Source organism: Lepus europaeus, chromosome X, assembly GCF_033115175.1.
Source record: "Lepus europaeus isolate LE1 chromosome X, mLepTim1.pri, whole genome shotgun sequence".
Lineage (NCBI taxonomy): Eukaryota > Metazoa > Chordata > Mammalia > Lagomorpha > Leporidae > Lepus > Lepus europaeus.
The window spans coordinates 72886952-72959040 of NC_084850.1; the positions used below are offsets into that span (position 1 = coordinate 72886952).

General features: G+C 37.2%; 1 pseudogene; it reads left to right on the forward strand.

Moving 5' to 3' along the window:
• The first annotated feature begins 4712 nt into the window (after window positions 1-4712).
• Window positions 4713-37543, forward strand: LOC133752677 (ribosome production factor 1-like; annotated as a pseudogene).
• The last annotated feature ends 34546 nt before the right edge of the window (window positions 37544-72089 follow it).

Sequence of the window (72089 nt, forward strand, 5' to 3'; positions counted from 1 at the left end):
ACTTTCAGCCTTCTCAAAGCTTTGCATTTGGCACTGCTCTGGCAAAAACAATCTCAAGTAATATAAACAATACATTTTATAATAATGTATTTTCTTGTGAAAAGTATTTGAAGGTTCTTAATGTCTCAAAGTTCTTATTAGCTGCTCATATAATTGAATCCTAAAGACTAGAGTTTGCCATCTGCTAGAAATAGAAGCTCCATTAGAACAGCTAGAAATTGTGCATTCGCCAATAATACTGTGTCATGAAAATTCCACAGAGTATTTCTTTTATTTTCTTTTATCCAGTCTTTTCCCAATGTGATATTTTGCTTTGTATCTGAATAAGCATCACAACATTTGTTAAAAAAATCATTAAAGTTTATATCAAATTCCTTTCCTAATGGGACAGTAATACTCCAATCAAGCATTTGGGAGTCAATTTTGGTTCCATTACTACTAAATCAACATTAGCAAAACCCAAACAAGAGAAATTAAATAAATGAATGTCATGTTTTCAGAGTTAATTCTTATGGCAGCTATTCCTGGAAGAGCATTCTAAACTGATGATGAATATTGTTCTGAGATTTGACAATATGAATTGTTTGGGTTTTATCACATGGGACTTTTTGGGAAGCAAAAATCATTTATCGCTAGAAAAATCTGTCTGGAAAAAAATAGAAATAAATCACACACCACAATTTATGGTGTAGGGAGCAGAAAATATTCCATCAAAGCTCTCAGTCTTTCCATAACCAAATTTGATGACATTTCATCAAAAACAAAGAAAATAATGTTGAAGTGAATAGAAGAGTACTGATTTTTCTCTCAATTTATAGTTTGTATATCAGATAATTGGCTTACCTGAATCCTGAATATTTATATAAAATCAAGACAACAATGATACAGAACAAAAATGCTGTACATAGTAGAAATTAATCTGAAAATAAATTTAATGACAAAATGTCCACATATTAATTGTTTTGCTTCCAACATCAACAAAAAATATTTCTCTAAATATTCCACTCTTTACAGAATAAAAGCCAATTGCCAGAAGTTGGATCCAGTCTTTTCACTGATTTGATTGAACGCATTATCCATTTTCTTCCCACTTTATCAATTCATTATATTGAATAGTTCAAGAAGTATGTATGGAGTGCCTATATGCTAGACTCCATTTTGCTGCATCATTTTCAATAATGAGATTATAATATGATGATAATCATTGCAAAATTTTATAATTATTAATGTTTAATGTACACCAACTTGATTTCAAGATGCTCCTATGTGAGTACTGTTATCCCTATTTTACAACTAATGAATATAAAAAAAGAAGTGAGATTTCAAGGTCACAGAGCAAGTAAAATATGAGGTTCGGAATTAAACTCAGGAAGCCTAGGTCCAGATAGTTGCTTCCCATAACTACATTCCATTTTTAGAATAACCATAGATTACTTTATCTACCTACATAGACTCTTTCTCCCTTTTCTCATTAATCACATTCAGTCTATTATTCCTGCTTCACTGTAACCTGTACAGGTTACTATCCTACCACAATTAATAATTACTTTCTCTGTATTTCCCTGATACATTTTGAGGCACTATTGTAGCATTTATTCCATTTCCACTTGTATTATTTGTTGTTTAAAGAACATTTATTCCACCAGATCATAAATCTAATGATAGAAAGGTCTATTTGTGATTCATAATTATATTCATCCATTTTCCTTAGAATAGTGCCTAGTACCTAATACTTGCTCAGTAAATATTTCTTGAGTAAATGAACTTATGTTCATTTTGAAGAACATCATAGGGGACTGGCGCTGTGGTGCAGTAGGTTAAAGCCCTGGCCTGAAGCGCAGGCATTCCATATGGGCACCAGTTCTAGTCTTGGCTGCTCCTCTTCCAATCCAGCTCTCTGCTATGGCCTGGGAAAACAGTAGAAGATGGCCCAAGTTCTTGGGCCCCTGTACCCACCTGGGAGACCTAGAAGAAACTCCTGGCTCCTGTCTTCAGATTGGCCCAACTCCGGCTGTTGCGGCCATCTGGGGAGTGAACCAGTGAATGGAGGACCTCTCTTTCTGTCTCTACCTCTCTCTGTAACTCTGTCTTTCAAATAATAAAATAAATCTTTAAAAAAAGAACATCACAAGGAATTTCACAGATATATTACCTTTTCATAACAGAGAATTGTGAGGAACTTCAATAAGTTAATTTTTGCTCTTTCCTATTCTATATCTTTGTACTTCAAGTTTAATTATCCATAATATTATATATGACTCATATTACTGAAAATTACCCTTAGATCTGAAGATCACTTAAAAGTATGGCCCATATATTTAGTTAAAATATTGAGAAATTTTGAGAGTCTATTAAAACAATGAAATGTGGAGCTTCCCTTCCAATCATTGCCCTATAACTTTCAATAAAAATATGGCTAAATTAATATCTAAAAAGAAAAATAAAATGTAGAACAGAGAACTAGCAATAGTGTAGGACTTAAGATTATCCCAGATAAAAAGAAAAACATGTGCTATGCCTTCCAAAGCTTATCAAATCTTATATCTGTTATCCCTGGCTCTATGAAAGTATTGCATATCAGTTGGTGACATAGATTGTTTTGTTCCCATGAAAAGAGAACAGAAGATAATGCAATTCATTTGAAATCAGTAAGTTTCTGAAGGGTCTACTTCAAATAAAACTACATTGAACACTCAGAGCGAGGAATACAAAGGAGGCCTCTTGAAATCACGCTTAGGGAAATAAACTCATTAATAAACACTATAGTATATTATGATAAAAATGATAATTGAAAAATATCTAAAAGTTCCAGTCCTGAGGAGCTTGGAAGTCATCATTCTATCCTGATGAGAAAAAAAAAAACAAAAACATTGAATAAACTGAAAACTCAACAACCCTTCTTGAATCCTTAAGAGAATTGAGGTCACAGAACAAACTATTACCTCTCAAATTGGAGAGACCAATAGACAAATATAGATTATCACCAGTTACCTTAGCTGATGGTATTTGGGCTGGTGGTGTACTCATACTTGACTGTAGAGCCCACATGCAGTGGGGGTCCTGGCTTACTGTATGGACAAACAGAACTGTTAGTTAACCACAGGTAACAAACTGGTAGCAGTGCAGGTTTTATCCATTGTAGCATGTGTACTGCTGTGGTGGAGAATGTTGCTGTAATTCTAAAACTGCTCTAAAAGTAAAGTTTATTTAAAATGCTTAGAATGCTATGATTACATAGATGAGACTGTTACTCATTTATCTTGAGAGGATCAAAGGAGCATTGATAAAAGTGGTATTATGGAACTAAATCTTTCAATATGTCTAGACAGATATTTGGGGACAACATGGCACAAAGAAGACTCACTAAGAAGGAGAAGAAATTACAAAGGCTAAATATGTCATTATTATGGAGCCTCTAGCTGTTCTGTGTGCCAAAACTGCATGTGTGTGTGGGAAAGCATTCTAAGGTAGAGCTGGTGATTCTGAAACTGTGCAGTAAATTCAGATTGCAGAGGAAATTGCAAGCCATGGTGAGAAATTTAGACTTTGTCTTATAGGTATTAGGAATCAAGTAAGTGGTTGTTTCAAGTAGGGAAAGGAATATATCAGATAATACAAAGTGTGGAACTAAGAAGGAATATTGCAAATATTAGGAGACTGTAGCAATCATATGTTTGAGGAAAGAGAAGGGTATGAATTAAATATTCAACATTGGCAATGGAATAGTAAAGACTTCAGATTGTACTAACTCTTTCAGTAAGAGAGTCAATAGGAAATGCTCATTCTTTAGATGGCAAACAAAGAAGATGAGTCAAAAGTGCAACTCAAAATAATTTCTCAAGATGAAAACTAGTAGGTGTCAGAATCTACTGAGGGGTGCGCTGGATCAAAATGGTAAATCCTAGCTCTATAACAGAGGCATTATAATGTGATCTGAAGTTTAGGAGGGAAAGGGAGCTTAAATGAACATGAAGTCTTTAAAGTTACTCCCTTGCATGCTCTGGAAGACAACAAGGTATAATAATAATTGTTTCAGTGTGGATAATGATGGTTATGATTTTTGTAGGATATGGATCTCAAACTCAGGCACATGTTTAATCCCCAGAGTCATAAATTGACAGTGCTAAGTGTATAGAAGCTGAATCTAATTATGATGTTTCTTGGGTGAGCCTACTAGGAAGTCATTAGGTCACTGGAGGCATGTCCTTGGAAGATAATTCTAATGGGAAGGCTGCTTATAAAAGCCTGAGAGTTGGGCACAGCTGGTCCATCTGCTTCTTGTGCACTCTGTGATCCTTTCTGCAGACATGCTCTGCCACTGCCATCATCTAGTCTCCCCAGAGGCCAAATCCATGAGATCCACGCTGAACTGTTAACCTCCAAAGTCATGAAAAAAATAAAACTCCTTCCTTCATAAGTGGCTTGTCTTATGTATTTCATTGTAATAATGAAAAACTGACTAATTACAATAATAAAACTAATTCGCAACCAGTTGAGTCTGAGTTTTTATCATTGGTTTTGATGGAGATTTTTAGTAAGAAATGGAGTTCTGGAACGTGAGAAAGAACTTTGTTATAAATGCTAATATGGTTATCATTAAAAATAATAATTTAAGACAAAAGAGTAAATATAATTGATCAAAGCCTATGATATGTTGAGATTCCAAAATCAAGTGACAAAAAAATGAGCAATGCAATCAGAGAATAGAATAAATGGAGAAAGATGGAAACCATGGCTTAAATGGAGAGTTAAATGCTGTGCCTGAAAGTCACACAATCCCTTTTGCTGTTGATGATAATAATGCAACTGCCAAACTCTTGGGTAAATCCAAATGTCCTCAGTTTATAAGCCGTAGTGTATAGTGTAAAAAGAGGACAACGGAAGTAATGTGGGACACAGCTTTGATAGGAAAAAAAGAAAGATAAATCAACAATATAAATTGAGTAAAGATAATCAAAGAAGAAAGAGAAAAAACAGGAATAAAATATCACCATGGATGCTGAAAAAAACAGAGCACGAGAGTACAAGTGAATAAAAAATTGGAGATGGATCTAGTAGGATGAAGCTGAAGAGTTCAGTGACTATTTTTTGAAGACAGAATTATAGAGCCATCGAAACATAAAGAAATGAAAGAAGATTGAAATGCTGACTACTGTGATTTGATCAGGTTATGCTATATAAACGTCTTGAAATATCACATTGTGGGGCCAGCCAGGAGGAAACTCCTGGTTCCTGGCTTCAGATGGGCCTAGCTCTGGCCCTGGCAGCTAGCTGGGGATTGAATCAGTGGGTGGAAGATCTCCCCATCTCTATCTCTCTCTGCCTCTGCCCTCTCTGTAACTCTGCCTTTCAAATAAATATATAAATCTCTTAAAAAAAAAAAAGTGTGGGGGGGGGAGAGGCTGGCACTGTGGCGTTGTTGATTAAAGCTCTGGCTGCAGTGCCAGCATCTCATATGGGCACTGGTTCGAGTCCTGGCTGCTCCACTTCTGACCCAGCTCTCTGCTGTGGCCTAGGAAAGCAGTGAAAGATGGCCCAAGTCCTTGGGGCCCTGCCCCCACGTGGGAGACACAGAAGAAGCTCCTGGCTCCTGGCTTCAGATCAGCTCAGCTCTGACTGTTGCGGTCATTTCGGGAGTGAACCAGCAGGTGGAAGACCTTTCCTCTCTCCCTCTCTCTCTCTCTCTCTCTGGCTCTACCTCTCTCTGTAACTCTTTCAAATAAATAAAATAAATCTTTTAAAAAAAGAAATATCACATTGTAGCACATAATATGTAGAATTATTACTTGTTAAGACCTATAAAACTGTTGGCGAACATAAAAAATAAAATGATAAAAAAAATTGGTGACTAATCCAGTTGATGAACAGAAAAAAACTTAGGAGTAATATAAAAAAAAACTTATGTCACATATGTGTGTGTATATAAACATATGTATGTACATTTTCTTTTAATCATATATTTTATATTACCTTCTAATACTGATGTTAAACTACATTTCTAAGAGCAGGGATTTAGTCTAGCAGTTAAGATGCCTATGTTCCATTCTGGAGTACCTGTGTTTGATATCTGTCTCTGACTCCTGACTTCAGCTTCCTGCTAAAGCAGACATTGGGAGGTGGCAGTGATGGCTCAAGTAGCTGGGTTCCATTGAGGAACTGGATTGAGTTCCTTTCAGCTTTACCCTCATTTCAGTGCTGGCTTTTTTGGGTGTTTGGGGAAGTGAACAAGCAAATGAGAGTTTATCTATCTATATTTGTCTGTTTATATATTTATCTGTATCATTTATCTATCTCTCATCTCCCTCCTATCTCAAATTTTAAAAATTTAAAAGAAAAAAGTTTTAGAGGGTATCAGTTTAGGTATTATCAGTTGGGACAACAAATGAAAGGAGAAAGGTCCTTTCAGAGAGTAGATACGATTTTTAATAAAATCAAAACAGATATTATCCTTGAAATACATATCATATAGCTATTCTAAATTCAAAGTTATCAGGAGTGACTTCCCACAGTATCAAAGCTTACTAGCTAGTTGGACAATGTTTAATTGGTAAAATCTAAACTACAACATTGACTAGCTAATACTATAAATCCAATATCAGATGTGTTAACCTGACACTGTCAATACTTGCTAATTCTTGAAATCACAAATTTCTTTAGTGCTAAATAAAACAAAATCAGAGAGCAGGAAAGTGTAATGAATACAATAATGGATAATATATTAGTAAATATAAATGGCCTCCTAAAATATGTAAATCAATTTAATGGATAATTGGTGGCTTCAAAGTTAAAGTAATAAGATATTATATGAGGTTCATGGTGTATTATATTTTACAATACAGGGGCCAGCATTGTGGCACAGTGGGTTAAGCTAGCATTGTGTTGGTGTATACTCCTTCCCTCATATTTCATGCTCAGGTTAGGCTAAGGTTTAACTCTAGTTATTAGCTTGGCAGCCAAGAAAGGAAGTGGGGGCATCTGGAAATTTCAGCTATCAATGCTTTCAACATAGGTAAAGTTATAGTGGCTACTTGTATGAACTATAGTGGTTTGGGAGATCTCCAGAGTAAATGTCATCCAGGACATACATCCTGATGTCTGTATTCCATGTTTCAGGGTCTCAGATTTTCTGTCCTGACTCTGACCTTATGAAAACAGATATTACTTGACTGAGCATACCAATGCTCCTGGAGCTCTGTGACATTAACTATCATTTCTTCAGTCCGGTTCTCATTTCTACTTGCTCTGCCACTGCAATGAATGGGGGATACCTGGCTAATTAATAAAGAAAACCTTTGCTCTCTATCCAGTAGTCCTCTCTTATCTGAGGAGGATACATTTCAAAACCCACAAGTGGATGCCAAAAACCATAGATACTACTAAATCCTATAATGTATTGCCTTTTCCATCTAAATTATTTATCACACACTGTGGCTTTAACTTTTGATGAGCAATAGCAAAACAAGCTTGAATTCCTTTTACTTTCTCAATTTCACAGATAGATTTGTTCTTACTATAGGTCTTAGCAATCTCAAAATATGATTCTCTTATTTCCTAATTTAGAACTTTCATCTTTTTACTTAATGGATGTAGTTTGTAGCTTCCCTTTAGCATATACAAATTGCAACAATCATACTCTTGTGCTTTGGGGCTGTTATTAAATAAAATAACAGTTACTTGGACACAAAAACTGCAATGCAGTGCCAGTGGATATGAAAACTGAGATGACCACAAAGCCACTAGCACGCGCGTAAAGTATAGTTTAGATGCATTAGGTGAAGGACTGATTTACGTTTTGGCATGACAGAGCACAATGAGGCAAGATTTCATCACATTACCTAAAATGGGACACAATTTAAAACTTACGAATTGTCTCTTTCTAGAATTTTCATTTAACATTTACAGACTACAGTTGAAAATGGGTAACTGCAACCTGGAAACTGAAAGTGTAAATAATTAGGATCTACTGTACTTATTTCTAGGTGTTTGTCAATGACACTCTTTTTTTTTTAATCTACCTCTAGGGAATCAATGAAATTTCACAGTACTCAAATAAATTTGATGACCTTTTAGGCATTTCCAATTGTGCCCATCAAATGCCTAAATAGCCATTCTTGTGCTTGTGTGTGTGTGTGTGCATGTCCCTCCATTTTGACATCAATATATGTTTTTTATCTTTTTTAAAATTTTATTTAAGATATGCAAATTTCATGTATTTCATATATACAGATTTTTTTAAATTAATTAATTTTCTATGCCATTTCCAATTTAACACCAGGTTTTTTTTTTTCCATTTCCAATTATCTTTATATACAGAAGATCGATTCAGTATATAATTTGTAAAGATCACATCAGTTTGTACCCACGCCGAAACACAAAGTGTAAAAATACTGTTTCAGTACTAGTTATAGCATCACTGCACATTAGATAACACATTAAGGACAGATCCCACATGGGATGTAAGTACACAGTGACTCCTGTTGCTGATTTAACAATTTGACACTCCTGTTCATGGCGTCAGTAATCTCCCTAGGCTCTAGTCATGAGTTGCAAGGGCTATGGAAGCCTTTAGAGTTCACTGACTTTGATCTTATTCCAATAGGGTCATAGTCAAAGTTGAAGTTCTCTCCTCCCTTCAGAGAAAGGTACTTCCTTCTTTGATGGCCCCGTTCTTTCCACTGGGATCTCACTCACAGAGATCTTTCATTTAGGTCTTCTTCTTTTTTTTTTCTTTTCCATGGTGTCTTGGCTTTCCATGCCTACAATACTCTCATGGGCTCTTTAGCCAGATCCGAATGCCTTAAGGGCTGATTCTGAGGCCAGAGTGTTGTTTAGGACATCTGCCATTCTATGAGTCTGCTGTGTATCCCATTTCCCATGTTGGATCTTTCTCTCCCTTTTTGATTCTATCAGTTAGTATTAGCAGACACTTGTCTTGTTTGTGTGATCCCTTTGATTCTTAGACCTATCAGAGCCATCGGTTGTGAATAGAAATTGATCACTTGGAATAGTGAGTTGGCATTGGTACCTGCCACCTTGATGGGATTGTATTGGAATCCCCTGGCATATTTCTAACTCCATCATTTGCTGCAAGTCAGATTGTGCATGTCCCAAATTGTACATCTCCTCCCTCTCTTATTCCCACTCTTGTATTTAACAGGGATCACTTTTCAGTTAAAATTTAAACACCTCCGTCCCGTTCCTGCGCCGGCGAGAGACTGCGGCTCCTCTCCCGCGGTTGAGTTTCCACGCGGTGGGCTGCCTGCAGGTCCTCTGTGTCACATCCACTAGATCCGGAAGCGTTTCCTCTGCAGCTTTTTTCTTTGGTCTTTTCCTGAGGCTACAGTAATTCCACTTTTATGAAACTTTATTTTCCCAAAGTACGGTGCACGTCCTCACTATCCGCCATCTTGGCTCCCCCCTCCATATATACAGATTTAATAACATACTTATACTTCCCACCATACCCTCCCTCCAGCCCCCATTCCCACCTTTCTTCCTCCTCCCTCTCCTATTCACACACTTAATTTTCACAAAGATGTATTTTCAGTTTACTTTATACTCACAAGATTAACCCTACCCTAAGTAAAGAGCTCAACAAATAGTATGAAGAAAAAAACACTGGGGCCAACACTGTGGCGCAGTGGGTTATCGCCCTGACCTGAAATGCTGGCATCACATATGGGCACCAGTTTGAGACCTGGCTGCCCCACTTCCAATCCAGCTCTCTGTTATGGCCTGGGAAAGCAGTAGAAGATGGCCCAAGTCCTTGGGCCCCTGCACCCACGTGAGAGACCCGGAAGAAGCTCCTGGCTCCTGGCTCCTGGCTCCTGGCTTCAGATCAGCGCAGCTCCGGCCATTGCGGCCAACTGGGGAGTAAACCAGTGGATGGAAGACTTTGGAAACACTGTTCCTCAATAGTCGAGACAAGGGCTATAAATTATTATTGAATCTCAAAATGTCAACGTCAACTTAATACATTACCTTTTTTTTTTTATTTGACAGGTAGAGTTATAGACAGTGAGAGAGAGAGACAGAGCGAAAGGCCTTCCTTCCATTGGTTTACTCCCCAAATGGCCACTATGGCCAGCGCTGCGCTGATCCAAAGCCAGGAGCCAGGTGCTTCTTCCTGGTCTCCCATGCGGATGCAGGGGCCCAAGCTCTTGGGCCATCCTCCACTGTCCTCTCAGGCCACAGCAGAGAGCTGGACTGGAAGAGGAGCAACCAGGACTAGAACCCGGTGCCCCAACCAGGACTAGAACCCGGGGTGCCAGGGCCGCAGGCGGAGGATTAGCCAAGTGAGCCACGGTGCCGGCCCCTCAATACATTACCTTTTAAATATTTTGTTAGTTACTACAGATCAGGGAAATTATATGATATCTGTCTTTTGGAGACTGGCTTATTTCACTAAGTATAATGGTTTCCGGTTGCATCCATTAGTTGCAAAAGATAAGATTTATTTTTTACCTCTGAGTAGTATTCCATAGCATGCATATATATATATATATATATATATATATACGCACACCATAATATATACCAATCATCAAATGATGGACACCTGAGTTGAAACCAATGTTAGCTATTGTAAACTGAGCTGCAATGAACATGGGCTACAGATAACTCTTTCATCTATTGATTCCATTTTGTTTGGATACATTCCTAAGAGTGGGATGGCTGGGTCATATGGTAGATCTATTTTCAGATTTCTGAGGAGTCTCCATACTGTCTTCCATAATGGTTGTTCTAGTTTACATTCCCACCAACAGTGGGTTAGGGTACCTTTTTCCCCACATCTCACCAGCATTTATTGTTTGTTGATTTCTATATGAGAGCCATTCTAACTGGGGTGAGATAAACCTCATTATGGTTTTTATTTTCCTTTCCCTCATGGCAAGTGAACCTGAGCATTTTTCCATGTCTCTGTTGGTCATTGGAATTTCATCCTTTGGAAAATACCTGTTCGTGTCCTTTGCCTCTTTATTAGCCAGATTGTTTGTTTCTTGTTGTTGAGTTTCTTGAACCACTTTATTTAATGGATATCAATCCTTTATCAGCTGCATAGCTTGCAAATATTTTCTCCCATTCTTTGGTTGCCTCTTTACTTTGTCTAATGTTTCCTTTGTAATACAGAAGCTTCTCATCTTGATGTAATCCCATTTTTCTATTTTTTTTCTTTTATTGCCTGTGCTTCTGGGGACTTTTCCAAGAACTCTTTGCCTACACCAATATCTTGCAGAGATTCCTCAATGTTTTTCTCTAGTAATTTGATAGTATGAGGTCATAGATTTAGACCCTTGATCCATTGTGAGTTGATTTTTGTATAAAGTGTAAGATAGGGGTCTTGTTTTCTATTCTGCATGTAGAGATCCAATTTTCCCACCAACATGTGCTGAAAATACTGTCCTTTCTCTGGGAACTGATTTTAGCTTGTTTGTCAAAGGTTAGTTGGTTGTAAATGTGCAAATTATTTTCTGGAGTTTCCATTTTGTTCCATGGGCCTACATGTCTATTTTGTGCTAGTACCAGGCTGTTTTCATTATAACTATCCTGTATAGTTATAATGTATAGATATAATCTGTATAGATATAATCTGGCACTGTGTTGCCTCCAGCTCTATTTTTGTTGTTTAAGAATGCTTTAGCTATTTGGGGTTTCTTGTGTTTCCATATGAATTTTTGCATCATTTTTTTCTATATTTGAGAAGAATGCCCTTGGTATTTTTAATGAAATCATATTGAATCTGTAAATTGCTTTGAGTGGTATGGACATTTTGATGATATTACTTCTTCCAATCCATGAACATGAAATATAATTTTTATAATATTAATTTTTCCAACCCATTAACATGGAAGAGTCTTCCATTTTTATGTATCTTCTTCTATTTCTTTCCTTAATGTTTTATAATTTTCATTGTAGAGATATTTAATATTTTTATTTAAATTTATTCCAAGATATTTAATTTTTTGTATTTATTGTAAATCGTCCTGATCATACAAGTTCTCTTTAATCCCTATAATTATTTGTCTATATAGACTCATCAATTTTTTTTAAATTTTTTAAAAAGATTTTAAAAAATGTGAATGGAACAGGCTATGTGGCATAGGGGGTTAAGCTGCTGCCTGCAACATTGACATCATATATGAGCACTGGCTTGGTTCCTAGCTGCTCCACTTTGGGTCTGGCTCCCTGATAATATGCCTAGGAAAGCAGCAGAAGATGGCTAAAGTACTTAGGTTCCTGGGTTCAGTATGCCCCAGCTTTGGCTGTTGTGGCCATTTAGAGAGTGAATCAGCAGATGGAAGATTTTGTGTGTCGCTCATTCTCTCTCTTTCTCTATCTCTTTCTCTTTCTCTGTAATTCTGCCTTTCAAAGAAATAAATATATAAATCCTTTTTAAGAAGTGACACTATGTGATTATTGGAGGGGGGGGCTTATTATTTATTCTTTCATTTCTATGTCCCAAGCCACTGAAGATAAACAGGTGGTGTATTACCTCAAGTGTTCCTTCATATGTTATTGGTTGTTGTTTGTGTTGTTTTTGTTGTTAATATTTATTTCATTACTTGATAGGCGGAGTTACAGACAGAGAGAGGGAGAGACAGAAAGAGAGGTTTTCCATCTGCTGGTTCACTCCCCAAATGGCCACAATGCCTGGAGCAGGGCTGATCTGAAGCCAGGAGCTTCTTCAGGGTCTCCCCCGCTGGTGTAGGGGCCCAAGCACTTGTCCCATATTCTACTGCTTTTCTAGGCCATCAGCAGGGAGCTGAATCAGAAGTGGAGCAGCCAGGGCTATAACTGGTACCCACATGGGATGCAGGCACCACAGGCGGATGCTTAATCTACTATGCCACAGCACCAACCCCTGTTTTGTTTCTTAAGATTATTTCTTCCATACACTCTAGAAGTTGTATGGGAATATTTCTTTGTATGCTGTCATACATTCACATGAAATAACAGCATAAAAACTAAAAAGCAAGTAAATAATACAGTACTCTCTAAGGTAAAATGTATTAAGATAAATATATAGCAATATTTTGTGACACTTACCATGGCTAATATGAAGTGTGAGTAAAACAAAAAGTTATTTTATTTTTGAAAGTCTCCAATCCCTATCATGTAACAAAACAAAAATATTTTTTTTTACAGATTAACATTAAGTAATTGCCTCTCATGACTTTTTCTTATGCATCTGTGTATTTGAAGACCAGAAAACATAACAGTTTAAAACAGCAAGAAATAAAGATAATATGAGTTACATAGTGTGTAAACCTGCTAGGAACAGAAGTACTTGGTGTCTCAACATGGATAATCAATCTTGTTTCACAGTGGATTCCTTTCAGAAAAGTAATTCAGATTATTTCAAAAATTATTGATATTTAAGTTTTCAAAGGAATTACATTTCAGAATAAGAACCAGATAAGTTTGGATATGAACCAATGAAATCTCATTAAAAAGTTCTTTTACATCAGGAACCATCAACAAGTCTCAGTTCAATATTCTCTGAAACAAAAGCATATGAATGGTGGCCTATTGATTTCTCTTCCCTCTCAAAACATCATCTATTGATGTGTAAAATATCTCATCTCACTGACTTGTTTTTAAACCAAAAATACTGAGAATCTTGACATGCTGTAATAATTGAAAAAAAATATATTTGTTTTATTTTTTCCTTCATCTTACCAAGGCATTTAATTTCTATAATGTGTGTGTACCATATCTGACTAATGATTAATTTTCCGTTTTTATTTATCTTAACACTGAAAAATCATAACACCTAGAAATTTTAAATGCTTCTTTAGCATTAGGAAATGTTCACTTTTCTGTAATTTCTCAAACTGAACATAAATGTGTCTTTTTTAGATCAAATTCTGCCTCATGACCCAGGTAACTCATCACGACCATTTAAAGTCACTAAATAATGCAGATGTGTGTATATTCTACTTTGGTTCTTATATATCTTAGTATAAGATGTGCAAGAACCCATTTAGACCTCAATAATATCTTGTGAAGTGGGAAAATATATTTCTAAATAGGTTTTTGTATGTGAAATGCTGATGTTAGTCCTAGGAATTTGATATGTTGAGTTATAATAAATATGGGGTGTATAATAGGTACAAAAATAAAGAATCTGCTTCTGTTACATGCTCAGGCTTTGATAAGCTTTTTGATTCTTTATTGATACTTTATGAAATTAATATTCCATTTCCCTAAAAATAGGCAAATTCAAATGGCCTGAAAACTTACTCTCCACTCTCCTTTGTGTAGTATAGAAGAGATGACTGAGAGATTTGTGTCCCCCTCAGAATTCATATGTTGAAACCCTAATCCTCAATGTGATGGCATTTGGAGGTGGAGCACTTTGGAGGTAATTAAGTTATGAGGATGGAAGCCTTAGGACGGGATTAGTGCCCTTATGAGAAGGGATACAAGTGTGCTGATTCCCTGCCTCCTTCTTCAACATGTAAAGACACAAAAAAATGGCCATGCGATGAAACCAGAAAGAGCATCCTCAGCAGAAGCCAACTGTAAAAACGCCATGATTTTGGAATATCTAGCTTAAGTTAGTACAATGGAGAAGAGGGTAAAGCTAGTCATATGTCTCTTTGGTTTTCTATTTCCAACAACATTGTTTTCCCAAACAGAGAACTTCCATAAATATGTTGTTACATAGACCCAGTCTGCATGCCTGACTTTATAAATATGTAGAAATAAGCTGGGATGGGGCCTTTCTACTGCAATGATGGCCACAGTATAATCAGATAATCTGTATCCTAAACTGTGGGATGATGAGGATTTAGGTGAATTGAATGACCTTGTCCAATTCTAGCTTGCAATGTATTTTCCCATAACAAATTCTATTTTACATATGCGTTTTTTTTCACAATGAGCATTTCATAACTCTACTTTATCTCCTGTTTTTATTTATTAACAATAAATCTTTGTTTTATTAGTTTACAAATTTCTCTTGAGATCATCATGTGCAATTCAGAGTTATCATAGTCAGCCTTCCAGTTATTTGATACCCCACCAAATATAGTATAAGAACTCTACATTAGTGTATATCAGTTTGTTCCTTCCTGACCTCTATGTTATTCTCCTCTATATGTTATGAGCTCTAAACTTTTTGTCATGTTTTAAATAGACAATACACACAATTATTCTTAGGTGTTTAAATTTTAATTGAAAAGTTTTTATCCCTGTTAAATATAACAGTGGGAATAAGAGAGGGAGGAGAGGAACAATTTGGGACATGCTCAATCGAACTTGCCCCAAATGGTGGAGTTAGAATTGTGCCAGGGGATTCCGATACAATACCATCAGGGTGGCATGTACCAATGCCATCTCACTATTCCAAGTGATCAATTTCAGTTCACAATTGATCACTCTGATAGGTCTAAGAATTAAAGGGGTCACACAAACAAGACTAGTTTCTGCTAATACTAACTGATAGAATCAAAAAGGGAGAGAACGATCCATCATGGGAAGCAGGATACACAGCAGACTCATAGAATGGCAGATGTCCTAAATAGCACTCTGGCCTCAGAATCAGCCCTTAAGGCATCCGGATATGGCTGAAGAGCCCATGAGAGTATTTTAGGCATGGAAAGCCAAGACACTGTGGCAAAAAAAAAAAAAAAAAGACCTAAATGAAAGATCTCTGCGAGTGAGATCCCAGTGGAAAGAATGGGGCCATCAAAGGAGGGGGTAGCTTTCTCTGAAGGGAGGAGAGAACTTTCACTTTGACTATGACCCTGTCGGAATAAGATTGAAGTCGGCGAACTCAAAAGGCTTCCATAGCCTTGGCAACTCATGACTAGAGCCTAGGCAGATTACTGACGCCATAAACAAGAGTGTCAAATTATTAAGTCAACAACAGGAGTCACTGTGTACTTACTTCTCATGTGGGATCTGTCCTTAATGTGTTGTCCAATGTGAAGTAATGCTATAACTAGTACTGAAACAGTATTTTACACTTTGTATTTCTGTGTGGGTGCAAACTGATGAAATCTTTACTTAATATATACTGAATTAATCTTCTGTATATAAAGATAATTGAAAATGAATCTTGATGTGAATGGAATGGGAGAGGGAGTGGGAGATGGGAGGGGTGTGAGTGGGAGGGAAGTTATGGGGGGGAAGCCATTGTAATCCATAAACTGTACTTTGGAAATTTATATTTACTAAATAAAAAGTAAATTTAAAAAAGGCAATAATTTTTTAAAATACCTAAATACTAACAATATATCCTATACTTCCCTATTTAAGTATTCCTTATGTTCCTCATTCCTTTCTGTATTTCTAGATTCACATTGATAGCAGTTTCCTATTTTACTGAAGGTCTTCCTTTTATATACCTTGTAGTGTTACAATGCCAGTGATGAATTCTGTTCAGTTTTTGTGTGTCTGAAATATTCTTTACTATCTTTTTTTGTTTTTGGTGTAAAATATTCTTCTCCAGTTTATTTATTGTAATAAAATATTCATTACATAAAAGTTACCATCTTTATCATTTTAATGTATAGTTCAGTGGTATTAAATATATTCATAATGTTGCACAACCATCACCACCATCCATCTGCATAACTATGCTCATCTTGTAAAATTAGAACTCCATGGCCCTTAAACAGAACCTCCTCCTTCCCATGCACCCAGTGCAATTGGAATGGTATTTTACTTTCTGTCTCTATGATTTTGACTATAGCAAATACCTCACATAAGTGGAATCATACATTGTTCGTCTTTCTGTGATTGGTTTATTTCACTTAGATTAATGTTCTCAAGGTTTATCCATGTTATAGTGAAGAGGAAATAAGGCCACAACTAGAGACAAAGAGGGGAAAACAAGTCCCCAACGTAGCCTTGAAGAGTGACTTCTTGCAATTATATGTGAAGTAGTTGCCCACGGTTATCCTTCTAAGAAGGAAAATGACCTAATCTCTGCTTTCTGTAACTCCAGTCATAAATCTGTCCTATAAATCTGCCCCAGATATCTCCTTTCATAAACACATGGGACCAATTGGCCATTGAAAGTGTTGTTTCAAGTCACGTGGACCATTCCCCATAAGTGGCCCTAAGTAACATAGGCTGCAATTTAAACCCACCTATGCCATAACAGTTAAGGCATGATGCTGATCAACCTATATATATATATATATATATATATATATATATATATATATATATAGTAATAAACCTGGGTTCAATGCTGTGTCTCAGGAAACGATTCACTGAGCCCTCTGTCATTAATAAATTGTTTTTGATCCTCCACTGTCTCTGGTGCCTCTTTGAAATAAGGGAGTTTTCCCATCTCAAATTATCACACATGTTGGAGTGTCTTTGCTCTTCAGTACTGATGTATACATACAATGTTATGTATATGTGAATTTTACGTATCCATTCATTTGTGAATGGATAATTCACTAGGTTGCTTTCACATTTTAGTTTTTTTGTGTGTGTGCGTGAATAATGCTGTTGTGAACATGGGTATATAATGATTTCTTCAAGACTCAACTTTCAATTCTCTTAGGTATGTGCCCAAAAGTTGAATTTCCAAATCATATAGTGATTCAATGTTTTAACTTTTTGAAGATTCACCCTACTGTTTTCAGCAACAGGTATATTGTTTTGCATTTCCACCAACACTGCAAAAGAGTCACAAATCCTCCAACGTTTAGAAATAATACTTGTGGCTGCCTGTTTTTTATTTTTTTTTAACTTTTATTTAATGAATATAAATTTCCAGTGTACAGCTTATGGATTACAATGGCTTCCCCCTCCCATAACTTCCCTCCCACCCATAACCCTCCCCTCTCCCGCTCCCTCTCACCTTCCATTCACATCAAGATTCATTTTCAATTCTCTTTATATACAGAAGATCAATTTAGTATAAAGATTTCAACAGTTTGCACCCACATAGAAACAGAAAGTGAAACATACTGTTTGAGTACTAGTTATAGCATTAAATCACAATATACAGCACATTAAGGACAGAGATCCCGCATGAGGAGCAACTGCACAGTGGCTCCTGTTGTTGACCCAACAAATTGACACTCTAGTTTATGGCGCCAGTAACCACCCTAGGCTGTCATCATGAGTTGCCAAGGCTATGGAAGCCTTCCAAGTTTGCCAACTCTGATCATATTTAGACAAGGTCATAAAAGACAGAGTGAGGATAGTAACCAATGATCCTAAGAGTGGCATTTACCAGGTTTGAACAATTATACAACATTAAGTGGGGAAGAGGACCATCAGTACACACAGGTTGGGAGTAGAGCCATTGGTGGTAGAGTAGAGGTTATGATTACAAAGGAATGAGGCCCAAGTACGCTAGACAGGGTCTAGAACAAAGGACAGAGTCATTATTAGAGGAGCTAAGAAAGGTGCTGTCTAAGCTACAATTAAGTTTTCTGATTGAGAGGCAAATAGAACCTGACAGAAGGGGCTTGATAATAATCTGGTGGGCTTTAGGCCTTGTAAGTTAAGAGGCCCAGACCTATGTATCTCTTCACGTGGGGTATATCCTAAGGGAGGTGTGACCCTCCTAGGGGAAGGCACTCTATTGACTTTCATTACTTGGCTGGCCTAGGAGGAGAGCTGGCCAGGTAAAGGCAGGGGGCATCTCTAACAAGAAATTTACAGTTCTGCCTGCAATGTTGCTGACCCTACTTGACCATCCCCTCAGCTGCAGTGGTCACTTTGGAAGTAGGGCTGAGTGAAGGGCTTTTCAGCTTAGAGCCAATAAGATCTGTGGCTCTGACCTGGGCATCCTTCGACTCCAGGGCAGGTCCATTTCCAGTGATCCAACTCTTGGCAGAGCTGCCAGGGCTCTTCACAAGATGACTTCTGCTGAAGCCCAGGCTTACCACTTTGAAAGCCACTGCAGTGGACTGGCCTGTTGGGTCTCCTTGAGGGCAGATCACTGTACAGATCAGCCATTAATAGGCCTGCCACTCATTGCTTCTGATGCCTAGCTTTCTTTTCCTCCTGGTTTGTGTTAAAACAGACCAGAGGATGCAAGTCAAGGGAGTGCCCGTATCCCATCTCTAATCTTCGGTGGCCTGAACTACAAGTCTATAGTCAGAGGCATGTTCTGTAGTAGTTTTTCTAAGGTAGACAATGCCCATGAGGAAAATTATATTCTCACTTTAAAACTTTCTTTCCCTTTGGTCTGAAAGGGAGGTTTTTTCTACTTACTGTATACTTCGCTGATGGCGATGTGAATCTAGCTATGAGATTATTATTTAAGTTCTTATTTTGGCTATGCTATTACAGAAAAATGTTAGCCACCTCTTTTATAAGGTCTAAAGATTAAATTGTGCATCCTACAGATTCCTTCATAATAGAGTTAGTTTCCTACCTTGAAGAGAATAGAGAAATGAAAGAACAAGTTGGGCTTAGAATAGAGAAATGAGGGAGCAAGTCCTAGATCGCTTGCTGACAATAGCAATATCACATGAATACTTAGCAAACAGTTTCAACCACTAGATAACAACTTAAGAAAACATTTACCAGAAGGTCCAATTTGAATAATCACCTTGTAACAATGATCAAATTTGGTCTATGTTATGTCATGATTTTAAGAAATCTTATTTCAACCAGATATTTTGGATTTTGAGCCTTCTTGGCATTCTTGACAGGCATTCAAAAAATCAAAGTTTCAAACAATCTGGTCTCTAAAATTTCCAGTAAATCCTGGACTTTGGTTTTCCCAGTTTGGGCCCAACTGAAAAAATCGAAGGACCTATGTCTCTCATCTTATAGAGACAACAACTAATCAGTCTATTTGGAGTATATTAGAAGGACTGTCAAGATGTGATGTGGTACCAAACTTTAAGTTTCTATAATGGAAAATGCTATTAATACAAATGTTTGAGAATTAAAAAGTCTAATGATCTTGTGTTACTAGACATGATAGTTATCTTAATGAGAAAGCCCCAGAGGCCTAAAGGGTTAAATACTTGTAAAATCCTACAGGTGCTTTCAAAAATACTGTGAAGTAAGCAAGTGCCTCTTGTTGGTTGATGAGTTTATAATTTTAAACATGGCGACTTAAAGTCTTTTGTCATCCACAGTTATATATGATGTGCTGCTCATAAAACTAAAGCGTTGTGGGTTCTGTGTTTAGCTGTCCTCCTATAGGTTCCTATGGACTTTTTCCAGCCACTTTTATTGTATTCAGTACTTTGGGATGGCTGTGTAAACAGATGAAGCCAATAATGTATTAACAGTACCAACTGAGAGAAAGTATGGTTAACTGAGGTTACTAAAAAGAAAAAGCAATTCAAATCAATTGGCAATCTACAAAAAGAGTTAAAGATTTTAAAAGCTATTATTAAAATTGCTATATTGGTCTATTATGCTATATTATATGTGTGTACATATTGTATGTCCACACGGGGAAATTTTATTAAGAGTTTTATTTTAAATGGCTTATAGATAAGATTGTCCATAAATTTAAGCTGCTAAAATCAATCAAAGATACATTTTAATTTGAGTGACCTGAATCTGTGTATCATATGTTTTAAACGTGTTGGTAGAAAGAAACTAAAAACATTTTAGATGATTGTGCTTAAGTTTACTGGCTAAACAAACTACACCATGTTAGATATTTAAGAGGTGTTTTCAAATACTTGATGCCTGTTTTTTATTTTTTATAGTACACATTATAATTGCTGCCAGGTGATATCTAGTAGATTAATAAAGATTTATTCATTTTCTATTGGAAAGGTAGAGTTACAGAAAGAGAGACAGAGAAGGAGAGAGAATGAATCTTCCACCTGCTGGTTCACATCCTAGATGGCCACAATGGCCAGAACTGGACCAGGCAGAAGCCAGGAGCCAGGAGCCAGGAGCCAGGAGTTTCTTCTGTGTCTCCTGCATGGATGCAGGGGCCCAAACACTTGTGCCATCTTCTACTGCTTTCCCAGGCACAATAACAGGGAGCTGGATTGGAAGTGGAGCTACCACTGCCCATTTGGGATTACTATATAGCAGATGGCTGCTTAACCTTCTAGGCCACATTGCTGCCCCATGTCTCACAGTTTTAAGTTACATTTCCTTAATAATCAGGGATTCTCAGTGTCTTTTCTTGTGCTTATTGGGCATCGGCATGTTTTTTTGTGGAACACTTCTATTCAGTTCCTTAGCCTACTATTTTTTAGTTGAGAGACAGAAGGTCAGACATATGGGTACAAATAGAGATCTCCCATCCATGGGCTCACTCCTCAGTGTCTACAGTGGCTAAAGCTGGGGTGCAACTGGAGCCTTTGGTGCCAAATGTAAGGAATCACTGCCAAGCCACCATTATAAGGTCTCGCATGGATATCCAGTTTTCTTAGCACCATTTGTTGAAAAAACTACCCATTTCTCAATGAATGCTCATGATACTCTAAGCAAAAATCATTTGTCCATATATTCCAGGGTTTATTTTTGAGGTATGTATGCTATTTTTTCATCTATATGTATTTATTTATGCTAGTACCATATGGCTTTGTTTACTATAATGGAGTAAGTTTTGAAATTAGGTTGCTGATTTTTTGATATATTGAATTGCAACTTACCATTTTTCATTTGTTGTTTTTGCATATTTATATCTTGCTACTTCTTTCTTTCCAATTTGGATATCTTTTACTTCTTTTTCTTGTCAAATTATTCTGACTAGGTCTTCAAGTACAATGTTGGAAAGAAGTGGCAAAAGTAAGCACCTTTGCTTTTGTCCTGATTTTAGAGGAAATACTTTCAGTATTGCCACTACTGATTATGTTCCTTGTGGGTTTGTCATACTGGCTTTTATTATGTTGACTTAATTTAGTTATGTTAGTAGCTTGTTGAATTTTTTTTTTTTCAGGAAAGCATGCTGAGTTTTGGCAATGCTTTTTCTGCAACAATTGAGATAAAGAGGATTTTTTTTTTTAAAAAAAGATTTTTTTGAAGACAGAGTTACAGAGAGGCAGACACACAGAGAGAGAGAGAGAGAGGTCTTCCATCTGCTAATTCACTCCCCAGATGACCACAATGGCAGAAGCTGAGCCTATCTGGAGCCAAGATCCAGGAGTTTCTTCTGGGTCTAGCACAAGGGTGCAGGAGCCCGAGGACTTGGGTCATCTTCCATTGATTTCCTAGGCAATAGCAGAGAGTGTGATTGGAAGTGGAGCAGCCAGGATTTGAACCAACACCCACATGGGATTCTGGCACTGCAGGTGGTAGCCTCACCTGCTACACCAGCGCCAGGCCCAATAAATGAGAATTTTTAAATCTTCATTTTGGTAATGTGGTACATGGTATTGATTGATTGTTTAATTGGATCATTTTTGTATTCCAGAATTAAACCCCATTTTGGTATAGTGTATAAGCCTTTCAATATGATTTGGAATTAGGTTCGCTAATAGTTTGTTGAGAATTTTTGCATCAAAGTTCATAAGAGATATTGATCCATCTTTTCTTGCAGTGACTTTGTGCTGCTCTGGTACTAAGTAATGGTAATCTCATAGAATGAGTTAGCAAGTTTTCCCTTCTTTTCAATTTTTTGGAAAATTTTCAGGAGCATGCAAGTTAGTTATTCTTTAAATGTTCACTAGAATGCACCAAGAAAGCCATCACATCCAAGGCTTTTCTCTGTGTGCTTCAGTGTGGGTAGTTTTATAGTTATTTAGCAATTATTTTTACTGCAATACCTAATTTGGTATTAATTCCATTACATACATTTTTAACCTCAGATATTTTAGTTTTTTTTTTATTTTAGTTTTTTTTTTGTAGAATTTTATTTGGAACTTTTTTTAATTTAATTTAATTTTTAATTTTTTATTTTTTAGACAGGTAGAGTTATAGACAGTGAGAGAGAGACAGAGAGAAAGGTCTTCCTTCTGCTGGTTCACTCCCCAAATGGCTTCCACGGCCAGCGCCATGCTGATCTGAAGCCAGGAGCCAGGCGCTTCCTCCTGGTCTTCCATGCAGGTGCAAGGGCCCAAGCATTCGGGCCATCCCCCACTGCCCTCCCGGGCCACAGCAGAGAGCTGGACTGGAAGAGGAGCAACCGGGACCAGAACCCAGCACGCACATGGGATGCCGGCACCACAGGCGGAGGACCAACCAAGCGAGCCACAGTGCCAGCCCCTGGAACTTTTAAAATATTTTCTTTTACTATTTTATACACTGTTTGTCATAGAATTTCAAACATATGAACACAGTTAAAATAATTGTTTCTATGTTTCTCTCTGCTAATTCTTCTACTAAAGCCATTCTTGGTCAATTTTAATTGATTGATGTTTCTTATACTTACAGGTCATATTTGCCTGCTTCTTTGCATGCCTTATGATATTTAATTGGATGTCAGACATTGTGACCTTTTCCTTGTTAGATGCTAGATATTTTTGAATTTCTCTAACTAGTCCAGTGAAGCTACTTTGAAGAGTTTAGTACATTGGAATATTATTTGATGGACTAAGAACAACATTTGGTTTAGGTTAAAGTTTACCCTATTGTGGAGGCAAGATGTTAATGTACACTCTACTGCCTGCCATGAAATCCTTTTGAGTTTTTGGAAATCAATTTATTTTATTTTAAGATGTATTTTACTTATTTGAAAGGCAGAGTAACAGAGAGGTGGGAGAGACAGAGATCTTCTATCTACTGGCTCACTCCTCAAATGGCCACACCTGGGTGGCAAGGGTCCCTGGTACTTGGGAAATCCTCTGCTGCTTTCCCAAGCACATTAGCAGGGAGCTGGATCAGAAGCAGAGCAACTGGGCCTTGAACTAGCACTCTGATATGGGATGCTGGCATTGCAAGAGGCAGCTTAACCCACTCTGCCACAATGCTGGGCCAGGAGTAAGTGACAGGAACTTTTCTGGGTCTTCTAAGAGTTCTCAACATTTTGCATGTTAATACTTTTGGGTTGGTCTTTATCTACACTGAGGGAGTTACCTCTTTTGCATGCATTCATCAATATTTGGCTGAATGTCTGAGGACCCTGTGCAAATATTCAGAATTTTCTTTTGCTATGGCTGTCTCATTTGTGCTACTCTGTCCAGCAAGCTCTAGTCTATTGACTTCATCATATCCCAGCTGTCTCCACAACTTACAGAGACCACACATCTCTCTGACTTCTACCTTTCTGCCCCATAATATGAAAAACTGTCTTCAGACAGCAAATAGATCAACACAGGACAAGCCTCTCTTTTACATCACATCTGAGATATCACTTTTCTTCCTTGACTGATGTCCAATGGTGGAAAGTGATTTACAAATTTTGTGTAATACTACAGCTATTTTTCTTGGAAGAGAAAATCCAATCCTTATTATGTCATCTTGGCCAGAGGTGAAAGTTATAAGCAGCATCAAATTGTGAGGTGGCAGAAAGGCAAATAGGCACTTAGGTTGGTCCTGGTTGGAATGAGGGCCCAAAGTGCTTGCTTCCTGCAAAAGTTATCTTTAGCAAGATGAAAGTGCCAAAATCCCACAGCATGCTTCTCCACAAAAGCTTCCTGTAGCAAGACAAACGTACATATCCCACTTTACCAGCTTTACCCTGAGAATAGCAAGGAAGTAGTGGCTCCACCCTTCTGAGTTCTCTGTTTACCATGAAAACAGAGGGAAGTCAGGAACCCCACGTTTCTGATGTATTTTCTTCTCTTACCATGAGCAAGCTAGACAAGAAAGATAAGATTACAAATCAAATGGAGCCTTTTGATAGATTTTGTTCCCACCCTCTAACTGATTATTAGGTGTTGTTCTGTTTTTTTTTTGTTTGTTTGTTTGTTTGTTTTTTACCCCTAAAAGTGTGCTTAAAAGATGACCCTCACAGTTTCCTGGACCTACCTCTCTTGGAGCCCCTCTTGGGATCTCTGTGGCAGGAGGTTTCTGATGTAAATGAATGAAACTTGCATTTCTCTCTGCCTTGTCTGCATGCAAATTCTTCTTTTACTCAAAACAAAGAACTGAGGTCAGCTTTCTCTGACGCTGTTTCACCTGTAAAAATATCTTTTTAAAATTATTTCAAGATTTGTGGAGCTGGCACTGTGGTGTAATAGGTTAAACCTCTGTCTGTGGCACTGACATCCCATATGGGCTCTGGTTTGAGTCCCAGCTGATCCGCTTCCAATCCACCTCCCTGCTAATATGCCTCGGAAAGCAGTGGAGGATGGCCCAAGTGCTTGGGTATCTGCACCCACATGGAAGACTCTAAAGAAGCTCCTGGCTCCTGGCTTCCGATCAGTTCAACTCTGGCTGTTGTGGCCATTTGGAAAATGAACCAATGGATGTGAAGTAGGCAGGCATACAGGTTGGAGTTGATCGAATTTGTGAACTGGAAGACCACCTCCCTGTGTGACCTCATGCTCCTACCTGATGCCTTTGCCACGCCCTTGTGTGGCCTCATTCCCCTACCTGGCCGTACCGGGGTGCCCACCAGCCAATCAGGTTAATTGACCACTCCCCTTTGGAGTGGGTTAAAAGCCTGGGGCACAGTGTGCCCAGCTCTCTGCTCTTTCTTCTAGCTTCTTGCTAGGAAGGGTCTTGCTGTAGCCCGGTGCCTCCAGGGCGCATGGCCTTCGGGCCATGTGCTCTAGGCTTCCTGGCCTAGATGCTCATCCACGTGGCTGGTTCCTGGTGCTTGGTATGAACCCCCATTCGCTTCTCTCTCCTAAATAAAGCTCTCACTCTCCTATGCACCTTTCTTACTAAATAAAAGCTTAAAACATACCATGCTGCCTTGTTTATCTGTGCCGGTATTTAGAATTCTTCTCTAAATATTAGGCAGGAACCCTCTTGGGCTTATTAATATCAGGGATTTAGTAATAAGCCCGTGGTGAAATCGTAAGGCACCCCAAATTCTGGTAGTACATGTGGCACCCCGGCTAGCTTTTCTATGGAACTTTAAGGGGCCACATTTTAGTGTGAATTTTAGGGGGTCTTGTCCGATTTCAGATGGAAGAACTCTCTCTCTCTCTCTCTCTCTCTCTCTAACTCTGCCTCTCAAATAAGTAAAATCAATCTTTAAAAATATTATTACAAGATTTGGAAATATAACAAAATAAAGTTAGAATGATATTTATTCAACAAGAGTTTACATTTTTAAGAAGTAGATGTGTTTCTATAGCTTATAAATTACCAAATTTTAGTTTTTAGTTTGAAAGACTATTGAATCCATTAGGAAATAACTAGGAAAAAATTAAGAATAAATGCCTAGAAATGAAGGATGAAACTTAACTATTATGCTTCGTGATAATGAAAACCCTCCCAAATTTTTCACCTCACAAAGTAACAAGTGGTTTTAAACCATCTTTTTCTTTTATAAAACGTTGTACTGTGAGTCTTATGAATCATCATGTAAGCATATTAAGGATGAAAATTCCTAGCTTCCATTCACAATTCTAGTTCATGTTGTAAGTTAGTCCCTAAATCTACATTTTCATTAGATGTTCTGGGTCACTATATTGTGGGTCCCAGGTCCATGCTGCCTTGCATTTGAAGTTCATTAAACCAGCTTAATTATTTTGAAAAATTTCAAATTGAAGCATGATGAATTGTGTATGTATGTCATTGCTTTTCTCCAAATAACTTATTTCTTACATTTACCTATTCAAGGAGAGATGATTTCTTAGCAAATAAACATCAGAAACAGTCAATATTCCCTTTTCTAATTGCCACTTTAGTATTTCTCCTTCAAACATCAGCTCCTTGTGCGTAATTCATTAATTAAGCTTGTCATAACATTCAAAATTATTTTCCTGAAGACAGTTTTTCTCTATTCTAGAAGAGTATAGTGTTTGAAACTAATTTCAAAACAAATTGTCACAATACCAGATAACTTCAAAATGTTCATGGAAAAAATGTATATTATGAAAAATCTATGTATGTATTTCAAAATTTTTAGCACCAAACTAACTGTTCTTTAAAAACAATTTGATTTGAAAGATACAGTGACATAGAGAGAGACAAAAATGGGTTTGGGTATGGGGGAGAGATCTTCCATCTGTTGGTTCACTCCCCAAGTGGCCACAACAGCCAGGTCTGGGCCAGGCTAAAGACAGAAGCCGGGATTCTATCCTGATCTCCTACACGGGTGGCAGGGGTCCAAGCACTTGAGCCATATTCTGCTTCTTTCCCAGGCCATTAACAGGAAGCTGAATGAGAAGCAGAGCAGCCAGGACTCCAACTGGCACACAGACAGGGGATGCCAGTGTAGCAAGCAGTGAGCTAACCCTGTGCACCACAATGCTGGCCCCAAACTTTTCTTTCAGTTCATTAATACATGAATATCTTGGAGTACCCTCACATACTTTACAGAGAGAGGAAGATTATGTTAAAAATCATTAAAAGGAACTGTAGAGTAGTCAAGGAAGACTATGGAACTAAAAAAAAAAAAAAAACTTGGAAAAATTAGAAAAAAAAATTGAAGTCTTAAGTAAATTTGTTTTCTCCCTAATAATAAAATATAATATTAGGGGCCAGCGCTGTGGAGCAGCAGGATAAAGCCCTGGCCTGAAGCATTGGCATCCCATATGGGCGCCGTTTCTAGTCTCGGCTGCTTCTCTTCCAATCCGGTTCTCTACTTGGCCTGGGAAAGCAGTAGAAGTTGGCCCTAGTGCTTGGGCCCCTGCACCTATGTGGGAGACCCGGAAAAAGCTCCTGGCTCCTGGCTCCTGGCTCCCAGCTTCAGGTCAACGCAGCTCCTGCCATTGTGGCCATCTGGGGAGTGAACCAGCAGATGAAAGACCTCTCTCTCTGTCTCTACCTTTATCCAGTAACTCTGTATTTCAAATAAATCTTAAAAACAATATACAAGATTAACTCTATGATACTCATATAGAAAAAGAATTCACATTTTTGCAATATAAATTTTCTTTGTTTTAAAACAGAGTATGTATGCATAATGCTACATTTCATTCACATTTATTTCAATAACTAATGCTGTAGAAATGTGAACATGCTGCAATAATTATAAAAAAAAAAGTAAGTAGAGGTCAGCTAGGCTCCAGTAGTAAGCAAGATATGTAAAATTACTGATAAAATGAAGTATTTCTTCTTACAAATTGCCGGAGTTAAGATTATAGTTGCTAGGGGCCGACGCTGTGGCACAGTGGGTTAATTCCCTGGCCTGAAGCACCGCATCCCATATGAATGCCAGTTTGAGGCCTGGCTCTCTGCTTCTGGTCTAGCTCTCTGCTGTGGCCTGGGAAAGCAGTGGAAGATGGCCCAAGTCCTTGGGCCCCTGCACCCGAGTGGGAGACCCGGAGGAAGCTCCTGGCTCCTGGCTTCGGACTGGCATGGCACCGGCTGTTGTGGCCAATTGGGAGTGAACCAGCGGATGGATAGAAGCCCTCTCTCTCTCTCTGCCTCTCCTCTCTGTGTAACTCTGATATTCAAAAAAATAAATAAATAAATAAATCTGTTTTTTTTTTTGACAGGCAGAGTTAGACAGTGAGAGCGAGAGAGATAGAGAAAGGTCTTCTATCTGCTGGTTCACCCCTCAAATGGCCTCTGTGGCCGGCGCACTGCGCTGATCTGAAGCCAGGAGCCAGGTGCTTCTCCTGGTCTCCCATGTGGGTGCAGGACCCAAGCACTTGGGCCATCCTCCACTGCCTTCCCGGGCCATAGCAGAGAGCTGGCCTGGAAGAGGGGCAACCGGGACAGAATCCAGCGCCCCAACCGGGACTAGAACTCTGTGTGCCGGCGCCGCAGGCGGAGGATTAGCCTAGTGAGCCGCGGAGCCGGCATAAGTAAATCTTTAAAATAAAAAAGATTATAGTTGCTAGAGGATAAGGGATAAGAGGTGAAGGGAAATTTAAGACAGTGACTCTGAAATCAGATTTGGGAAAAGTGTTAGTCAGAAAGACCCCCAAACCTATCCAGGTCCTAATCCCTGGATCCTGTGAGTAGGTGAAGTTATGTGGCAAAGGGCCTTTGCAGATGTTATTGATTCTTAAAGATGGAGATTAGCCTGCATTACGTAAGTGGCCCAAAATGAACACTCAAAAGCAGAGAATTTTCTCTTAACACAATTGAATAAATTTCAGCAGAAGGGAAAGCCAGAGAGTTTTAACGCTTGAGAAGGACTTGATGCATTGTTGCTCATTTGAAGACAGAGGGATGAGTATGGAGAAGAACACAAGTGGCCTTAGGGAACGAGACAGGCTCTCTGCAGACAGACAGACAAAAGACGCTTGAGGCCTATGGCTGCAGGAAACTAAGTTCTATGAACAATTTGAATAAGCCTAGAGGTGAATTCATCCCCATAGCCTCCAGAAAGACACACAGCCTAGCTGGGACCATAGGATTCCAAGCAGAGGATCCACTGAACTGTACCATTCCTAGGCTTCTGCCCTGTGGATCCATGAGGTACTGAATTTGTGACTTTAAGCTGCTGAATTTGTTGATGTGGCAGCAGCAGAAAGCTAATACAAGAAATGATTTTAATGAGAGAAGTAGTTCTGTGTAAGCATGTATGAATTTGTGTTTATGAATGTACATATGCATGTGCACGTTCATTTATAGGTATGCCTTGCATTCTAACAAATCATGCATTTGAAAAATATTTTTCATGTAATTTTTCTTGGTAAAATCTTCTGAGACATAATATAAAAGGATTCTCTGAAATGTTAAAACAGTAAATTAGATGTGGAAATATTCTAAATATTCTATAAAACTATCCCTAGTTTTCTAGTCCTTCTTTGAGCAATAATGCTTTTTTTAGAAAGATTTATTTGTTTATTTGAAAGGGTAACAGGGAGAGGGGAGTCACACACACACACACACACACAGAGAGAGAGAGAGAGAGAGAGATCTTCCATCCGCTGGTTCACTCCCCAGATGGCAACAATAGCCAGCGCTGGCCAAGCTAAAGCCAGGAGCCAGGAGCCAGAAACTTCCTCTGGGTCTCCCAACTAGATGACAAGGGCTATCTTCCACTGCTTTCCCCAGGCCATTAGCAGGGAGATGCATTGAAGTAGAACAACTGGGACTTGAACTGGAATCCATGTGTGATGCCAGCATTGCAAGGGGTGGCTTTACTCGCTATATCACAATGCCAACCCTGCAAAAAATGCTTTTGACTTTAAGAAAATGCATGTATACACACATGCACAAGCATACTCAAATAATGTTTTAATGGGATTTTTTTATAGTGTAAGTAAAATGGAAATTATAGTCCAGAACAAGAATTTCCAGAGAGTGGGATGTTTTATCCACTAATGAAGAAGCCTGATTTACTGTTCTGTTCTTGCCTCTAAACGAGTAAAATATGAAAAATATGAAAGATAGTATGAGGAAAAATGAGGTTGTTCTTTTTTTAGAAACTTTTATTTAATAAATATAAATTTCGAAAGTACAACTTTTAGATTATAGCGATTTTCCCCCCATAGCCACCCTCCCACCCACAAACCATCCCATTTCCAACTCCCTCTCCCATCCCATTCTCCATTAAGATTCATTTTTAATTATCTTTATATACAGAAGATCAACTTAATATATACTAAATAAAGATTTCAACAGATTGCACCCACACAGAAAAACAAAGTATAAAGTACTGTTTGAATACTAGTTTTACCATTAATTCACATAGTACAACACATTAAGGACAGAGGTGCTACATGGGGAGCAAGTGCACAGTGACTCCAGTTTTTTATTTAATAATTGACACTCTTATTTATGAAGTCAGTGATCACCCGAGGCTCTTGTCATGAGTTGCCAAGGCTATGGAAGCCTCTGGAGTTCTCCAACTCCGATCTTATTTAGACAAGGTCATAGTCAAAGTGGAAGTTCTCTCCTCCTTTCAGAGAAAGGTACCTCCTCCTTTGATGGCCCGTTCTTTCCGCTGGGATCTCACTCACAGAGATCTTTCATTTAGGCCTTTTTTTTTGCCACAGTATCTTGGCTTTCCATGCCTGAGAAACTCAATGAGGTTGTTCTTTATGTAAAACAACAGCAGGAACTGGAATCTCTTTCAGACCCATAAGAAACAGTTTAGCTGAAGAGCTAACCGTTGGATGCCCAGAAGAGACTGTCTGGTGAAGTAACAGGGTCAGTGGAGACTGGAAGCTACAATGTCTAGTACTTACTTCTGAATTGCTCACTGACTTCATTTAACATATGATTTTAAACATTATTATGTGCCAGATACTGTTCTAAGGCCAAAGGTATATAAACAAATAAAGAAAGGTTTGCGCTTTCTTTTTCTTCTTTTAAGATTTATTTATTTTATTTGAGAGAGAGAGAGAGAGAGAGAATCTTCAATCTGCTGGTTTACTCCCCAGATGACTGCAAAGGCCAGGGCTGGGCCAGGCCAGAGCCAGGAGCCAGGAGATTCTACCTGGTCTCCCATGTGGGTAGCAGGGGATCAAGAACTTGAGCCATCCTCCACTGCTTTTCCCAGGCCATTAACAGGGAGCTGAATTGGAAGTGGAACATCTGGGAGACGAAGCAGCACCCACATGGGATGCCAGCATCTCAAGCAGCAGCTTTTACCTACTATGCCAAAATGCCGGCCCCATGTGCTTTCATTATGCTTCTATTTTTGAGTGAAGGTCAAAGAATAAACAGCAACTATGATTAATAAGTAAATTATAACGAAGATAGCAGGTAAAACACAGCACAGAAAGAAAATGTAGAATAAAGATTTGAGAGTACCAAAGGAAAGACCCTTCTCATATTCACATGACTAATTGCCTCCCAAAGCACTGGAGATGATCAACTGAGTGCCCATTACTGGTTTTATTTGGTCCACTTTGTGATTGTAAAGTAAGTTAAAAATATTATCACAAAAATTAAAAAAGAAAGGAAAGAGGGGGGTAGGAAGGAAATATGGAAGAATTATATTCCTAGAATAGTATCTTAGAAATACATGAACTCTGCTCTTTATATTAATAAAAAAGCTATGTTCAATAAATAAAACAAGTAAATTACAGGTCTAATCATAAATGATTGCTGACTAAACAAATAAAAATAGGGAATGAAAGACAAATATAGTTTCTATTCTAAGCCCTTTTTTAAAAGTTTTTTTGATGTATCTGCAAATTACAACCAGTTTCTGTCATTTCTTGTGAAACAGAATTAAAGAATTAACTATATGTTTGCCCTTTAACCCAGTAATTCTACTCTTGTGAATATTACCTAACACACATGCCAAAATATATTTTTAAAAATTATATACCAATATGTTTATTACTGGCTTAACAGAATAAGCAAGCAATGATCCAATAATGGGGAAATATTTAGGAACTTTGTGATTTAAATTCATGATGAAACATCATATAAACATCAAATCATGTATGTTTTAAAAGAAATCTTACAGGGGCTGGCTCAGTGGCATAACAGGTAAAGCCACCACTTGCAGTGCTGGCATCCCATATGGGCGCTGGTTCAAGTCCTTAGCTGATCCACTTCCAATCCAGCTCCCTGCTAATGTTCCTGGGAAAGTAGTGGAAGATGGCACAAGTCCTTGGGCCTCTGCACCCATGTGGGAGACCCAGAAGAAGCTTCTGGCTCCTGGTTCAGATCAGACCAGCTCTGGCCATTGTGGCCATTTGGGGAGTGAACCAGTGCGTGGAAGATTTATCTCTCTCTCTCTCTCTCTCTCTCTCTCTCTCTCTCTCTCTCTGCCTCTGTCTCTCTGTAACTCTGCCTTTCAAATAGATAAATAAATCTTTAAAGAATAAAATGAAAGGAATCTTATAACAGGAGAATGACTTACCTTATAAAATTTAAGTGACAAAAAAAGAAAAAAATTACCAACTCTAAGATCAGCTAATCAATAAAAAAGTTTAAAATAAGGGGCCGACTCTTTGGCTCAGCGGGTTAACGCCCTGGCCTGAAGTGCCCACATCCCATATGGGCGCCGGTTCTAGTCCCAGCTGCTCCTCTTCCAATCCAGCTCTCTGCTATGGCCTGAGATAGCAGTAGAAGATGGCCCAAGTTCTTGGGCTCCTGCACTCATGTGGGAGACCTGAAAGAAGCTCCTGGCCCCTGGCTTTGGATCGGCACAGCTCCGGCTCTTGCGGCCAATTGGGGAGTGAACCATCAGATGGAAGACCTCTCTCTCCCTCTCTCTCTCTCTCCTCTCTCTGTGTAACTCTGACTTTAGAATAAATAAATAAATCTTTAAAAAAGTTTAAATAAGAAAAAAGACTTCTTTATGAAGTGTGAGAAACAAAGTATTTAGTTTTTCACTCACCGAAATTATATTTCCATATGTAATTAATCATCCTGATTCTTCCTTCAAAATTACCTAATGCCCAGCCCCACTATAGTCTATGTCCTAATCATCTCTCATATGTACTACTGCAATTGTCTCTTAACTGATCGTCATGTGTTCACATTTGCTCCGTGCAACCAATTTTCTACTAAGTAGCAAAAGAGAGCTCTTAAATGTGTGGGTAAAATAATGTCCCCAACCTACTTAATACCTTCAAGCAGCTTTCATTCCACTTAGTATAAAGCAAAACTCTCCATATCAGGCAAAGGGGCAAAGATAATGGGAAAAGCCTCAGATAACAGTGGGGGGAATGAGGGAGGGATGCCACCAAAAAACCTCAAGAGACTACATTCCCTTGGGATGGGGCAAAGCAAAGTGAAGTCCAATTCCTGAAAGCTTTTTGCCCAGGCTTTTAGCATTTCAGAAATTAAGAACATACAAGCAGTAACACTCAATGTTCACATGGTGGAAGCAGCAAAAGTGCAAGGAAAAGTTGGCAACTAAGAAAAAAGCTTGAAAAAGGAGACAGGAGCTCTTGGTGATAAAGCTCCACCAAAGTTTGTACCCAAGATCATTGACAGCAAGTGCATGTATGATGAAACAATGGTCAGCCTAATGACGGGGAGGCTGCTTATCATAAAACTGCAGATGAATTTGCTTCTTCATCAAATTTCTCCCACGATTCTCATCACAACATCAGATAGACCTCATGGCAGAATGATAAGACTCTGTGAACAGTTCTCCACAGTTACACCAAACTGATATGTTATGACAGAAGAGGACAGGCTCTGAAAAAATTTATTCCACAGTGCATTGCAAGGGATTTCACAGATCTGATCATTATTATTAAAGATCGTAAAACACAAAATTGAATCACTTGCCAAATGGTCCAAGTGCTCATTTAGCAGTGTTTGTCCTAAATAGTCAAGGATCCCACAGAACACATACCTGAAATAATTTTGAATAATTTCGCAACATGGCTAGGTTGTTCTATTAGATGTATGTTTGCTTCTCTCTTTCCCCATAATCCTCAGTTTATTGGAAGGTAGATTGCTACATTCCACAATCAGCAAGATTATATCTTCTTCAAACTTCAGAGATACTTATTCAAGAATGAAAAGAAAATGAGAATTCAGGAACTTGGACTACATTTTACCTTAAAATGAAGACCTCTTCAGAAAGCAATCTTTTATTCTAAATATGGAGAATATGAATGTATCCATAAGCCCCATGAAATTGATACAAGTAGAAGGAAATTTCATCTGTCAATTACTAAGGATTTTGCTAAACTGGTCTATCTTGAACTTGGTAAATTATTTCTCATGGAACACCTTTTCAAATTGGGATTTACTGATTTTATAAACTTCCTTTATAGTCTAGACAAATAACCAAGTGCCATGACTTGCCACTGTTTATATAGCAAACATAAGTAAAAGTCATTTTGGTGAGGGTTCAAGAAAATCTCTAGATAATTTGGCTTCACATCTGTGTGATGAGGCCAAATATGGCCTCACATCTGTCCATTATCTGTGTCTCCAATTTTATTTTCAAACACTCGTTCTTGTTCCTCCCACTACACAGTCTTTCTATTGGTTTTTCATGAACTCCCCGAGCTTCTTTCTGCATCAGAGATTTTGCACTTTCTACTCTCCTTTCTGAAGCAGTGCTTCCCCCAGATAATTCCATCATTTATTTCTTCTCACCACTCAGCCTCTTATTTAAATGTTACTTTCTATAAGAGGCTTCTCTGACCACCCTTTCTAAAATAATCCTTCTTTCCTTCAATTATTGCCTGTCTTTGCAAGGTATAACTATGTAAGAAGGTGACTTTGACTATTCTTTTTAATTTTTTGAAAAGTTTTATTTATTTGATATACATAGTCTCCAATGTGGGTGGCAGGGTCTGCTTTCCCAGGTGCATTAACAAAGAACTGGATTTGAAATAGAGCAGCCAGGACTTGAACTGGTGCCCATATGGGATGCTGGCATTGCAGGCAGTGGCTTAACCTAATGTGCCACAATTCTGACCCCTGACTACTCTCTTACTATTTGTCTTCTACCACTACAACACATGTTTCATGGACATAGGAAACTTCAGTTATGTTCACTCTTTTCTCTACCCTGCACCCCCTGGCCACAGTGTTTGGCTGAACAACATAATTATTGGCTAAATTGTGGGGCATGAGTGTGGCCATGGCGTGGCCAGGCCAGGCCCGGGGGCTCTGCATGCGCAGCTGCTCCTGGGTGCCCCCACCCGAGCTGCGCAGAATGGAGCCACGTGGAGCCGAGTAAGATGGCGCCCAGAGGAAGTAAGATGGGCGGAATCCAAATGTTTACCACTAAAACTAATTGGCTGCACAACATCAGGGGAGGTAACAAAACTAGTAACAAGTGTATAGACATAGGGCTAGTCCTATAAAAATCCCCCCATAAGGTGATTTTTTAAGTGATTGGTTGGTCCTTAGCCCTGCCCCAATGACTCTGCAGTTTTGTGCTATAAAAGGTACTGTTACGCACAAAGTAAAGGAGTTCTTGCTACTAGACTTGGCTCCCCGCTGCGTCTGACTGTCTCCGGGATCAGGAGGCTGGGGAACGGGCGAGCAGAGCACTCACCTTTCCTCGGACCCAGTCCATCCTGTACGGGTGGACTAAGACCCTGCATAAATGACTATCAAGACAATCTGTGGTACCTAAATTAAACAAGTACAATGGTGAATAATTATTTTAGCTTAATATATATTCACCCAGTCATTACTATTTAACTTTCTCCATCCTTACATTGAAAATGTGAAATCAGGACAGTCGCATGTGACTTAAGTCTCCCTTTCATGACTAAATAGGCACTTACACTTTAATTGAGGTTGAGAACATTTTTCTTCAGAAGTTCTCTATGCTTTTTTTCTGTGTTCATCTAAGAGATATGTCTCTCATTCAGGACCTACAGTTATAGGGGAAAATTTTTGAACTGGATTTATAGGATTGATTCCCCATGTTGAGTTTGCATTGTAGCACAGGGGGATGATCTACCACTTGGTAAGCTAGCATCCAATATTGGCATTGTAGTTCAAGTTCCACTGCTCTGCTTATGATCCAGCTTCCTGCTAATGTGCCTGGGAAAGCAGTGGATGATGGCCTCAGTTCTTGGGGCCCTGCCACCCACATGGGAGACCCAGCTGGATCCTGGCTCCTAGCTTCAGCCTGGTCTAGCCTCTGTCATTGTGGCCATCTGGGGAGTGAACTAGCAGATGGAAGATAGCTCTCTCTCTCTCTCTCTCTTTCTCTCCATCTCTATATCTCTATATCTCTTTCTCTCTCTCTGTCTCTCTGTAACTCTTTTGAATAAATAAATAAATAAATCATTTTAAAAAATCCATTAGTATTCCAGGACATCAGCAAAGTAATATATCAAAATGAATTGGTATGTCACCCCACCCTAAAATTCATATTTTGTCATCCCAGTCACTGACATAATGATATTAGGAAATGAGGTCTTACCTAGACCATGAGGGTAGAGTTATCCTGACTGGGATTCATACTCTCATTAAAGAGAATTAGCTATCCCTTGTAGTACATGAAAGTACAATGAGAATACATGCTGTCTTGGTCTGTTTTCTATTGCTAACACAGAATAACTGAGACTGGATAATTGCTAAAGGAAAAGGATTTATTTGAATCATGATTCTAGAAGTCTAAGAGCATGCAAGCATCTGCTGGGATTCTGATATGAGGGCTTCGTGCAGCTTTTACTCTTGGTAGAAACTAGAAGGACAAGCAGGTACACGCAAGAAGAGAGGCAGTAACAGGCAGCTGGGTGATTTATAACAACCTATTCTCACACTCCTACAAGCATGAGCATTCATTCTGTCTTGCAAGAGTGCATTATATATTCATAGAAGCTCTGTTCCCATGACCCATTAGGTCCTACCTCCCAACATTGTCAAAGATTTAAGCTTCAATATGAGTTTTGGGGGGATAAACCATATGCAAGTCATTACAAGTCCTTATATGAAAGATACAGACCTTTACCACACAGAAATTTATTAGCACATTGATCTTGAAATTTTCAGACCCCAAGACTATGAGAGAAATAACTTTCTGTTGTTTGTCAAGTATCAATTGCTATGTTTTATTTAGCGGTATAGTTTGAAGAAGATTTGGCTACTGAACTTATGTAGCAGTTTAAATCCCATATGTTACAAGTTAATGGCACTAATACAATTATGGTATTTATCTAATTATGGTGTTGATGAACTGAGCTTAATGCTTGTTTTCACAGGTTCACAGCTGGAGAGCAATTTGACTCAAAATAGTAATACCCCTCTGAGTCTCACGATATCTGAGATGATATTCAGATGAGACTGGAATTTGGACTTTTGAGGAAAATTTGGGATGAGTTAAAATTTTGAGGACTATCAGAATAAATTGACTCTATTTTACATGTTACAAATACATGAATTTTCGGTAGCCAGGATCAGAATGCTATGGTCTGAATGTATGTGTTCCTGAAAAATGTATATGTTAAAATCCTAAGTCCTAGAATGATAGTATTTAACAAGTGATGCCTCTGAGATGTGTTTAGATCATGCAGAGCAATCCTCCATGTTTGGGGCTAATGCTCCTATAAAAGAAACCCAAAGAAGCTTGTAAACGCTTTCTGCCATGTAAGGACCCAGAAGGTATTATCTACGAAGCAGAGAGCAAGTCCTCTCCCAAACAGGACCTAAATCTTAGATTTATAGCCTTCTGAACTATAAGCAGTAGATTTCTTTTCTTTAAAAGCTCCTCAGTCTGTGGTATATTGTTAAAGTACTCCAAATGGACTATGATACCTATGGCCAAATGGGTGAAAAATTAAAGTATCAATTTTAAGATGGTTGAGATTTCCTCCAGACATTAAAATAAAAGCTTGGTACCTTTAGTTTAAAGCTATCTGAAAAGAATTAAGACAAAATACAAGGAATAAATACCCACAAAAGTTGGGCTTGCTGTCAATCTGGAATTAGTTAAATCAGAAATAAAAACGTGCTCAGTTAACAAAAGCTCCCATATCTCTTTTTGCATTGCTGGGTTTTGTTATTGTTTCATTAGCACTTGTTGATTTGCTCAAGTCTTAATAAAAGTTTCCTTTGGAAAAATAACCACTTTGCTTCTTCTAGGGAGGAAAAGAAAATTCCTTCCCATCAATGAAAATAGTCACATTAGCAGTGGTCAGATTGATTCTGATGTCCTCAGAAATTAGGTGTATTGTGGCATAAAAAAATAAGAAAATCATGAAAACTAGACTCAGAAATAGCTGGAACAATTAATTCAATGATAAATTATTTTCTCATAACAATGTATATTGCTAAAAATAAAAAAGTTGGTTATTGTTAGAAACAGAAAGCAATGAGTTAAGGGCTGGCATTGTATTGCAGCAGGTTAAGCTGCCAGCTACAATGGTGGCATCCCAGAGGAGCACCAGTTCAGGTCCTATCTACTGCATTTCTGACCTGGGAAAGCATCAGAAGATGATCCAAGTGCTTGGGCCCTTGATGTACACATGGGAGGCCTAGATGGAGTTCTAGGCTCCTGGCTTCAGCCTGGCCCAGCCCTGGCCTTTATAGCCATTTGGGGAGTGAACCATTGAATGGAAGAGCTCTCTCTGTGTCTCCTCTCTCCTCTCCCACTCTCTATGTCACTCTGCCTTTCAAATAAACAAATATTTTTAAAAAGAAGTAAACAATCCTTTCTCAGGGATAAGTCTCTTAAATTTTAATAAGAATCCTTTACATTTAGAGAGCACTCCCTAGTTTATAGAGGACTAACACATTCAGTACCTTAGAACTCTGTTGCCTATCCCTATCTATGTGAAAAGTGAATAAAATATCTACTGACTATAAGTGGGAAATGCTTGAGCCAATGTAGATAGGTTAAAGTTGGTGTCTTGGAAGAATATAGTCTTACAAATTTATGGAAGTATAACAAAGATGTTATATGTAATTTGGGTACTGTATGGCCAAGGTTTAGGGGAAGACTCTGGAATTGGAGACATAGAGAAGACTTGAGAAGTACAGAGAAGAAACAGGACAGCTTGGAGCTGGAGGTGTTACTATAGGGCCCCATATTCTGAATAAAACTGATAAATAGATCCTGAGTCAGGTATTCAACTTTCATCCGTGCTGACAAAGTTGCCAAATGAAGCATATATTGACTTAGGTATGAGTTCTTTTATTTAGCACCCCTTCAGACAGAATTGATGGAAAAAATGATCATATATTTTGACAAGTTAACCAATATACATGTAAAATAATTTTTGAACTCATAGAACTGATATTTTTAAATTCATGTGTTTGTAGTTTTCCCTTCATTCCTAGAAGAAATAATTCCTCTCAAAAATCTCAACTTTATTTCTGATCAATTGAAAGCAAACTTGTCATGTTTTGGACATATCTGTTAAGAAACTGTATTTTATCTAGTGGTTGTGTGTGTATGGCAAATCAAATAAGGTAGGAATCAAGAGTAGGGATAAGATAGAAGTACATGAATGCTTATCTCATTCACATTTGCCTTTTCATTAAACATGCTTATTCAAGGAGCTTAGACTATAAGGCGCATATAGAATAAAAAGAGTACATTTTAATGCTTGCTAAGGCTGTAATGGTAACACAAATGAGTACATTCAAGTCTTTTGTAAGTGACAGCTTCAAAGTTCTTCCCCACACTTTGACTACCAATTGTTGGAATTGCAATCCATCCTTTTTCCATGGTCTTAAACATCACTAGAGCTTCAGTCTTCTGGAAATGCTACTTTTCAGTATGCCAGAGACATTATATAAGTTATCCCATTTCACTTTCACAGTAGTACCATTGATAAGTAGTATCATCCTCATTTATGAATAAGCAAAAAGATTCTAAAAATAGTTTACCCAAAGGAATGTGTTAGATTTAGCACCTGAAATACTGTCTCTCATAAAGTTCAGGATTTTATTCCCTGTTGCCCCGTAAGATTTCCCCATAGAATCAAAATAAGATCAGTATACTCAGATCATTATTTGTATAATCCACTATTTGTTCTCATTTGTTACACACACAGCAGTTTAGATAAGTGAAATACATATATTTAAGCAAAAACATTGTTCTGACTACAAAAAGAAAACTGATCAAACTGATCAACTGATTATTATTTTAAAATATAAGATAGATTCCTTATTAAAATTTAATGTAGCACAGTAATAAGTGTAGGGGATGTGAGTGTGTGAATGTGTGTGCTTTGATGAGGGACTATGCACCCAGCTGAGGGAGTCGGAATTTAAGCAGATTTAGAATGCTACTGTCAAGATTTTGAATATAGATGGTCATACATTTGGGTGATGTGATACTTGGTGTCAAATCCAGAGCAAGATCAGTAGGACAACCAATAAGTGAGACACTAGGTGAATAAAGGATGTTGGAGCCTGAGTAACTTGTGGAGCATGTGTGCACAAAGAGGTGACAGTAGTGATGAATGAATGTTTATGTATCAGGAGAGTGATCAAACGAGTAAACATATTAAAAAGAATTAGAGTTCAGTTGCTCTCTTAAAAACAGACTTGGAGGTGTGGGAAAGAGGAAACTGAGATGATGACTGCTTTATTGGAGAGTAAATTTGGAGGTACTCCATTTATTACTCCTGATTTTCTATATGTTGCCATAATTTGACATCTACTGACAAGTCACAGCATCACTTTTGGAGTATTTCTTTTGTGGTAGTTAGAAGTCCACCATGACTCCCAAAGACTTCCTTGATATCCTATTTTATGTGGCTAGGACCTGAGAATATGATAGCTTGTTACTCCTCTGATTAGATTTAGATTACAGAGGGGTATATGGAAACTGTTCATTTTCTTTTTCTTTTTTGCCCAAATAAATCTTTTATTTAAAGAGTACAAACTTCATAAGTACAACTTTAGGAATATAGTTATTCTTCCTAAAATACCCGCCCTCCCACCGCTACTCCTACTTCACCTCCTCCTCCCTCTGCCATTCCCAGTCCCATTCTCCATTAAGATTCATTTTCAATTAACTTTGTGCACAGAACATCAACTGTACTAAGTTAAGATTTCAACAGTTTTCACACACACACAGAGAGAGAGAGAGAGAGAGAGAGAAATAAGTTTTAGAGTTAATTCTCATAATACAACTAATTGAGGACAGAAGTCATGTATGGGAAGTAAGTGCATAGTGACTCCTATTAAATTGTTAATTTAACAGTTAACAATCTTATGTATGATGTCAGTGATCACCCAAGGCTCTTGACATGAGCTGCCAAGACTATAGAAGCATTTTGAATCCACAATCTCTGTCAGTATTTAGACAAGGCCATAAGCAAGGTGGAAATTCTGTCCTCCTTCAGAGAAAAGTACCTCCTTCTTTGATGGTCACTTCTTTCCTCTTGAGTCTCTCTCACAGAGATCCTTCATGTAAGACATTTTTTTGCCACAGTGTCTTGGCTTTCCATGCCTGAAATGATCTCATGGGCTTTTCAGCCAGATCAGAATGACTTAAGCACTAATTCTGAGATCAGAGTGCTCTTAGAGTGATGGTCATTCCATGACTCTGCTGTGTGGACTGCTTCCCATGTTGGAACATTCTCTCCTTTTTAATTCTATTTATTATTATTACCAGACACTTGTTCTTATTTATATGAGCCCTTTAACACTTATTTCAATCTATATGATCACTTTAACACTTAAGATGGTATTTTTACCACCTAGCTTAGTGGGATTTGGGGTCCCATGGCAAGTTTTTAAGCTGTACCCTTAGAATTAAGTCCATGGGTATGTATGCAGAACTATACAGCTTTACAGTTACAAACTTCCTCCTTTCTCTCTTATTCCCACTCTTATTTTTTACTGAGATCTATTTTCAATTTACTTTATACACATAGATTAACTCTATGTTAAGCAAAGAGTTCAACAAATAGTTTGACGAAGAGAAAAAAAGTTTCTCAACAGTCAAGTCCTTGCTTCTCAAAGTGTCAATTTCACTTCTACAGATTGCCTGTTAGGTGCTCTTTTAGTTATCACAGATCAGGAAGAACATATGGATTTTGTTCCTTTGGGACTGGCTTATTTCAAAAGTATGATGTTTTCCAAGTGCATCCATTCTGTTGCAAATGAACAAATTTCATTTTTTATCGCTGTATAATATTTCATAGAGTACATATCCCATAATTTCTTTATCCAGTCTTCAGCTGATGGGCATTTAGCTTGATTCCATTTCTTAGCTATTGTGAATTGAGCTGCAATAAACTGAGGGTTCCGATAACACTTTCATTTGCTGATTTCATTTCCCTTGTGTAAATTCCCAGGACTGAGATGGCTGGGTCATATGGTAAGTCTGTATTCAGATTTTTGAGATATCTCCAAATTGTCTTCCATAGTGGTTTTATCAGTTTACATTCCCACCGACAATGGATCAGGGTACTTTTTTCCCTACATCCTTGCCAGCATTTGTTGTTTGTTGATTTCTTTAGGAAAGCCATTCTAACCAGGGTGAGGTGGATGGCTAGTGATAATGAGCATTTTTCATGCATCTGTTGGCCATTTGGATTTCCTCTTCTGAAAAAATGTATGTTTAAGTCTTAGGCCCATTTCTTAATTGAGTTGTTTTGTTGTTGTGGAGTTTCTTGATCTCTATATAAATCCTCCATCAGTTGCATGGTTTACAGATAATTTCTCCCTTTCTGTTGGTTGCTTCTTCACTTCCCTAAGTGTTTGACAGTACAGAAGCTTCTCAATTTGATGTAATCCCATTTCTTAATTTTGGCTTTGACTGCCTGTGCCTCTCAGGTCTTTTCTAAGAACTCTTTGCCTGTGCCAATATCTTCTAGGGTTTCCCCAATGTTCTCTAATAACTTGATGGTATCTAGTCACAGATTTAGGTCTTTAATCCATTTTTTAAAGTAAAATGATTTTTACTGGTTAGCATCTGCATAGGGAGACACAGTGCACACAATACCACTTGGTGCTTCTTTTCAATTGATACAACTCAGTAATTTTTATTGTAACTGGAAGACAATACATCAGAGAAACTTTATGGTAGGTATGGGGGAAAGTGTTATTTACAATAAATGATGAAATAGTTTTTGCTTGGCAGTATGATTACACATGAAGAATACAAGATGTAAGTATGGATGCCTCTGGAGAAACGCCACCAAGTCCCTAGGTTTCAGCTGATATCATCTGTCTCCACACTGCTCTTTAATCCATTTTGAATGAATTTTTGTGTAAGGTGTAAGGTGGGGGTTCTGCTTCATATTTCTGCATGTGCAAATCCAGCTTTTTCAGCACCATTTGTTAAAGAGACTGTCCTTGCTCCAGGGATTGGTTTTGGCTCCTTGGTCAAATATAAGTTGGTTTTAGATGCTTGGATTGATTTCTGGCAATTCTATTCATTAGTCTATCCTTCTGTTTTTCAAAAAGTATCAGGGTATTTTGGTTATAACTGTCCTGTAGTATGTCTTTTTTTAGTTTTATTTATTTATTTGAAAGGAAGAAATGGAGAGAAAAAGAGAGAGGTCTTCCATCTGTTGGTTCACTCCCCAAATGGCTGCAATGGCTGGAGATGTGCCAATCTGAAGCCAAGAGCTAGGAGCTTCCTCCAGGTTTCCCATGCAGGTGCAGGGGCCTGAGGACCAAGGCCATCCTCCACTGCTTTCCCATGACATAGTAATTATTTTGAGTAACTTGAGAAGAAATGGAGTTATTTCTTTTTTAAATGTCTGATAGAATTTAGCAGTGAATCCATCCAGTCCCGGGCTTTTCTTTGTTGGGAGGGTCTTTATTATTGATTCAATTTATGTCATGGAAGTGGGTCTATTTAGGTATTCTATGTCTTCATGGCTCAATTTAGGTAGGTTGTATGTGTTCAGGAGTCTATCCATTTCTTCTAGCTTTCCCGGTTTGTTGGATACAGCTCTTTTTAGCAATTTCTGATGATTCATTTTATTTCTGTGATGTCTGTTATTACATTTCCTTTTTCACTGTTAATTTTATTGATTTGGGTCTTATCTCACTTTTTATTGGTTATTTGGGCTAATGATGTGTCAATTGTTTTAAAAAAAACAGCTCTTTGTTTTGCTGATCTCTTTATATTGTTTTTTTTTTCAATTTTGTTGATTTCTTCTCTAATTTTAATTATTTGTTTTCTCATACTATTTTGGGTTTGGTTTGCTGTTGTTTTTCTAGATCTTTGAGATGCATTGATAGCTCATTTATTTGGTGCCTTTCCAATTTATTGATGTAGGCAGCAATTGCTTTAAAATTTCCTCTTAACACTCTTTTTGCTGTATCTCATAAGTTTTGATACATTGTATTGTCATTTTCATTTGTTTCCAGAATTTTTTTATTTCTCTTTTGACTTCTTCTGTGATCCACTGTTCATTCAGGAACATGTTGTTCAGTCTCCATGGGTTTGCATATGTTCTAGATATTCCTGAGTTGCTGATTTCCAGCTTCATTGCATTATGGTTGGAGAAGATGCATGGAATAATTTTGATTTTTTTGAATTTGCTGAGACTTGCTTTATGGCCTAGCATGTGGTCAATCCTAGAGAAAGTTCTGTGCACTTCTGAGAAGAATGTGTATTCTGCAACTGTAGGATGAAAAGCTCTGTAGATATCTGTTAGGTCCATTTGGTCTGTAGTTTCAATTAACTCTGCTCTGATGTTCACTTGCTAATTTTCTGTCTGGTTGATATACATTTATAATAGTTATATCTTCTTGTTGAATTTATCCCTTAGTTATTACATGTGCCCTTCTTTGTTTCTTTTAACAGTTTTTGTGTTAAAGTCTATTTGTCTGATATCAGGATGGCTACACCAGCTCTTTTTTCATTTCTGATAGAGTGGAATATTTTTTTCCATCCTTTCACTTTTAGTCTGCATGCATCTTTGTTGGTGAGATGTATTTCTTCTAGGCAGCAAATAGATGGGTTTTGCTTTTTAATCCATTCAGCCAATCTGTGTCTTTTAACTGGGGAGTTGAGCCTTCAGGAACTCCTAGAAGCTGTATGTTGGATCATTTGATAATGTCTTGTGGATTACCAATAGTGTTTTTTAGTTTTCTAATTTCTTCTTCATTTGTTTGTTCTGACTGTGTAATTTCCTGTGCTTTGTCTTCTAAGATGGATTCTTTCTTCCGCTTCACTGATTCTGCTGTTAAGTCTTTCTACTGCATTTTTTATTTGTCTATTGAATTCTTCATTCCCAATATTTCATTTTAATTTCTCTTTAAGATACCAATTTCATAGGAGAAATTTTCTTTCATATCATCTATGGATTTCATTAGTTTGTGCATTTGCTTCTGATTACTTCTAAGTAATCCCAATATCAATTTTTGAATTCCATTTCTGGCATTTCTTCAGTTTCATCATCTTCACAATCTAGTATTGAAGTATTTCGTTCTTTTGTGGGTGTCATGTTGTCTTCCTTATCCTTGCTTCTTGAATTGGTGTGTTTGTTATTTGGCATTTGTGGAGATACTTGTTGGTTTATTCTTTGGTGTTTTTTTTTGTTTTGTTTTGTTTTTGTTTTTTTTTTTTTTTTTTTTTCTGTGGCAGCTTTTATCTTTGGACTGTGTCTGATTGGATTAGTAGAGTGTCTGCTTTCAGGGAATACGTAGAGGGGTGTGCTGGTTGTGGCCAAGGAGCTCTGTGCTCCAGGGTAAATGGCATGTCTGAGGTGACACACCCAGGTTGGATGTGGTAAATCTCCCCCTTTTTTTTTTAATCAGAGGGGAGGTTTTATTGTTGTCTGTTGACATAGACTCAGCTGAGCTCCTCTCCTCAAAGGAGACCAGTTGCTGGGCGCTAGCCCCAGTGGGTATATCATTCGTCTGCTCTGCCACAAGGACCACACAAAGGATCTGTGTCTTCCTCAGTGTAAGTTCAGATTCCCCAGCAATGTCTCTCACCAGGTAACCAGGGAGCCCTGATCGTGTGGAGCCTCCCACAGTGACTGCCCAAAGTCCCAGCAACATCCTGAGTTCTGCCACAAAGTCTCAGTATCTCAATATTTTCTTTTTCTTTTTTCTTTTTTTTAAAATTTGAAAACACTTCCTATTGGACTTTTAGCTTCCAGGGCTGTGAGAAAAAAAATTCTGTTGCTTAAGCCAGTTAATCTGTAATATTTTCTTATGGTAGCCCAGAGGATCTACATATTTTTTAAAAGAAATATTTATTCATTTGAAAGGAAGAGTAGCAGAGAGAGAAGGAGGGATAGAGAGAGAAATCTTCTATATACTGGTTTATTCCCCAAATGGCCACAAGAAATAGATCTGGGCCAGGCTGAAGCCAGGAGCATGGAACTCCTTCCAGATCTCCCAAATGGGTGACAGGGCCCAAGTACTTGGGTAATCTTCCATTGCATTTTCAGGTGCACTAACAGGAACCTGGATCAGAAGAGGGGAAGCCAGGACTCAATCCTGTATTCCAATACAAGATGCTCGTGTTGCAAAGTCACAACTTCGGCCACAACTTACACACTTTTAAAAATGGATCTAGATATGAGGCCAAAAGCAGCAACACTTGATTTCCTGATGCCTTTGAAAAAGCCATGTTAGGTAGAGATTTGTTTGACAATTCATGACAGGCAGGCTCTAGGAATTTAGAGATCTACAACCACAAGGAAATGAATTAGGTTAAAAACCAGTGCACTTGGAAGAGAAATATAAGCTTAAAATAAGATCACAGCCTTGACTGAAACTGTGATTTCAACTTGAGAAACTGCTGAACAGTAAATTATTGCCAAAAATTCTAATCCGTAGAAATTGGGGAAAAAATATGTATTGTTTTAATTCACTTTTTGTGTTAATTTATTGTGAGAGTATAAAACTAATAAAACTGTCAAAGATGCATGACTTGAAACTAATAAAACCTCAGAGTGATGCACATTCCATAACATTCCTACCTGTATTCATGCAAAATATCACTCATAAAATAAAACAAAATAAAAAAAAACAGATCCACCAAGCTCAGAGAACCTAAACAAACATGATAAATAAATGCAGTATGAGCTTCTGAATGCATACCTTTTGCTCTGAAAGAAGGTTTTTTGGACAGTTGTAGAAATTTGGGGTCTGAGGAGTAAGTAAAGCATCAATGTCGATTTCATGATTTTGATGAATATATTTTATTTTTATTGAAATCTTTTTGAAGTTAGCAAAATAAAAGAGATGATAGAATATCAGAATGGTGACCTAATCTCAAATGATTTGGGGGAAAAAGCATTTGTACTATAGTCACAAGTTTTCTGTAAGTTTGAGATAGTTTACAAACTTTAAAAATATTTCCATTTTTTTCATCAAAATTCTGTCAGATATAAAATTCAATAATAAACATATACCAAGACCAAATTTATAATAATTGAAATAAGTTTAAGAATTTAAAAGTTGTAGTTTCACCCTTGAAAATCTCAGTGAGCCTACTTCCAGGGATGGGAGAAGAGAACAAACATAATTGATGCAGGCGGGCAGGCAGATAGGATAAAATTAATTGGATTTGTAAGCTGGAGACCATGCCTCCTGTGTGATCTCATGCCCCTACCTGACCTCATGTGGACGTCCACCTGCTAGTCAGACTACATAACCACTCCCCTTTAGGGGTATAAAAGGCCTGAAGCATGGTGGGCCCCTCCCTTTTTTGGTTGTGCACCCTTGTTGCACCCTCGTTGCACCGCACCTCCAGGCGTGAGGCCTTATGACGTCCATTCTGCCTCTGCATTCCTGACTGCATGCTTGCTCCACATGGCAACCGGCCTGCTCTCTGCTTGGTATGGACCCAACTTAGCCTCTAGACTTCTTTCTACCCTATTAAAGCCCTCACTTTCTTGTACATTTCTCTCACTGACTCGAATCCTTTAAACTCACTGTGTTGTCTGGTCTGTTTGAGCCGGTATTCAGAATTCTGCTCTGAATAAATGGCAAGAACCCACAGGATTATTAATATTGAAATTATTAATAAGGCAGGATCATATCAAAATTGCTGAAAATTATTCAAGATATCTTGCCATTAAAGCATCTGAAAATTTTACTAAGGGTATACAGTAAAGGAAAAAGCATTTCTACAAGAAAATATACCATAGGCTGGAGTTTAAGTTGTTGCCTGGGACACTATCATATACTGGAGTGGTTGGTTCAAGTTGGGCTACTCCAGTTCCAATCCAGCTTCCTGTTAATGCACATCCTGAGAGACACCAGATGATGGCTCAATGTTTCGGCCCCTGCCACCCATGTGGGAGACCCAGATGGAATTCTGGGCTCCTGATTTAGGCCTGGCTCAGTCCCAGCTGTTGTGGATGTTTAGAGAGTAGAACACTAAATAGAAGATGTCTATGTGTCTTTCATCTTTTTCTTTACCTCCAAAAAATCAAAATAAATGAAGTTTTTTTAAAAGAAAATGCACTAGGCCGGCGCCGTGGCTCAACAGGCTAATCCTCCACCTCGTGGCGCTGGCACACCAGGTTCTAGTCCCGGTCGGGGCACTGGATTCTGTCCCAGTTGCCCCTCTTCCAGGTCAGCTCTCTGCTGTGGCCAGGGAGTGCAGTGGAGGATGGCCCAAGTGCTTGGGCCCTGCACCCACATGGGAGACCAGGAGAAGCACCTGGCTCCTGCCTTCGGATCAGCGTGGTGCGCTGGCTGCAGTGTGCCAGCCGCGGCGGCCATTGGAGGGTGAACCAATGGCAAAGGAAGACCTTTCTCTCTCTCTCTCTCTCTCTCTCTCTCTCTCTCACTGTCCACTCTGCCTGTCAAAAAAAAAAAAAAGAAAGAAAAAAAGAAAATGCACTAAATCTTAGTTGAAACAGTGGGAATTTGTGCCAATGACCAATAGCCTCCCTCCCTATCCCAGCACATTGTGAGGGAAGTCATGCTCCAGTTGAGAGCTATTTTCCAAAATGAGGTCAGATCCAGAATTTCTCTCCTCCCTCAGCTATATGGAGAAACGCCAGTAGAAAATGAAATTCCAAGTGGAAAACATAAATCTCAACTTTTGTGAAGCACTAGTCTGGAATTTTATTCTTATCAGCACATAGCTGAGGCAGAAGAAAAATGCTGATATTCTGCCCCTGCAGGGAAGAATCAGGCAAAGAAAGAGCTAAAAAGAGCTCTTTTGGAGTCTGAACAAACGTCTGAGATTGATCTCCAAAACTATTTCTGCAAGGGAGCCAGCATTCAATTCCATCAAACTGTGGAGCAATTTATTCCCGAGGGTATTGTTAAAAACAATAGAGCAATCAGTCAATAATAAGTGGAGCTTAATGTTTGGGGTTGATGGTGAAAGAGACAAAGAGAACTCCACGAAAACTATTGTCATTCCAAGGTGACTGTGCTCTTGCCCAGGTCAGAGCCTTTTGAGGAGTAATGTCAGAAGCTTCATATTCGATGCAGGAATAATAGTCTCCAGTAATTCAGCCAGCCAGTCTCCAAAAACAAAAGAACAACAGCAATCTCTTGGGGGATCGGTTATCCAGAGTTGCTCAAATACACTATCTAAAATGTCTAGTTTTCTAAGCAAACAAAGCAAGCAAACAAAAAAGATACATTAAAAGAAACAAGAAAGTGTGACTCATTCGAATAAAAAACATAAATAAGGAAAATAACCTCCTACCAGCCCTGCCCTGTAGAACTACTAGAGTGAGATTTTGAGACTGGAAATGAAGAAACATTAGACTGTAGTATGTAACCATATGAAGATATTAAAATCTCCAGTAAACTTAATAAAATAGTAGATATAAAAACCAGTGTTGTTATCATTGCATTTTTAATTTACACTTTATTTTTAAAAGATGATTTCAAGATAAAAACAATTATACATCTATGTTAATAGACACTTAATGTATAAAGATACAATTTATGACATTTGTAACATAATAGGGAGGCCAGAGCTATATAAGAGTAAGGATTTTGTATGAAATTAAAATTAGGTTGGTATCAATTCAAAATAGGTCATCATAATTTTAGAGAATTATTTGAAAACATCAAACCACAAGGAAAAAGTCCATGGAGTTGGACATAAGCTGATAGAAATTAAGCCATCTAAGGAATAGGGAGAAAGTTAATCAAGAAAATTTAACAGGGCCTCAAAAAATGGATAATCTTAGAGAGAGAGCTACAGATCAATGTCTATTATGGATTATGAATGCAAAAGTCCTCAACAAAGGCAGATATTTGGTCTAGTGGTCAAGATGCATGTCCAACATCAGACTACCTAGGTTCCAGTCCCAGCTCTAGTTCCTAACTCCAGCTTCCAGCTAATGTGGAACCTAGGAGGTAGTAGTGAAGGCTCAAGTAATTGTGTTCCTGCCACCCAGGTGGCAGACCTAGACTAAGTTCCCAGCTCTGGGCTTTGGCCTGATCCATCTCTGGCTATTGTGGTATTTCGAGAGTAAACCAACAAATGGGAGCATTTTGCCTCTCTCTCTATCTCTTTCTCTATTTCTTTCTGTTTCTCTTTCTCCTCTTTCTTCTCTTTCTTTCCCTTTCTCTCTCCCTCTCTGTCTGTAAGTAAATTTTTAAAAGATTCTCAGCATAATACTAGCAAACGAAAACTAATAATATATAAAAAGGACTATACATCATTACTAAGTAGGATTTATCTCAGGATTACAAGGATATTTTAATATTTAAAAATAATCTAAGACACATATACCTTATAGAACAATAATCTCAGTAGATGAAAAATATTATTTGAAAAAAATAATATTCCTTCATAATAAAATCATCCAACAAAGTTTGAAATGGAAAGTAGTATTTCCTGAACCTAATAAGAGACACCTCAGTGAATGAGTGGGATATTTACCCTGGTAACCAAACACACACACACATACAAGATATGAGAGAGAGAACTACATGTCAATATGTATTGCAGACTATAAGTGCAACAGGACTCCACAGGGAAGGATCATACTTAATGGTAACCTCATATTTAATGGTAAAAGATAGTGTATTAGCCCACTGAAATAAGGAAAAAATAAAAATATCCACTATATCCACTCTTGATATTTGTAAAATTTATTGAAGGATCTAGCCATGGCAATTAGGCAAGAAAAACAGATCCAAATTTGAAAGAAAAGAGTAATTCTCTCTCTTTCTCTCTTCTATATGTGTGTGTGTGTGTGCGAACATGTGATTTATTTTAATTATTTGAAAGGCAGAGTGACAGAAAGAGAGTGAGTGACAAAGGGAGAAAGAGATCTTTCATCCTCTGGTTCTTTCCAAATGGTTAAAGCAGCCTGGGCTGGGCCAGGCCACAGCCAGGAGCTTGGAACTCTATCTGGGTCTCCCATGTGGGTTGCTAGAGCAGAAGTACTTGAATCATCCTCTATTGCCCTTCAAGGCACATTAACCAGAACCTGTATCAGAAACTGAGCAGCCTTGACTTAAAACAGGTGCTCTGATATGGGATGCCAGCATCAAAAGCAGCCACTAAACCTGCTGTACCACAATGCTCGCCCCTGTGTCTACATCTAGATGTCATAATCTTGCATATGGGAAACTCTAAAGAACTCACTGTAAACTATTGGATCTAATAAATTATTCTAGCAAGAATGTGGGGCACAAGATCAACATGTACATTTCAAATCTATTTCCAAACACTTGCAATTCAGTCTATAAAAATGAAAGTAAGGAAAAATACAATATTATATGACTTGGTTTGTATGGAATATTCAGAATATTGAAATGATAGAGGCAGAAGTTAGACAAGAAGTTGCCCAGTGCTAGTAGATAGGAGGGAGTAGAGGGTGACTGCAAAAGGGATTAGAGTATATCTTGCAGAAATTGAAAATATTATGCTTGTACTGGGGCCGGAGCTGTGGCATAGCAGGTAAAGCCTCTGCCTGCAGTGCTGGTATCCCATATAGGTGCCAGGTTCAAGACCCGGCTGTTCCACTTCTGATTCAACTCTCTACTGTGGCCTGGGAAAGCAGTAGAAGATGGCCCAAGTCCTGGCTCCTGGCTTTGGATCCTCAGCTCTCACCATTGTGGCCACTTGGGGAGTGAACCAGTGGATAGAAGACCCCCCCCCCTCTGCTTCCCTGTAGCTCTGCCTTTCAAATAAATGAATAAATCTTTAAAAAAAGATTGTATTGATGGTTGCCTCACTCTGTGAATGTATTAAATCTATTTCACAAAAATGCACAACAATCTTGATAAGTAAATTGCTTGTCATGTTAACTATATTTCAGTTAAGATATTACAAAAAATAACATTTTAAAAAAAATTTATATTTTTAAAGCACGCACACACAGACACACACACACACAGAGAGAGGGAGAGGGCATTCCCATCAACTGGTTCACTCCACAAAATCCCACAACAGCTGGGGTTGGGTCAGACTGAGTTCAGGAACTAGAAATTCAATCAGGGTCCCCAACATGAGTGATGGGACTCAACAACTTGAACTATCATCTGTTGCCTCTCAAGCTTCACATTAGCAGGAAGCTGGAATTGGGAGCAGAGCCAGGGTTCAAATCTAGGCATTCTAATATACTATGTGGACATCCCAAATGGTAACTTAATTGCTATGACTGATGCCCATCCCTAATCTTTATTTTTGATTTGTCTAAAACTTCATTTAATATACTGATAAAGCATCATCTATTATTCACACCCTAACAGTACAAAGTTACAACATACTATCATATGTTAAAAATTTTTCTCTTATATTTCTCTTCTATACTGTGTGTGGACCATTTATAATACTAGAAACCTAGATATTTTCAAAACATCAGTGTTATTTAGTTTAGGAGAGTTGCATGTGCTATGCAGACACTATTTTGTCAAGTGATAAAGAATGGATATATATCATGTCATAAAAAATCATGATTTTTATCAACAATGTTTTCTCCCCTTATAGGAGGAAGTCTCGAATACAGGCCAATTTTGAGAATAATATACAGTCCTACAATAAGGAATGACATCTAGCCCCATCACAAAATAATGTGCAGGATTTATCTACTGGTTGCCTTCTGGGAGACTCAAAGTGATTTGAAGTGAAGGAAAAAAATGAAACAGAAATACAACAGAGATAAATCTGACCTACTCCACAATCCTGTGAATGCTTAAATGTCACATGGGCTTACCATGGCACTCTCACATATGTCCCAGTTCACTCCCTATCCAATGAATTTCCATTCCATATAATGCAAGGTTTTAGAGTGATAAAGTTACAGACTTTGGACACATAAAAGTTAGGAAAATTTCTAACTTATGCAGCAATAATAACTTCAGAAATATGTTGTGAGGGAATGAAGACAGCCTTAGATCATGCATCATGTAGGATATCATACAAAATGGCTCTTGTCATGAACTTTGTATGATGTGAGCTATACTTAGCTATATACAGAGATCAATAGCAATAAAGGGAAAGATACAGTTAGTAGCAACTCACAATGTCATCTCCATATACCCATTTTTAATGTCTCTGTAGTGTAATAATTCAAATGTCCACATGTGTCCAAAGTGAATACAGAAACAAAAAAGAATAAGCTACAATAAGCAATATTTTAGAATAAAAATCTAATTATCTGTTAACAATGATAACAAAAGGACAGTAAAGAAGATTGATGAGGTATTGATTGTTCTGATGGAAAATGAGACTTGATAAAACAGTTGTGTTTAAATGGGATTTGGATTAAAGTGCAAGAAGGAAAAGAGAGGGAGATGATTTAGTAATGATTGTATGAGAAAGCATTTAATAAAAGCAGTTTGTTGCTCTGTGTTTGGAGTTTAGATTATGATCCAGCAGCATGTGTTCATGACAACTTAGGTCCATGATTTTAAGAGGGAAGGTCTTATTCATGTGAAAATTATGATTGACATTTAAAAAGTATATGGTGGATCCATTTTATTTGAAAACTGTATCTCAGCATATGTATGTCTTTCATTACTGCCTTCCTTTCTCTTTTCTTTCACTCAACAAATATTATCAACCAGTGACTATATGCAGACACTCTTGAAAACCCTGGGAAACAAGGGTAAAGAAGACGAAAGTCTCTGTCTTCATGTAGCTCACATCCTTACAAATATGGTATGTCTAATTCATCTTCCTCAAAACTTTTCCATTCAGAAAAAGTCATATATTCTCTCAGGGTTCTGTTTTTATTTGCTTTGTTGTACTTTTGTTTGTACTCTGTATCTCTTTTAGTTCACTGTTGGTCTTTTGTTTTATTTCTTACTTTCAAGCTATCATCTTAGTAATTAGCCTGCCATTCATTTCCTCCCTACTGGATGAACACTCATAGAATGCCCATATGCATAGCTAAATTCTGTGACTTTGTCTTTTAAAAATTCTTTTGATAACACTCTCCCATGGCTACATATTGTGACCTGTGAAGACAAATATGTGCTCTCAGAATTTCCTGCCAGTTTTTAATGCTCATATTTAGGTTTTAGTTGTGGAACAATGGAAAAAATAATTTAGAAATAAATACATAAGTGAAATATTCCACTGGCATTATCACTCTAGATATGGCAAGCCATACATGAATAATTTAATATATCATCAAACAATCAAATTTGAGTTCTAAAATAATGTGATTCTGAAGATCACATTTTCTGAAGTTCTGCAGTTGGTCAACGGTGTTGGCTGTCAATGTAGATGATTTTATAGAGTTGTTATTTTGTGCTCACTTTTATTCTTGGAATTATGAGAAACACCAAGGAAAAGATATGGTATCTGGCATACAGTAGACAGATAGTAAGTATTTGTTGACTTACTTCATTAAGGAATAAATGGATGAACACTGAAATTCAGTATGTACTTATTTGCTAGACTATAAGAGTTTGCCTTATGTAAATTTGTGTTATACACTTACCATGGCACACTTGTGAGAGAAATCGTGTATTACACATGAAATCTGGCTAAACTCCATCTCAGGGAATTCATCAGGTTTTGCTTTTAAATCAATGGTAATTGTAAGTTGAAATTAATATTTAAATTTTGTAGATCATTCTCAATATATCAAAAGTACTCTAAACATTTCCTCTGCGGTATCTTCTGTTATTCCTTTTATCCAATAAGTTTGTAGTAATGAAAATACTTGGGAATGAGAATTTATGCCTGATAATTTTTCTCTCAATAGGGTTAAATAATTGTGCCTAAATATCTCATTGTTAAACATTGCTATTTGCCAATAACACTAAATGCCTTACAAATAATTTCTTATGAATGTATTTATATAACATAAATATTTTCTCTAGGCTTTTGCCATAGAACTGATGAGGAATCTGATCCTTCAGTATTAAAAAGTGGATTAAACCCTGTGTATTGAGAATAATAAAAGTGCAGTCTTGAGTGGATACCTCTGAGATTTTTCCACATTTAATCTTATCCATGCAAAGACATAAATCCACTGGCTTATTGCTCTCTGAATATGATGACCACAAATGGCTCTAAGTTTCTCAACTTAGCCTCTTCATTAATTATATATCTCAAAGGCCTTACATTACATCTGCTGTTTCAGATCTGATATTGAAGATATTTAGACTTCAGGTTGAAGATGTTGCTCCCATTTTGTTCAACATGGGACCACAATGAATTATTTCTAATATGCTATTTTACATATTGGTCTCCCTCCCTCCTTTTGTCCATCCTGCCCTCCTTCCCTCCATCTATTCTTCCTTTGTTTTGAAATATAGTGAATAATGAAAAAAATCTCTGCAGATGAGCTAGTCAGATTTCAAGACAAAATAGAGTTGATGAAATTGAAATACTAAAACAAAACACATGTGCTAAAATATGCCAGAGAGTTATAATACCTTTGTTTAGCACTATAAAGGAAATCCCAATCCATGCACCTTTTACTTTCTCTAATGCATTGTGTATCTGTGTGTATGTTTTCTGCAAAGGCTGTTCTAAGCTTTCTATCTTGGACACAATTACAAGCACACTGCATATTCTGCCAGCCTAGTTACCTCCCATACATTCTTCAGATCATGACTCATGGTCACTAACTCAAAAAAGTTTACTGTGTCCCCTGACTTTTTCTAGTACATCAATTTCTCCATTATACCCTCTTCTGGATGAGGGACGGTAAGTGTCTGAATATTAAATATATTATTTTGCTATAGCATTCTTCTACTTTGGAGAATGAAATCACTAGAACTTCCTCATCTTTCAATTTAATACTGAGAGTTTATCTGAATTTATTTTGAAGACCATATTACTTCAGTTTTCCAGTCCCTACAGAAATGGAAATCTTGTTCCTATCAGCCTCTGTCATTATATTCAATTTCCTTAATTGTGCTTTCCCACTAGATTATAACAACAGTGAAGGAAAGGATTGTGTTTATTTTGGTCAGAATTATAACTTGAGTTACTTATATGATGCCTGCAATAAATATTTGCTGAATGAATAAAATAAGGAATACATGAATAGTGATAATCTTAGAACTTTAAGCATAGAAGTTATACGCAATTTAGCATTGAGTAAATTGCAGCCCACAACAATAAAGTGAAATGTCCAAGATCATAGATTATGTTGGGGATTAGTGCAGAGTCACAGCTATTTCAACCATCCATTTTACAATGCCACTGTCACTTAGATAACAATCTTAACACCAACGTGGGAACACAAAACAGAAACTAATTTGGTGAGGGGAGCTGTTGTTTTGTGGGTGAATATTCATTCCCACTTCAAAGAAAAACTTTATGTTTAATTTACAACATACATATCATTTTATTTTGCAAAAAAAGGTATTTGTCATCCATGCTGCACACTGAGTGCATGCTAATGATTTTAGTTGTCAAAACAAAAGAAAAGGCTCAGTGAGTTTGTGCTGTTCAATTTCATTTTCTCTATAGCTTTTGTTAAAACAGTTTGGAGTGTAAATGTATTTTGATCATGCAAATCACTTGATAGAAAGAATTTTTAATAATGTTTAGAAATGTGTTTATAGAAATCTTTAAATGATTTGGGACAAAATAATTTTGTAAACCTCATTGTAGAGAGGGAAGTGTCTGAATATTAAACATGTTATTTCTCTACAGAATTCTTCTAATTTGGAGGATTCACACACTAGAACTTCTTCACCTGCCAGCTTAGTGCTGAGCTTATTTGAATTTGTTGTAATAACTGTATTGCTTCAGTTTTCCAGTCCCGACAGATGACTTGCCTCCCTAAATCCTACTAGTAATTGAATTAAGTTGTAATATTGCTAGGAAAGTTCTGTAAACTGATCTTTTTTCCTTCAGGAGCCATCAGTTTTGAAATACTTAGCTACTAAGTTTAATCCGCTAAAGTCTGAGTTACTAATAAAAGGCGAGCACTTCCGTCACCATGTTGGCTTTCCTCTGAATAGCATCATGGGAGAAAATGCACTTTGCTGTTTTTCTTGTTATTTATGCCAACTTGATAGTATTTCTTTGTCTACAGCTACAATTTCAACATTTATGTCATATTAAGGGTAGCAGGTTAAATTAAATAAAACCTCACAAAATATACTGTATGACCATCCTGTTTCCAGATTGTGTGTGAGTGTGTGTGTGTGTGTGTGTGGAACAATACTAGTATCGTATCAAAATTGAATGCTATCTTGATATTTAATAAAGTTAAATTGATTTTCTTGGCTCTGCAAATATATTACAGGAAATTCTTTTCAATACACTTTTTAGATATCTTTCAATTCAAGTTCATTATTTCTGATAGTTGTTTTACTTTTTCAGTAATACTGCAGCTTGGATTAAGTAGGATATCCCTTTGAGAAAATATAGGATATTACATTAAAATTATGTCAATAAATGATAATTAATAAAGAATAAAGTGTAACTTTTCTCCAAGAATATAGCAATCAGTTAAAATAAGGGATTCCCAGTTCCTAGAAAATCCTTTGGCTACATTTATCTCTAGGTTTTTTATGTTTTTTTGTAGCCATTTGGGGTTCAATGATGTCATGATTTCTTTCTCAGCAATGTCCTTATTGTAATAAAAATGCATAGCTATAGATAGCACAGTTGTTGTGGATAGGAATGGACACTAAATTTAATGATTTAAATTTTTAAGTTTTCATCGCCATAAGTATCAGTGATTAAAGTGATTTAAGGGGTCGACTCTGTGGTGTAGCAGATTAAGCCACTGTCTGGAGTGCTGGCATCCCATATGGGTGCTGGTTCGAGTCCTTGCTGCACCACTTCTGAGCCAGTTCCCTACTAATGTGCCTGGGAAAAGTAATGGAAGATGGCCCAAATGCTAGGGCTCCTGCATCCATGTAGGAGACCAGAAAAGCGCCTGTCTTGCCCAGCTCTGGCTATTGCAGCCATTTAGGGGGTGGACCAACAGATAAATAGACTTCACTCTTTCTGCTTTTGCCTCTCACTCTCTGTAACTCTGTCTTTCAAATAAATAATTTTTTAAAAAAAAATGATTTTAGGCTGGCACCATAGTTCACTTGGCTAGTCCTCCACCTGCGGCGGCACCCTGGGTTTTAGTCCTGGTTGGGGCACCGGGTACTAGTCCCGGTTGCTCCTCTTCCAGTCCAGCTCTCTGCTGTGGCCCAGGAAGGCAGTGGAGGATGGCCCAAGTACTTGGGCCCTTGCACCCACATGGGAGACCAGGAGGAAGTACCCAGCTGCTGGCTTCGGATTGGCGCAGCGCAGGCCGTAGCGGCCATTAGGGGAGTGAACCAAGTGAACCAACGGAAGGAAGACCTTTGTCTCTGTCTCTCTTTCACTGTCTATAACTCTCTCTCTGTCTCTCTTTCTCTCTCACTGTCTAACTCTGCCTGGCAAAAATTAAAAATAAAAAAAAATGATTTTAAACTGTGGTTATGTTATGATCATCTCATCCCTTATATATTGCCATTTTGTCACAAGATTCATGATTAATAAAGGTCAGCCTATTGGAAATGGAAAAAAAAAACCTGGTGTTAATTTGGAAATGGTATAAAAATTAATTTTTTAAAAAAATATCGTGTAGGATCTCTGTCTTTAATGTGCTATACACTGTTATTTAATGCTATAACTAGTACTCCAACAGTATTTTTTCACTTTGTGGTGCTATATGGGGGCAAACTGTTGAAATCTTTACTTAATATATACTGAACTGATCTTCTGTATATAAAGAGAATTGAAAATGAATCTTGATGTGAATGGAAGGGAAGAGGGAGCGGGAAAGGGGAGGGTTGCGGGTGGGAGGGAAGTTATGGGAGGGGGGAGGCCATTGTAATCCATAAGCTGTACTTTGGAAATTTATGTTCATTAAATAAAAGTTTAATAAAAAAAGAAATATAAAAAAAACTAAATGCTATGAAAATCCTTGGATAGTTTATATAAGTTTAACAATTTATGTTCAGCATGTCTTTCAGTGTTCCAACAACTCTTTGCTATTGAAATAGACATTGTGAAATTTCATTTAATTTGCCATCATTTGTCAGTATTAAAATGCAGTTAATGACAAATTCACCATGACAACATATGGCAGTCTCTGTGCTGCTCTGTCTCATTTCACATGTCATTATTTGCTAAGACAGAATTAATTTTGCTAAAAATGTAAATACTACTCATAACAATTTACAGAATCAATGAAATCCCTATCAAAATACAAATGATATTTTTCACAGAATTAGAAAAAACACTACTAAAATTTTATGGACCCATAAAAGATCTGGAATAGCTACTACAATCTTATGCAAGATGAACAAAGCTGACTTTAAAATATGTTGCAAAGCTATAATAACTAAAATTTCATGGTGTTTGCATATAGATCCATAGACCAATGATACAGAACAGAGATGCTAAAAGTAAACCTATGTATCTAGAGCCAACTGATTTTTTACAAAGGTTCTAAGAACATACATGGGAAAAATACAACCTTTTTCATAAATAGTGCTGGGAAAATTTGATATCTGCATGTAGAAGAATGAAACTAGACCTCTATCTCTCATTATGCATGAAAATTACCTTAAAGTGGATTAAAGGTTTAAATGAAAAGCCTGAAACTTTGAAACTATTGGAAGAAAACCTAACAGAAACACTGCAGGACCTTGGAATGGGCAAGGAGTTTCTAGAAGACACCCCAAAATCGTAAGTAATAAGAGCAAAAATAGACTAATGGTATTTCAGTCAGACTAAAGAGCTTCTATACAGCAAGAAAAACAATTGGTAGAGTGAAGAGACAAACTACAGAATAGGAGAAGGTATTTGCAAATTATACAATGGGCAAAGGGTTAATGTTCAGAATAGATAAGGAACTCATACAACTCAATAGAAAAAAAAAACCCTCAAGTAATCCAATTTAAAAATTGACAGTAAATCTAAACAGACATTTTTCAAAGGAAGGAGCATAAAAGGGCAACAGACATGTGAAAGAAGATGCTGAACATCACTAAGCATCAGAGAAATGTAAATCAAAACCAACATATTTATCAACTCACTCTTGTTAGAATAGCATAAGATACCAAGTATTGAAGAAAATGTATAGGAAAGGGAATACTTGCACACTGCTGATAGAAATGTGAATTACTATAGCCATTATGGAAAACGGTATGGAATTTCCTCAAAAAAAAAAAAAAACTAAACTAAAAATAGAACTACTATATGATCTGTCAATCCCAGACCTGGATATATTTCCAAGAAAGTGAAGTCAGTCTGCTGAGGAGACATCTGCACTCCCATATTTATTGCAGTACTATTCACAATAGCCAAGAAATAGAAAAAGCCTAAAGAAAATGAGATACCTATAGCAATGGAACATTACTCAGCCATAAACAGGATAAAATCTTATCATTTGCAACAGCATGAATGGAACTAGAGGCCATTATGTTAAGTGAATTAATACAAGGTCAGAAAGATAAATATCATGTAATTTCACTCATGTGGAATCCCCCAAAAAGGTGATCTTACAGAAATTAAAAATAAAATGAGGATTACCAGGAACTGGGGATGAAAGGAGGGAAGAGGAGATGGAAAAAGTTTGAGTACTAAATTATATTTTGATAGCATTGAATATACTGTGTATCTCCATAAAAATTGTTAAAAATCTAGAAGATAGGATATTGAATTTTCTCACCATAAACAAATGTTAAATATTTGAAGAGATAAATATATTTATCCTGATTGGGCACTACAAAATGTATACATGTATCAAAATCACATGGGACCCATAAATATGCACAATATACATGTCTCAATTTTTCAAATTTCAAATATTTTCAAAATTTAGAGACATCTCCTAGCTTCAACCCATCTCATTATAAAAATGAAAAAGGATATAATTTAGATGCCCTGTATGCTAATAGTCATTGCCTCATCATTATGTGGGTATTTTGTAAAGATGTCACTCCCCAGTTAATCAATTATATTCTGACTTTTTTAGCATTTTATTTCAGAGTAAATTTACAAGACAAAATTGTGTGGTAGTAACACAAAGAGCTCCCATATACCCATCACCCTAGTTACCCTATTAACATCTCATAGTAATATCTTTGCCAGAATGAATAAAGTACACCCAGCTTCTCCTATTTAACCCAAAAATCTTTACCCTTCCATCCCTCCAAACTTCTATTAATGAACATTATGTGTGCAGATTCAGTTATTACTTATATTTTTTATTTTAGCTCCCACATATAAGGGAGACTATGTAGTGTTTGTTTTTCTGTGTCTGGTTTATTTCACTCAACATGATGTCTTCCAGTTCCATTCATTTTGCTGCAAATGACAGGATTTCTTTCTTTTTTTATAGCTGAATAGTATTCCATTGTGTGTACATACCACATTTTCTTTGTTTATATGATGACTGACACTTTGTTGACTCCAAATTGCTACAAGTGTGAAAAGTGCTGCTATAAACATGGTGCAGCAGGTGTCTGTTTGATACAGCAAATTCACATCTTTTGGATGTAAAACCAGTAGTGGGATTGCTGGATCATGTGGTAGTTCCATTTCTAGTTTTTAAGAAAACTGCATAAATGTATGACATTTCCATACATCTCTTATTGAATTGGTCACATTGACCTAAATTTCCAAGGCAGGCAAATGCAGTAAAATATTGGATGGGAAAATTCAGGATGTGTTGTAATAGGTTTTATGCTACTATAACAGAATATTTGAGATTGAATTATTTATAAAGTACAAAATTTATTGCATCTCAGTTATGGAGACTAGAGAAACAAAGATGTAGGTATTAGCATAGGTGAGGAGCTTCTTTCTGAGGCTTCATGTGATAGAAGGCAAAAGGGCAAAAAGGGGGACAAACATTATGCCCTCTGAATAGGAGAAAATATTTGAAAATCATCTATGTGATTGGGGTTAATACATAAAATACATAATAACTGATAAGATTCAATGACAAAATGACTCAATTAAAAAGTTGACAAATGACTTAAAGTCATTTTCTCAAAGAAGGTATTATAAATGAACAATAAGCACATGAACAGGTGCTCTAACATCATTAATCATTAGGGCAATGCAAATTTAAACTACAATGAGATACCCTCTGCAGTCATTAAGCTGGCCATTGTCAAAAATAGAAAATAGGCCGGCGCCGTGGCTCAACAGGCTAATCCTCCGCCTTGCGGCGCCGGCACACCGGGTTCTAGTCCCAGTTGGGGCGCCAGATTCTATCCTGGTTGCCCCTCTTCCAGGCCAGCTCTCTGCTATGGCCCGGGAAGGCTGTGGAGGATGGCCCAAGTCCTTGGGCCCTGCACCCACGTGGGAGACCAGGAGAAGCACCTGGCTCCTGGCTTCAGATCAGCGTGATGCGCCGGCAGCAGCGGCCATTGGAGGGTGAACCAACGGCAAAAAGGAAGACCTTTCTCTCTGTCTCTCTCTCTCACTATCCACTCTGCCTGTCAAAAAAAAAAAAAAAGAAAAGAAAAAAAAAGAAAATAAGGTGTCTTAGAGGAAGTGGAGAAAATGTTACTTTTGCACACTACTGGAAGAAATGAAAAATAGTGCCTGTGTTGTGGAAAACTGTAAATTGGTCCTTTTTCTTTAAAGATAAAAATAAAATTAGTATATGTTGTAGAACACCTAGAATGCCCAATTCTTGGTAAATTTAAAGAGAATTAAAAGTAGGCACAGAATAAATATCTGAACATTCATATTCATAGCAGCATTATTCACAATAGCTGGAAGGTGGAAACAAGCCAGGTATCTGGACAGATATATAGATAAACCAAGTAGTAATGACTTGCAATGGAATATTAGTCGGCTTTAACGAAGTAAATTCTGACATGTTCTAAAATCAATGAAATTTGAAGACGTTATACTAAGTGAAATAAGCCAAATACAAAAGGATAAATATTATGACTTTACTTATATGATGTACATCAAGCAGTCAAATTCAGAGAAAGTAGAATTGTGGCTTCCAGGGAGTGAGGGGAAAAGGAATGCTGATTGATTTTTCTGTTTTTTAAAATTAGTTATTTATGTATTTATTTATTTGAGATATATAGAGAAAGAAAAACACACATACAGAGGGAGCACACACATTCCCATCCATTGGTTCTCTCTGAATGCTTGCAACAAAGAGCTGTTAATTTTTTTAAAAAAATAAATAACTCAGGAGTCAGAACTCATGTGGTGTCAGGAACCCAGCCAACTGAGTCATCCCTGCTTCCTCCCGGGTTCACATTAGCAAAAAGCTGGAATGAGAAACCAGAGCCAGAGATCAGACCTAGATAATTTTTCTTTAAGATTTATTTATTTGAAAGTCACAGTTACAGAGAGAGCAGGAAAGACGGTGGGGGAAGAGAGAGAGAGCGAGAGAGAGAGCGAGAGCGAGAGAGAGAGAGAGAGAGAGAGATCTTCATCTGCTGGTTCATTCCCTAAATGGCTGCAATGGCCAGGACAGGATCAGGTAGAAGCCAGGATCTTCATCCAGGTTTTCCAGGTGGGTAGCAGGAATCCAAACATTTGAGCCATCTTCCGCTGCTTTCCCAGGCTTTATCGGGAGCTGAATCAGAAGTGGAGCAGCCAGGACTCAAACTGGTGCCCATGTGGGATGCCAGCATCATAGGCGAGAGTTTAATCCACTGTGCCACAAAACCAGCCCCAAACCCAGGTATTTTGATGAGGTAACCAGGCATTTTAAATGCTAGGCCAAATGTCCATCAAGAATGAAGCATTATTGTTGAGTATGTACAGAGTCTCATTTTGCAAAGATGAAGAAGTTGAAGAATTCGATTAGTTTGGGAAGATGAAAAATTTCTGTAGAGAGTGTTGATTGTTGCTCAATAATGTAGATATAAATAATGCCACTGAACTGTACATTTTAAAATAGTTAAAATGTTAATTTTATGTTAGGAATGTTTTACCAGTTAAAAGAAAGACAACTCAGGAATCAATTTGACAAGTCTCCCATTGCTCAAAGACAAGACGGTTTTTGCATCATTAATAATAATAACCACAATTAATTATTGAATATCAAATATATTTTAACTAATGAGTTCATAGTGTTATTAGAAAGCAAATCCTAATTACTTACCCTTGGAGTATGCTACTGAATTAATTTATTATTTTGAAAACAGATAAATAAAGAATTATAATTAAATACATATTCTGTCTTTCTGAAAAATTGTACTTGAGTAATCAAATACTTGATGAGGTCAATTTTGGTTTCACAAAAATTTGTTATCTAAAATAAACAATAATTCTTATTAATTGAGACATTTAGTTAATGTTCACATTTATATGTTTCTGTCTACATGATTTTTGAGAGGATATTTAGTAGAATTTTTTAAAATTATGCTTTCTTTTTCATTTTATTTGAAAGGCAATTAGACAGAGATACAGAGAGACAGATAGACTGACAGAGATCTTATATTCACTGATTCACTCCCAAATGCCTACAAGAACTGAGGATAGGCCAAGAGGTCTCCCATGTGGGTGGCACACACTCAAGCAATCCATCCATCTGTTGCCTCCCAGGAGTGTTCATTATCAAGAAGCTGGATCAGAAGTAGAGGTTGGACTTGAACCCAGACACTCTGATATGAAATGAGGGATTCCCAACAGACAACTTAACTGCTATGCCAACCAACCACCCCCTAAATTAGTAGAAATTTAATGTCCAAACATAATAATTCATTACTATATTTCTTTAATCTATGTTCCCTTTTGTTGAGATATAATTTCACATTTCATAAAATTCACCCCTTAAAATGAACAAATTCAACTGGTTCTAGATTTGTGCAACCATTACCAACATAACTTTAAACATCAACATGTCAGAAGGAAACTCTGGTATGAATAGATGGCCTAGCAATTAAGACACTGGTTAGGATAGCTAGATCCCATATCAGAGTACCTCAGTTCAATCCCCACTCGCAATTCTTTGATTCCAGCTCCCTGCTAATATAGACCTTGAAAAGCAGTGGTAATGGCTAAGTACTTGGGTTACTGTCACCTATATGGGTGACATGGTTTGAGTTTCCAGCTTCTGGTTTTTATTCCCCTGGACATTGTAGGCATTTAGGGAGTGAAGTAGAGGATATGAGTGTTTCTCTCTCTCTCTCTCTCTCTCTCTCTCTCTCTCTCTCTCTCTCTCTTCTCTTTTACTCTTCCTTGCTGACTTTCAAATAAATATTTTTTAAGAAGTATTTTAAAGGAATCCTGTACACATTAGTAGTAAGTTCCATTACAGTGGTCAACCACTAATATGGCTTTTGTTGCTATTGACTTTCCTAGTCTGAATATTTCATGTTAACAGAGTCATATAATTTGTGGCCTTGTTTCACTTAGCATGCATTCAAAACGGTTCAACTATGTTGTAATATGTAGAGTAAGGGGTTCGTTTTATGGCTGCATAATATTCCATTCTACTATATATATATGTATATATATTATACATGTATATATTATATATATAAATGAATTTTTATTTATCCTTTCATCATTTGATGGGCATTGGGATCTTGTCCATCTTTTGACTATGATGAGTAATGCTGCTCTGAAATGTGATGCTTAAGTTTTTGTGTAGAAAAATTGAGACAAGACTGAAATTACTAAACCAAAAAATGAAAAAATGAATATGGGGACATTAATAGTATGTTACAGAAAGTTTTTAAAAAGGAGATTATAATGAAATGCCTTGAACAATTGTTTTCCAACAAATTAAATGACACAGATGAAATGATCAAATTCCTAGAAAGACAAAAGCTACAAAATTGATTCAGGAGGAAACAGTAAATACAAACAGAACTATAACAAGTAACAAATGAGTCATAATAAAAATTATGCTCACAAAGAAAACTCCAGGCTCAGAAGACTTCATTGCTCAATTCTGCCAAATGAATACCTAAGAACATTTACCAAAACATCACAAATTTCTAAAAGTAGAAGGATAGAGAATATTTTCCCACTTATTTTGTGAAGCTAGCATTGCCCGTATTCAGTATACTGGAAATACTAGCATTCAGTATACTGAAACCAGACAAAATAACTACAAAAAAATTCTAAGAAGCAAAATGCTTTATGAATATTAGATAAAAACTTCTTAAATAGCCCACCAAATGGAATCTAACATCATGTAAAAATTATTTATGCTGTGATTTTCATTCAACCTGCAAATATAAAGTTAGTTTGACATACAAGAAGCAAATTAATGTAATATATGAACAAAATAAGGGACAAAAACATGCATGACAATCTCAATAAATGGATAAAATAAATTGTCAGAATCCAACCTTGCTAAATTATGAAAACACTCAAAAAATTAGAAGTAGAAAAGAACAAACTCGATCTGATAAAAGGAATGGTAAAACATTGAAAGCTTTTTCCCTAAGGTTGGATCTAAGACAATGATGTATGCTTTTGACACTTCTATTCAAGGTTTTGCTTGGTGATCTAGCCACGACAGTTAAGCAAGGAAAATATAAAAAGTTATCCAGGTTGGAAAGGAAACAAATACATCTCTATTTGAAGATGACATGATTTTTTATAAAGAAAGATTGTAACGATTCTACCTCTCCAAAAATCAATTAGATCTAATAAACAAGTTCAGCGAGGTTGCAGAACAAAAGATCAAATTTTTTAAAAATCAATCATATTTCTATGCTCTAGCAATGAATAACATTAAAATAAATGTAATAAAACAACTATTCAGTTATATGTTTTGACATTTTTAACTTATAAAGAACATATTTCAGTGTTTCCTAGATATTATTCTAAGATTACAATGGTACACTCCTACTTTATTCTCTCCCTACCCCTTCTCCTCCTTCCCTATTTTCTGTTAGTTTTCTGTGATAACATACTTTCAATTTACTTTATAAATTACAGGCTTAATGCTCCTAAAAGTGAAGAGTTCTACAAGTAAAAAGAAAGACCACTGTTCCACAAGGATATAGACAACTATTATGAATAGTAATCAAATCATAAGATGTCAATTTTGCTTATATATATTAAGGAATTTTTTTGTACTTTATGTATTAGATACCAAAAATCAGAGAAAATACATAGGATTTGTCATATTTGGTATGACTTTTTTTTTACTAAGTATAATGGTCTCTAGTTGCATCCACTTTGTTGCAAGACAAGATTTTTTTTATTGCTGAGTAGTATTTCATAGTGTATATATACCACATTTTATTTATCCAGTCATTAGTTGATAGACATCTGGGTAGATTCTATATCTAAACTATTGTTAATTGAGCTGTTATAAACATGGGAGTACAGATGACTGTTTTGTCTGCTGATTTGATTTCCTTTGAATATATTCCTAGGAGTGTGATGGCTGGGTCATATGTGAGATCTGTTTTCAGAATTCTGAGGAATTTCCATACTGTCTTTCATAATGGTATACTGGTTTACATTCCCACCAAAAGCATATTAAGGGACCTTATTCTCTACATCCTCACCAGCAGATGTTATTTTTTGGTTTTTGTATGGCATCCATTCTAATTGAGGTGAGGTGAAACCTCATTGTGGTTTTTATTAGCTTTCCCCTAATAGCTAGTGATCTTAAGCATTTTTTCATGTATCTGTTGGCCATTTGAATGCCTCCTCAAGTTCTTTGCCCATTTCTGAACTGTGTTGTTGGTTTTATTGTTGTTTAGGTTCCTGAGCTCTTTATAGATCCTGTGTATTAATCCTTTATCAGTTACATACTTTAAAATATTGTCTCTCCCATTATGTCCATTTCCTCTTCATTCTGTTGAGTGGTTCCTTTGTAGTGCAGAAGCTTCTCATCTTGCTACAATCCCATACCTTTTTTCTCTGATTGCCTGTGTTTCTGACATCTTTACTAAGAATTATTTGCCTATGCCAATGTCTTGCAGAGTTTCCCTAATGTTTTCCTCTAGAAATCTTATGGCATCAGATTGTAGATTTAGATCCTTGATCCATTTTGAATTGACTTTTGTATAAGGTGTAATGTAGGGGTCTTGCTTCATACTTCTTCATACAATGATCCATTTTTCCCAGCACCATTTGTTGAAAATACTGTCCTTTCTCCATGGATTGATTTCAGCTTGTTTGTCAAAGATTAGTTGGTTGTATATGCATTGATTTATTTCTGGAGTTTCTATTCAGCTTGATTGGTCTACATCTCTATTTTTGTGATAGTACCAGGCTTATTTGATTATAACTGTCCTTCAGTATATCTTAAAGTCTGATATTATGATGCTTTTGACTTTTTTTATCATCTAAAATCTCTTTAGCTATTCAGGGTCTCTTTTGTTCTCATACAAATTTTTGTATTATTTTTTTCTAGATTTAAGAAGAATGTTTTTGGTATTTTAATTGTGATCACATTGAATCTGTAAATTGCTTTGGGTAATATGAACATTTTGATAGTAATAATTCTTTCATGAAGATGGAAGATTTTTCCATTTTCTTGTATCTTCTTCTATGTCTTTCCTTAATGCCTTGTAATTTCCATTGTAGGTATACTTCATATCATTGGTTAAATTTATCCCAAGGTATTAAAAAATTTTGTAGCTATTATGAATGGATCTGATATTACAAGACCTTTCTGGGCCATGGCATTGTTTTGTACAGAAATGCTATTGACTTTTGTGTGCTTATTTTATACCCTGAAGATCTGTCAAACTCTCATGAGTTCCCATAGTCTCATATTGGAGTCTTGGTTCACTGTTGCATGGGAACATGTCATCTGCAAATGGAGATAATTTGACTTCTTCCTTTCCAATTTTATTCCTTTGTTTTCTTTTTCTTGCCTAATGTCTCTGGTTAAAACTTCCAGAACAATATTAAATAGCAATTGTGACAGTGGCATCATTGTCTGGTTCTGGATGTTGGTGTAAATACTTCCTGATTTTCCCAATTCAATGTTGAGGTTATGGCTGGGTCTCTGGGCAGTCACTGTCAGCAGCTCCAAAAGCTCAGGGCTCCCTGATTACCTGGGGTAGGTCATTTTGGGGGATCCATGGGCACACTGAGGACTGCAGAGATCCTTTGTGTGGTTCTTGTGGCAGCACAGATGAATATTGCATCTACCGGGGTTAGTGACTGGGCATTGAATACCTTGGAAGAGAGGAGGTGAGGATGAGGTTACGCCAACAGAGGTGATCAAACATTCTTCTCTGATAAAAAAAAAGAGGAAATCTAGCTTGCCTAACTTAGGTGTCACCCTGGATACCTCCCCCACACTGCAGCACTGAATAGAGATCCATGGCCACAACCAGCACACACCTCTGGGTATTCACCAAAAGAGCAGACACTCCACTAAGCCACAAAGGCCTAGTTCAAAGATAAAAGATATCATAGGAAAAAAAAAACAAATATCTCCACCAATACCTAAAAATAGATGCCAAAATTCAAGAAACAAGAAGAAGGAAGACAACACTATGCTTTCAAAGAAATACTATCACACTTTAATACTACAATGCGAAGATGAGGAGATTGATTAAATGCCAGAAACAGAATTCAAAAGATTAATGATAGCATTACTCAGAAGCAATCAGAATCAAATGCACAAATTAAATAAATCCATACATGACATGAATGAAAATTTTTCCCAGGAAATCGAGAGCCATAACCTATACCCTCCCACACAGCCACAGTGTTTCCACAGTCCAAGCACACAAAGCTCTCACAGTCATGGGGCACCATTGATCCACTCCCCCCACCAATTTGCCCTGTCCACAGAGGAGCAAAAATGCTTCCAGAGCCACCTGCCAGTGAGTATTCCTCCTAGGCAATTTGAGCCCCAGAGCTTGTGATGTGTTGGGAGACTTGCAGCACTTCACAGTCCTACATGGGTGCCCAGCCCCTTGTCAATCCTTCCAGCCAGACTCAGGCATCTCCTCTTGGCTGGTTGCTAGGTGTGTGGACACAGGCTGGCACAGCTATTACGTATGTCCAAAATGGCACCTGCCCTTTCTCAGCCAGTTATAGGGCGACATTGTCAATTGGGCAGAGAAAGAGACTCGTGTCCCTATTTTAATCTAGGCTAGCAAGTCCTATGTCCCTCACAGCATTCCAGGCTGGACTCATGCCAGGCTCTCCCTGGAGCTATATCACCAGTTGTGTGGGCTGTTGTAGTCTGGTCTCACCTCACTCTCCATAGTTATTGCTAAGGCTCTTGGCTGCTAAGGTCCAGTGTTGTGTCTGTGCTTGTGCTGCATGTCCACATCCTCCACATGGGGCCACAGCATCTCTTTTCCTACCATGGAGTATCCACTGCCATTTTCTTCCTAGATCTTCCCTGAGATTTCACTCTCTATAATTTTGTTAAACTACATTCCCCTAGCCTAGATCAGTAAGCTCTCTCCCTATTCCACCATCTTGGAATCATTGGTGATTCTTTTTATATCAATGGTATCTGTCGTAACATGTCCTTTTTCATCTCTGATTTTATTAATTTGAAGCTTCTCTCTTTTTTGTAATTTGAGCCAACAGCTTATCAATTTTTGTTATTTTTTTAAAAAAACAACTCTTCATTTCACCGTACTATTGTATGTTACTTTATTTCTTCTCTAATTTTAGTTGTTTCTCTCCTCCTAATTTTGAATTTGTTTTGTTCTTGTTTTTCTAGGTTTGATAATTTATTTGACAATCTTTCTAATTTCTTGATGTAATTCCTATTAATTTTCCTCTTAACACTGCTTTTGGTTTATTCAATATGTTTTGATATATTGTGGTGTCATCTTTGCTTAAAATAATTTTTTATTTTCCTTTTCATTTCTTCTATGACACCCTGTTCATTCAGCAGCATATTCTCCAGTCCCCATTTGTTTGTATATTTTCTGAAGCTTCTTTTGCTGTTAACTTCCAACTTCATTCCATTGTGGTCAGAAAAGATACATGGGATGATTTGAATTTTTCTGGATTTATTAGACTTGTTTTATGGCCTGGAATATGGTCTATCCTAGAAAACGTCCCATGCCCTTAAGAAAATAATGCTTATTCTGTGGCTGTGGAATAAAATATTCTATAGATACAATTAAATCCATTTGATTGGTAGTGTCAATTAGCTCTGTTGCTTCTTTGTGGATTTTTTTCTAGCTTATCTGTTCATTGATGAAAATATTATGTTGAAGTCTCCCATTATTATTGCATTGGAGAATATGTCCTCCTTTAGATCCATTAACAATTGTTTTACGTAGCTGGGTACCTTAGATTTGGGTGCATACACATTCTCAGAGATTGTTGTGAAGGTTTTCCACTGTATTTTTATTTGACATATTTAATACTTCATTTCTAATATTTCCGTTTTATTATTCTCTATCTTTCACTCATGTCATGTACAGACTTTCTTAATTCTTATAATTGCTTCTCTGTATTTTTGAGTAATGTTGCAATCATTCTTCTGAGTTCCTTTTCATGCATTTCATCAGTCTCATCATCTTCACATTCTTATAAATAAAGTAACATACAATAATACAGTGAAATGAAGAAGTATTATTGTGTTCCTTTTGGGAGTCATATTATATTCCTTGTTCATATTTCTTATATTACTTTTTTTTAGAAAATATTTTATTTATTT